General features: G+C 45.6%; 2 protein-coding genes across 5 annotated transcripts; one reads left to right on the top strand and one right to left on the bottom strand.

Moving 5' to 3' along the window:
* The first annotated feature begins 7,946 nt into the window (after window positions 1–7,946).
* DDX19A (DEAD-box helicase 19A) lies at window positions 7,947–31,750 on the top strand. Of its 4 annotated transcripts, none has more exons than XM_021703053.1 (12): window positions 7,947–8,091; window positions 13,275–13,323; window positions 16,302–16,352; window positions 17,377–17,512; window positions 20,282–20,374; window positions 22,083–22,185; window positions 22,547–22,661; window positions 26,002–26,179; window positions 26,537–26,774; window positions 28,867–29,029; window positions 29,502–29,693; window positions 30,110–31,750. In XM_021703053.1, exons 1-12 carry the CDS (start codon window positions 8,035–8,037, stop codon window positions 30,169–30,171), a joined length of 1,437 nt encoding a protein of 478 aa, XP_021558728.1. In that variant the 5' UTR covers window positions 7,947–8,034; the 3' UTR covers window positions 30,172–31,750. The 4 variants fall into 4 exon arrangements, with proteins under 4 accessions (XP_021558728.1, XP_044767236.1, XP_021558731.1 ...); XM_021703056.1 differs by having other exon boundaries at window positions 7,957–8,006; XM_044911301.1 differs by lacking the exon at window positions 20,282–20,374.
* Window positions 31,751–44,143: 12,393 nt separating this feature from the next.
* ST3GAL2 (ST3 beta-galactoside alpha-2,3-sialyltransferase 2) lies at window positions 44,144–57,441 on the bottom strand. The gene is made up of 6 exons (XM_021703065.1): window positions 56,903–57,441; window positions 53,633–53,826; window positions 48,942–49,121; window positions 46,129–46,174; window positions 45,708–45,827; window positions 44,144–44,888 (listed from the first exon to the last, which is right to left on the bottom strand). Exons 1-6 carry the CDS (start codon window positions 57,239–57,241, stop codon window positions 44,715–44,717), a joined length of 1,053 nt encoding a protein of 350 aa, XP_021558740.1. The 5' UTR covers window positions 57,242–57,441; the 3' UTR covers window positions 44,144–44,714.
* Between the last annotated feature and the right edge of the window lie 8,864 nt (window positions 57,442–66,305).

The raw sequence follows: 66,305 nt of genomic DNA, 5'->3' as shown, positions 1-66,305 counted from the left end.
TTAAGATTTTGACAGAGAGAGAGCACAAGCGGGGGGGGGGGGGGGGGTGGCGGTAGAGGGAGAAGGAGAAGCAAGGCTCTCTGCTGAGCAGAGAGCCTGATGTGGGACTCGATCCCAGGACCCTGGGATGACCTGAGCTGATGGCAGACACTTAACTGACTGAGCCACCGGAGAGCCCCTCCCCAGTACACTCCTGTCACATTCTTTTAGTCGAAGAAAATGACAAGGCCAGTGCAGAGATGGTAGGGAAATAAATATCTTCTCATGGGAGGAGCTTGAAGTATCTGTGGCTATTTTTAATCCACCACCTTCTATCGGGTTGAACCAAATGGGACTGTTTGACAGTTGTTGACCTACAAAAGTGGCACTTTTATATGGTTCAATCTGACGTTTCTTGAGTTCACCCTGGTCTAGATCACCACTGTCATCCGTCTACTACATTAGCTTCCTAGCAGTTGCTCCTGCCTCCAGTCAGATTTTCCTCCAGTTCATTTGGAGCCAGTGTGGTCTTTCTAACATTTGAGTCTGATGATCCCACCCTCCAGGTTAAAACCATCGGGGCGCCTGGGTGGCTCAGTCGTTAAGCGTCTGCCTTCGGCTCAGGTCATGATCCCAGGGTCCTGGGATCGAGCCCCGCATCGGGCTCCCTGCTCAGTGGGAAGCCTGCTTCTCCTTCTCCCACTCCCCCTGCTTGTGTTCCTGCTCTATCTCTGTCAAGTAAATAAATAAAATCTTTAAAACAAAAACGAAACAAAAACCATCCCCTGCCCCCAAACACACTTTCCATTTTTCTTAAGTAAGCCCAGAGGCACCTGGGTGGCTCAGTCCGTTAAGCATCTGCTTTTGGCTGAAATCATGATCCCAGGGTCCCAGGAGAGAGCCCTCTGTCAGGCTACCTGCTTGGTGGGAAGTCTGCTTCTTCCTCTCCCCCTGCTCCTCCTCCCACTAGTGCTTGCTAATAAATTAAATCTTTAAAAAAAAAAGGGGGGGGGGAGAATGCCTGGGTGGCTCAGTCGGTTGGGCATCTGCCTTTGGCTCAGGTCGTGATCCCAGGGTCCTGGGACTGAGTCCCGCATCAGGCTCCTTGCTCATCGGGGAGCCTGCTCCTCCCTCTGCCTGCCACCCCTCCTGCTTGTGCACTCTCACTCTCACTCTGACAAATAAATAAAATCTTAAAAAAATGATAAGCCCCAACTGCATAACATTGTATGTACTAACTAGGCTCTCTAGATCAGGTGCCTCACTTGCTTTACTTTCTCCCTCGTACTCTCTGCTCCACTATCACTGAAATTTGCCCTTGTGCTGGGCTAGGTCTCAGAAGTTGGTGGTCCTGTGCATTTCCCTCCCCAATTTCTTGAAACCATATTTCCTCCCCCAGCCCACTTTGAAGCCAAAACAAAAATTCAAAGATAATGCAAGGACTTAAGGGTGAGGTGAAGGGGTTTTCACCTCCAGGATTGTGGCTAAAATGAGTGTGGGGGGAAAGAAGTTAACTAAAAATGGGAGCCCTCCAGTGCTACAGGCAGCCAGGGAGCAGTGTGGAAGGAGCTCAGAGCATACTCCCTCTGCTCCACCCTGGGGAGCTCAGTCCTCATCTCTTGGAAGTCCCTCTATCCCCAACAGAGCACAGGAGACTGGGATACCCCGCATGGGGAGAGAAGCCTGGAGGGAGAACTCACCCCTCCCCAAGATGCCCCCTAACAACCTGTGACCAGTTGCATCCACTGATTACACTTCTCCTTGGAACTGCTCTCCCAATCCTTCCCTTTCTTCTGTCTCTTCCTGGTCCTTCCCATTTCAGTGGTAAAAATCATTTCTTCATGAAGGCATGCCTTACTCCCGTCATAATCTCCCATCATGCCTTGTACTTGCTTTATTAACATTGTCAGGTAACCTTCTAAAGGTCTATATGGATTAACTTATTAACTCTTCATAACAAATATGTTATGATTCCTATTTTACAAATGAGGAACAGGCACAGAGAGGTTAAGAAATTTGCCCTACAGCATAAAGCCAGGCCTCATGCCTGGGCAGTCTGGCTTCAGGGTCACGTTCTTAACCACTAGGCTATATCTGCTTCATACACAAATATGCCTAGGTTTAAGACTGCTTGTTTGGTGTCTGTGTCCCTCGTACTTAAGTACAGTAATGGCAGGAAGTAGTTTTACTCAATCATCACTGAATTCCTGTCAGCAGGATGTGTTTTACAGAGAAATCTGCTTTGCTAATGTGTTAATGAATGAAAACATGGAATACATTTTACATATTTTCTTTTAAAAGTATCCCCAGTCACTTTTTCATACAATTTTTTTGTTATTATCATTATAAATTAGTCATTAGACCTTTGTGGGCCAAATACAAACTTAGCCTGGCTCCTGCCATTATTCCTGTTATTTTCCAAATCCTTACAGCATCCCCCTTCCTATTCCCCTCCCATTGCTTCCTGTACATAGAGGCATCATTAGGGAAAAGTGGTTCCCACAGCAGAGCCACCATCCTATCAGGCCCACCCCCACCAGAGGCACAAGCAGTGCAAGTCCCTGTACCCATTTGCTCAGAAGAAATGACACCACAGAGACAGGTGTGTCCATGAGAGATGGTTATTTGTTGATCACCAGTTCATTCACTGATTCATTCACTACCTAATTCCACAACTGTTTACTGTGTCCCTGCTCTGGGCAAGATGCTGGGGAACCAAATGTGAATAAAACAGGTAAGGTCCCTGCCCACAAGATTCCCAGCTGAGTGATGAAGTTTAAAGAATCATGTGATCGGGCAATTCCATGGAAGATGCAGTTCAAGCTCACCCAGGCCCAAAGGGTCAGTTAAAAAGTACCCCAGGAAGGGGTCCCAGGAATGCTGGCCCCTCACTCTGCCCTTAGTTTCTGGTTTTCTTGCCCACTGCTTTCTGAAATTGGGTTGCCCTGAATTCAAATCCTAAATTTGCCACTTATCAGGCCATATGATACCTCGGAAAACTTAACTTCTCTGAACCTCATTTTCCTTATTTGTAAAATGGAGATAACAGTAGTAATGTTATGAGAATTAAATTAGGTAATTCAAGTAAATCGTGTCGGATGCCTTAAAAAATGTTAACACATTATGTTCTCATTGCCCAGTCTAGCTGAATTAGACTTAGGGCAGGAGACTCCAGTCTGCAGCTTCAGGAGAATATGCCCTTCCTGTCAGTCTCCAGTCTGCAGAACAGTGGGATCCTCAGTGGCTTCTGGCTGGATGCCCTCCTTTTGGAATATAAATGCTAACTGACAGGGAAGTGATAGCCTTGGCAAAGAGTTCCCTATTGCCCAGAGCTGCTCTAAAACAGGTTGGCTGGTTTCATTGTCCCAGCTGGAGCTTCAGCCTAGACTTCCCTGAGAGCACCCACCTGGGCTAAGGAAATGCCCACTATCCTTCCAATAGGTATAGGTGGTGAACTAAAAAGAAATTTCAGTAAACACCCTACAAATCCAATGCAAGCAAAAGTCCTACCCTCAATTCCCCTAGAGACCACATTTAACTTGAGGAGTTGTGTCTCAGTGGAAACAATGCAGGTATCACCCTCTCAGTGACAGAGCAGTTGACTTTGTAATAAAACAGCCATCAGGGGCACCTGGGTGGCTCAGTTCGTTAAGCGTCTGTCTTCAGCTCGCTCAGGATCCTAGGGTCCTAGGATGGAGCCCCGTGTGGGCTCTCTGCTCAGCAGGGAGCCTGCTTCTCCCTCTCCCTCTGCCTGCTGCTCTACCTGCTTGTGCTCTCTGTATCAAATAAATAAAATCTTAAGAAAAAACAGCAATCAAAAGAGGACAGTGGACACCCAGACTTCAATTGTGCTCTAAGCAAGATCCTCTGCCCCCAAAGAACTTAAAACTGAGTCTGTTGGTGTTGCTTTTGCTTTTCTTTTTCTTTCTTTCCTTTTTTTTGCTTTTCATGAGAGTTTGCTGCATAGATATTTGAGGTAAGAAAGACTGGGAGTGGGGCGCCTGGGTGGCTCAGTCATTACGCGTCTGCCTTCGGCTCAGGTCATGATCCTGGGGTCCTGGGATCGAGCCCCGCATTGGGCTCCCTGCTCGGCGGGAAGCCTGCTTCTCCCTCTCCCACTCCCCCTGCTTGTGTTCCTGCTCTATCTCTCTCTCTGTCAAATAAATAAATAAAATCTTAAAAAAGAAAAAAAAAAAAAGACTGGGAGGGAGAGCTGCTTCAAAATCTAGTTGTTGTTTTTTTAAGCAATTGTTACAATAGTAAGACAGAAGAAACATTCCTCAGAAAACCAATTAGCAGTCTCCCCCAGGGTTGCTGCCCCACATAGAGTTAGACCATGGTGCTGGCTCCTCATAAACAATGTAGTTTCCCAACTCATTGGTGCTAAGGATGATGGAAATTAAACTAGTTACTTAGGAAGACAATATGGCATTTGGCATTCTTACTTCTGTAGCATAGGGCATACTTCTGTGCATGCCTTCTGTTTCAATGAGTGGTTAAGAGTTGAGAAAACATTCTAAACCCCTCACAAACACTTTTTACAGTACAAATTGTTACTACCTATATTTTTAAAAATTTGTTTTTTTCATTGCATTGCCTTGTAACCAATACTCCAATTAAGATATAGAACATTTAAAAAATAAAAAAGATACAAAATATTTTCATCACCCCTGAAAGTTCTCTTTTGTCCTTTCAACCAGTCCTACTCACCCCAGCCCATTCCCCAGCAACCACTGTTCTGATTTCTATCACTAGAGATTGGATATACATACCTATTTTTCTTTTTTAAAGATTTTTATTTGACAGAGAGAGACACAGTGAGAGAGGGAACACAAGCAGGGGGAGTGGGAGAGGGAGAAGCAGGCTTCCCGCAGAGCAGGGAGCCCGATGTAGGGCTCGATCCCAGGACCCCGGGATCATGACCTGAGCCGAAGGCAGACACTTAATGACTGAGCCACCCAGGCGCCCCTACATACCTATTTTGAACTTACATAAACGGAAACGTGTTATGCACTCTGTTTCTGATTCTTTTGCTCAACATAATGTCTATAAGACGGCAAAGCTCTCATTTCTGTTGCTGTATTCATCAGTACTTCATTCCTTTTTTTGCTTTTTAAATCAATGTTATTGGGAAGTATAATTTATATACATTAAAATGGCTTTTTAAATATACAGTTCCACTAGTTTGTTTTGTTTTTAAAGATTTCACTTATTTATTTGAGAGACCGAGAGAGCACAAGTGGGGGGGGGAAGGGGCAGAGGAAGAGGGAGAAGCAGACTCCCCACTCAGTGGGGAGCCCAACGACAGGATGGAATCAACTGAGTCACCCAAGTGCCCCCAGTTTCACGAGTTTTGACAAATTTATACATCTACGTAACCAAGACCCCAATCAAGATATAGAACATTTTGGAATGCCTGGCTGGCTCAGTCGGTGGAGCAGATGACTCTTGATATCAGGGTTGTGAGTTCCAGCCCCACGTTGGGTGTAGAGATTACTTAAAAATAAAATTTAGGGGCACCTGGGTGGCTCAGTCGGTTAAGTGTCTGATTTTGGCTCAGGTCATGATCCTGGGTCCTGGGATCATGACCCGAGCTGAAAGCAGACGCTTAACCAACGGAGCCACCCAGGCGCCCCAGAATAAATAAAATCTTAAAAAAAAAAAAAGATATTTCTATCACCCAGGAAGTTCCCTTTTGTCCTGCTCAATCTTCCTTCGTCCAGATGCATTGCCCCCAGATGATTGTTCTCACTAGAGATTTCCCTTTTCCTATTTTTGACTTGCATATACATGGATCCTACAGTATTGCATCTCTTATGTCTGACATCTTTCCTTCAATACAATGTCTCTAAGATTCACCTACTTCATCATGAATAGTTTATTCCTTTTTATTGCTGAGTAGTAATGCAATGAATAAACATACCATAATGTGTTTGTGTTTGGTTTTTTTTTTAAGATTTTATTTATTTATTTGACAGAGAGAGACACAGCGAGAGAGGGAACACAAGCAGGGGGAGTGGGAGAGGGAGAAGCAGGCTTCCCGCCGAGCGGGGAGCCCAATGCGGGACTCGATCCCAGGACCCTAGGGTCATGACCTGAGCCGAAGGCAGACGCTTAACGACTGAGCCACCAGGCGCCCCTACCATAATGTGTTTATCCGTTCTCCTGTTGATGGACATTTGGGTTTCTAGTCTGGGGCTATTTTGACGAAGTTTGCTATAAACATTTGTGTACAAGTCTTTCTGTGGACGTATGTTTCATTTCTCTTGGATAGTAACTAGGAGTAGATTTGCTGGGTCACAGAGGTGTAGGTTTAACTTCGTGAGAAACTGCCAAACATACAAAACCACTGTGCCATTGTACATTCTCTGCAGAAGCTTATGGGAGTTCCAGTTGTTCCTGGCAAAGTTTCCTTGCTTGACCAAACTTTAGTCAGGTTCTTGAACCTTCTACTAAGCCTATCTGTGCAGTTCCTAAAATCCAATTTTAGCAAGAACCACCCCCCCCACACACACTTGGTATTTGGTCACCCTCAATATCTGATAGGTTCTTCATCTTTGCACCATCCCCCAGGTGATGTCTGATGTCTTACCCTTCATCAGCAAGAATCCTATTAGGTTAGCTTAACCAGAATTCCCCTACACTTTTATGTTTCCTCTTAGTAATTTTCCATCCACTGACCACTCCCCACCACCACCACCCTGCGCCTGGGCTATAAATTCCCTCTCATTCATGCTGTGTCTGACCCTCACTGAAAAATCCCATTGTAGCGGTCCCTATATCTATCTCATGTGCCTTACCATCTCTACCATGTCGTTGAATAATTTTTTAACATTCCACATTCTTACCAACACACGGTAGGTTAATTTTTAATTTTAGCCATTCTAGCAGTGTGCAGTGGTATCTCATTGTGGCTTTGATTTGCATTTCCTTAATAACCAGTGATTTCCAGCTTTTTCATGTGCTTACTAACCACGTTATCCTCTTTTGCAAAGTGTTCAAGTCATTCATACGTTTTGACATAAATGTTGCAATTAAAAATGTCCTAAACTAATACATTTTGAACTAAAATCTCTATTAAATCTATTCATCCACACATTAAAAAGTATCGAGAGGCTACTATGTGTCATGAATTTTTCTAGGTTCACAAATTCGCTGTGACTAAGAGATAAAATTTTGCTCTTGCTTGAAGAGTTCATATTCTGGGGTGGGATACGAGAGATAGAAAGCAAACCGAAAGCAAACAAGATGATTTTTGATGGTATGGAGATGCTCACTGCATATTAATGATAAAACGTTGAAAACAACCTATAACCCCAAGGTGACAGAGGTAGGGGAGTTAGGTAATTTATGCGATATGGGTTTGATGTACTATTACAATGTCATGAAATCGATAATTATAACACGAAAAAATACTTAGCCATATAATAAAAAGGTCAAATTTAAAATTATATGTGTACGTTTAGGTCTATGTAAAACACCCGTGCTTTGATGCATATGGATGAAGACTGGAAGGACCCAGAAGAAAAATATAACGCTACGTGTGTATTCGAAGTGGTGGAATTACGGGGGTCTAAGGGCTCTTGGTTTCGTTTTGATTTTTGTTGTCTTACATGCTACCGCGTTCTTAACAGCAGAAACCGGCCATCTACAGCATTCTCATGGGACTTACCTTAAGTCTTTAGAATTCACAGAGACACGTGACAGGCTTAAAATAAAACATGGGTAACTTCGTGCGAAGTAAGGCAATAATGTGAGGACTAAGAGTTTGACTTCGCAGAGCTTGGGGACTTCAAGGCGCGAAGAGACTGCTCCCGGGGAAGTCCGAGATAGACTCGCGTCGGCGGCGTACGAGCAAAAGAGGCGACGCTGCAGCGCATGCCCGGCGCGGCGCCGAATAGTGACGCCTGCGCCGGGGGGGAACTGACGTCACTTTCGGCACCGTCGCTTCCGGTCCGTGTGGGGGAGGTTCTCGCGCAGGCCGGGGACTCAGGGCCGGTGTTGGCACGCGTGCGGTGAATTTTTTCGTGAGTTGGCCTCCCTTCCCGCCGGATCATGGCCACTGACTCGTGGGCCCTGGCAGTGGACGAGCAGGAAGCGGCTGTCAAGTCGGTCAGTGGCTTCAGCTCACGCGGGGCGAACGTAGCAGGGGCCCGAGCGGATCCTAATAGGAGCCTAGGGAGCTACCCGGGTTGGGCAGGCTTGTGGCCCACATCTCCGTAGAGTTTGCCGCGGGGAATCACGTAGCCCCGATTTGTGCCGGGGGCGAAAGAGACTAATGTCGGCCTTGTTCTTTTCATCTGGGCTAGTTAAAGACTTTTTTTTGCCCTGTAGCAAATTTGTTCCCACTTTGTATGTTTTTTTCTGTTGCACCCCCTTCTCGAGGGGGGAGGGTTGTGGAGAAATTTAGATGGTGATTCTCTTGTCTGTTTTCTGAGTGATTTGTGCTAAACATTTTTAGGTTTGTGCTTAACATGGTTGGCAGTTTGTAGATCTTTGAAGAATAAGAGATTCAGGTTTAGATTTAGTGTTTCAATCTACTGCAAATGTCGGCGGGAGGCCCTACAAATTGTTTCGTTATGTTTGAAGTGATGTTTAATTTCATATACTGGTTCTTTGATTAATGAAGATCCATTCAACTGGAAGGTAATTAGAGTGTAAACTGGTTTTCTGTTCTTATATCTTAGTTTAGGTTTGTTTAGTGATAATGCACTATTGATTTTAATAGTTTGTATTAGTTTGATAGTCTGAAGTCTTATAACTTTTTAATGGCTAAGTTACATTTCTTTTCCAGTCATCCTTGATTACTTTGGGAGGATTGTCAGTTTGTCAGCAAATGTTAGGGGCTAAATCTAGTGGAGTATAGGAAGAATCTTTACAGTCTAGATGGGAAGGTGAGAATGTGGGAAGTGCTGTGAAAATGGTAAGAATAATGTGGTAAGTGATCTCTGGGGAGAGGACGTTTATGAGTAGGAAATAGGGAAATTCTTTGTGAAGTTTACATTTCAAATGGATGTTAGAGGATGAATCATTGAAGATAAAGGTGAATGGCATTTTAGGAGAAAATGAACAAAGGGGCTGGACTTGTCTAGAGAGCAAGAATCAACTCATTTTTGCTGCAGCCTACGTTTATAGGTTGTAATAGCTGTACAGAAAACATCGTATAGAGGTACTTTGCAACGTTAATTGAAAACTTAGGAGAGACTTAACTTGGTCGATCTGGGGATTTTTCGGGAGGATATGGGACAAGATTAGATCTGAGAGCTGGCAAGATTTATCAAACTACAGAGAAAATTAGAAGGAGTGATGTCCGAAGGAAAGGCAATCAGTGTGGCAGTTCGTCTAGCCCAGAGAGGGCGTATGTTGTTGGGTGGTGGAAGTGACAATGAAGAGACGGATTTAGGAGAATTATGGCAGTATAAAGAGTAGGATTTAAGAAAAAGGCAAAGGTTGCTGTTTGCAGTCGGGAGCCCACAGGTGGTATTAGTAAAATGCTAATAACAGGACTAGGGAAGTGGGAGGAAGGGCAGATTTGATATGGAGGATTGGCTCTTCTGATTTTGAGGTAAGGAGGACATCTTGGTAAGTACCTGTGTTGAGAATCCCCAAGAATAGTCCAAGTTCAGTGATTTCCTGGGAAAACTCACAGGACCTAGCATAAAATTGTACTCACAGCTATATTTATTACAATGAAAAGATACAAAGCAACATTTGCAAAAGGAAAAGGCACATCTAGCAGAGTCCAGAGGAAACCAGCTTTTGAGAGTCCTCTCCTAGTGGACTTACATACTCAGCTTGATTAAGTCCTGCAGCAGCTAATTGTAACAGCACATGTGAAGTGTTGTCAGGGAAGCTCATTAGAGACTCAGTTCTCAGGGTTCTTATGGGGGGGGGGGGACAAAGTCACCCTCTGCCTAGCGTGTACCAAAATTCCAGGCTTGCAGAAGGAAAACAGGTGTTTAACATAAGTCACATGTTTTTCAAACAGTTTAGGCATAGCAGACCCCCTCAGCAGTTCTAGGAATGGTGGGAACCCTTATGAAGTCCAAGTCCCCAGATGCAGGACAGCGGCCAACCTTGCAAGCTGGCTTTTCTAAGGATAGGAAACTGTTAGCTGTGTTAACTGTTTTCTGCACAGCACCTATCTTGCATTTGGAAATGTGGCATTGGAGTTCAGGAGAAGAATCAGGGCAGGTAATAAAACTGGCTGTTACCCACAAAGAAATCAAAGAGTATTACAAAGGATAAGGTTCTGGCACAGGATTTAAGATCCGCTGTTTCGCACCAGATCATTCCTAAAAGTTACTGAGACTTGGTTTCAAATCTTTTTAAGCCTATGACTCTAATCTAGCTATGATATTATGGATATTGTAAATATCCATACTTGGTATCTGCTTTTAATCACTCTGCTTCTCAGGAGGCTGGTATAAATAAATGTGTTAAGGCACTGCTTCCTAGGAGCATCCAGGTGGCCCAGTCGGTTGAGCGTGTGACTCTTAGTTTTGGCTCAGGTCATAATCTTGGGGTCATTCGATCTAGCCCTGAGTCGGGCTCCCTGCTCAGAGCAGAGTCAGCTTAGGATTCCCTCTCTTTCCCTCCCCCCTGCTCGCACAAGCTCTCTCTCTCTCTCAAGTAATAAAATTTTTAAAAACAAAACATTGCTTCCTAATAGTTGCGGAAGACCACCCCCCCCTTTTTTTTATTTTACCATGTAGACTTGTGTAACTTAGCTTAAAAATAATTTATGATGTTAGGTTATCATGTGACCGTGCTCTCAAGTGTACAGGTAGTGAATGAAAATGACAGAGAAGATGACAGAGTACGCACAATGATAAAGATCTTATGGGACGCCTGGGTGGCTCAGCTGGCTAAGTGTCTGCCTTCGGCTCGGGTCATAATCCCAGCATCCTGGGGTGGAGTCCTGCAGGGAGCCTGCTTCTCCCTCTGCTTGCCGCTCCCCCTGCTTGTGTGCACTCTCCGTCTCTCTCTCTGACAAATAAATAAAATCTTAAAAAAGATCTTAACTTACACACAGTGAGGATTTTTGTTTGGTTTAAGCTTATGTAGTCAAGGATGTACCTTGAGTCTTCCCTGCATATAAAAACGGGTTTGGAGGGAAAGGAGCGGTATGTCCAGCAGTTTAGTTTGGATGCATTTTTAGGGACCCTGATAAAAGATTCTGAGAGTTTGAATTACTAGAAAGGACCTGATGCCAGTTCACTTGTCACTTTTCATCTCTTCCAACACAAATGGCTTCCTTTGCTACCTCTTTCTGGCCATATCACCAGTTTAATTCCTTCCCTTTCCCTGATCAGCCAAAAACAAAAACCCAAAGGCAACCCTAAGAATTTTTTAGAGACATAATCTGACCCTTTTGCAATTAGAGTGGTCATAGAGGTAGATCTTGAAGCCTTGTTGAAGTGTCTTTGAGTGCCTGAGTTCACCCCTTCATGGATCAGGGACTCTGGGACTGATGGAAATTTAGCCACCCTTCAGAGCTACTCTGTTAATTTGGATAGAGGAAGGATGCTTTTATCATAACTGAAAACCTGTGTCCAGTGTCAAGGACACTGCCTTCTGTGAGAGGCATGATTAATAATCAGAAGGTTCCTCACTGAAGATGAATACAGAATGAAGGAGAATGAGAGTTGATTGGCCTGCCTCTTTCCCGTGGTGGAGTTAAGTCTCTCAAGACAGGAATACTCATCTGCTGGTAATTTTCCCCTTGAATGCAGCCAAATAAATGCTCACAAGTTCTTAGATCTTTCTAGCTTCTAAACACGTCATCTTTTGTTAGCACATGTATTTGTCAAATTATAATACAATAGATTTGGTATGGTTTCATAACCATATTTTCATCAGGCAGGCTTTGAGACTAATCATCTTGGTTGGTTTGGGGACTCCAGACTGTCTCATGTGCATTTTCAGCCCATCCCAAGATTAGTTGGCTTCTGTGGATCCCTGTGTATTAGCCTAAAAATGAGGGTTCATCAGTGGATAATTTCTGGTATAAAATACCTTCTCTGTTATGTGCCAACCTTCCCACTGGCCTTGGGAAAGGGTGTCCATCTCCAGTAGTATGTTGATTTGATTTTTCTCTGGAAGACCTGGTTTTCAAAAGAGATGCGATGAATATCCCCACTGTGTGAGGGTGGACTTCTCCCAAAGACCAGGAGCAGGGTCAGTTGAGGGGTGGGGAAAGGGAGGAGGAAATATTTCTAAATACTCTCAGGAAACAATGGTGGTTATCATAAGGATAATGAATGATTGCATCAATTGAAGGATCATTTTGGGGGCAGGGCTTGGGGTCTAGTGCTTGATTTGGGGTGCTTCTCAGAACCTGACAACATAGCTTTATAATACCCTTTCTGTATCACACCCTTACTCTTTTTTTTTCCTAAGATTTATTTATTTATTTATTTTAAAGATTTTTGTTTATTTGACAGAGAGAGACATAGCGAGAGAGGGAACACAAGCAGGGGGAGTGGGAGAGGGAGAAGCAGGCTCCCCGATGAGCAGGGATCCTGATGCGGGGCTCGATCCCAGGACCCTGGGGTCATGACCTGAGCTGAAGGCAGACGCTTAACGACTGAGCCACCCAGGCTCTCCCTCACACCCTTACTCTTAACAATACCTTGAATATGGAAAAATAGTTCTCATGAGATTGGAGACTTCATTACAAATGTATAAAATTATTGCTCTGCTTGCACTTTCATTTGCAGCTTAGTAAGCAAGTTTGCATTGACCAGGACTAGTGGCCAAAATAAATAAATAAAAACCTTCCGTTCACGTTTCCAAAATATTCTAAATCAGGAGTATGAATTTGTCGATTTTTTCATCATAATAACTTTTTTACCTAACTCATAGTGGAGGTGGTTGATAAGGCAGGAAAGAAGGCTATAATTTATTTGCTAAGTGTTGCATTAATATAGTGTGGGTTTCAGGACTAAAAAGAAGGGAACAGTGAGTGTGTGTGCCATTGAAAGGCTATCATAGGTATTTAATGAAGGTAGATGTTCTAGAAAGAGCTTAAGTTGGAAGAAAAGTAGAGGTTTGAGATTGCTGTCAAACTTTTTTCCCATCTGCTCTGTTTAGTCCACCCCTGCCCCCCACCTTTAAGGTTCTTGAAGATATGAAATGATGTCTTCACCCAAGCCTGTAGGAATTCTGCTTGAGCAGGACAGCTCCCTGAATATAGGTGCTGCTAGACTTTCACTAGGGAACTTCTCTTTGCTCAAGGGACTTCCTTTGATTGGGTCATCTGCTTAACTGTGTTTCCTTTTATTCCCATTCAGATGAGTAATTTGCAAATCAAGGAGGAAAAAGTCAAACCAGATACCAATGGTGAGTCACTTGTAACTACTAGCTGGATACAAGCTATGCATGTGCTCTTCTGCTTTGCCTTAGGAGCTCCCATGTGAAAAGGCACTTTGATTTAGCATAATGTTTGTCTCAAATACAGCACTGTATTTGAGAGCCAGTAAATTCGGTTGCATTACTGAAAAGGACACATTAGTTTTCCAGATTTTATCTAGTCTCTGACTCCTGCCACTGTTCATTTGATAGTGTTTCTTTAAATTTTTTATTTAATTTTTTGAAAAGTTACTCTGGGTTCAAAACTCAAAGTATAAACAGGTGAAAGGCTTCCTTTTTGTCCCGGATTGTCACTTAACCAGTTCTTACTCTCTATTAGTTTGCTAGGGCTGCCATGCCAGGTCACAAACTGAGTGGTTTAAACAGTCAAAGTTTATTGTCTTATAGTTCTTGAGGCCAGAAGTCTGAGATCAAGGTGTCAGTAGGGTTGGTTCCTTCTGAAGGTTTCAGAACTTACGTTCAAGTCTTTAATCCATTTTGAGTTAATTTTTGTGTGTGGTTAAGATAGTGGTTCAGTTCTGTTCTTTTACATATAGCTGTCCATTTTTCCCAACACCATTTACTGAAGAGACTGCCCTTTCTCTGTTGTGTATTCTTGGCTCCTTTGTCATAAATTAGTTGACCATATATGCATGGGTTTATTTCTGGGTTCTCTTCTCTGTTCCATTGGTCAATGTGTCTGTTGTTATGCAAGTACCATACTGTTTTAATTATATAGCTTTGTAATATAGTTTGAAATCAGGGAGCATGATGCCTCCAGCTTTGTTTTACTTTCTCAAGATTGCTTTGGTGGGTGGGGATTGCTTTGGTTTTTCAGGATTTTTGTGGTTCCATACAAATTTTTAAGTTGTTCTATTTCTGTGAAGAATGCCATTGGAATTTTGATAGGGCTTGCATTGATTCTGTGTATTGCTTTTGATATATAGACATTTTAACAGTATTCTTCCAATCCAGGAGTAAGGAAAATATTCCTATTTATTTGTTTCTTCAGTTTCTTTCATTAGTGTCTTACAGTGTTTAGTATAAAGGTCTTTCACCTCCTTGGTTAAATCAATTCCTAGGGGGCGCCTGGGTGGCTCAGTTGGTTGAGTGACTGCCTTCGGCTCAGGTCATGATCCCGGAGTCCTGGGATGGAGTCCCACATCGGGCTCCCGGCTCAGCGGGGAGCCTGCTTCTCCCTCTGACCCTCTCCCCTCTCATGCTGTTTCTCTCTCTCTCTCAAATAAATAAAATCTTTAAAAAAAAATTAATTCCTAGGTATTTAATTATTTTTAACCCAATTGTAAATGGAATTGTTTTCTTAATTTCTCTTTCCAATAGTTCATTATTAGTGTATAGAAACACACCAGATTTTTGTGTTTTTGATTTTTGTATCCTGCAACTTTACTAAATTCATTGATTGGTTCTAACACTATTTTGATGGCATCTTTAGGCTTTTTATTTTATTTATTTATTTATTTTTAAAGATTTTATTTATTTATTTGACAGAGACAGAGTGAGAGAGGGAACACAAGCAGGGGGAGTGAGAGAGGGGGAAGCAGGCTTCCCACTGAGCAGGGAGCCCGATGCGGGGCTCGATGCGGGGCTCGATGTGGGGCTCAATCCCAGGACCCTGGGACCATGACCTGAGCCGAAGGCAGACGCTTAACGACTGAGCCACCCAGGTGCCCCTAGGCTTTTTATATATAATACCATGTCATCTGGAAATATTGACAGTTTTACTTCTTCCTTTCCAGTTTGGATGCCTTTTGTATCCATTTACATTAAATATAAATGGTGGGTTAAAATTGATATGGTGGGTTTAGTTAAGCACTTTTACTATTTGATTTGTTTGTCTCTCATACTTTCTCTACCTCTTTTCCTGCCTTTTGGGTTAATTGAATATCTTAGAATTCCACTTTAATTTATCTGTTGGCATTTTAGCTATACTTTTTGCGTTATTTTATGAATGTTTTAAAGATTTCTCCATATAGGGGTGCCTGGGTGGCTCAGTCGGTTAAGCGTCTGCCTTCGGCTCAGGTCATGATCCCAGGGTCCTGGGATCGAGCCCCACATCGGGCTCCCTGCTCTGCGGAGAGCCTGCTTCTCCCTCTCCCTCTGTCTGCTACTCCCCCTGCTTGTGCGCGCGCTCTCTGTCAAATAAATAAATAAAATCTTAAAAAAAAAAAAGATTTCTCTATATAAGTCTTGCATATTTTTTGTTAACTTCATTAATCTGGGTGCAGGATTTCATCTTTTAGGTTGCTATTATAAGTAGTATCTTTTCAGTTATATTTCTGTATTTGTGAAAGCTACTGATTTCTACTTATTTATTTTGTACCTAGCATTTTTTTTTTTTTTTTTTAAAGATTTTATTTATTTGAGCGAGAATGAGAGACAGAGAGCACGAGAGGGAAGAGGGCAGAGGGAAAAGCAGACCCCCTGCTGAGCAGGGAGCCCGATGTGGGACTCGATCCCGGGACTCCAGGATCATGACCTGAGCCGAAGGCAGTCGCTTAACCAACTGAGCCACCCAGGCGCCCTGTACCTAGCATTTTTATCTTTTGCTGAGATATGTTATTTTCTAGTCATTTTTAAGTTAATACTTAGTCCTGCAGGCTTATAATCCTGTAATCCACAAAAAGTGATCATTTTACCTCTTCCTTTTAATTTTTAATATTTTTATTTTCTTCTCATGTCTGATTGTGTTTGCTAAAATAATAGTATATTTTCAAATAGGATAAGCAAGTTAGAGGTGACATATTCTGAGCCCTGTGAAGTTAGCCAACATATCTAGAAAGTTGAAATTTTCTTATGTGCTTTCTAGGAATAAAAACCCATTAAATATAAAGAAATGCCAAATACTTATATTTTCATCACTTACCTAAGATTTAGTATTTCTGTTGTCACACCTTTTGGGTGGGTTTGAAATTTGCCTTTCGTATGATGACACCTGTTTTCTTGTGTAGGTGTTATTAAAACCAATGCCACTGCAGAGAAAACAGAAGAAGAAGAGAAAGGTAATTACTTTTTAAAACTCTGTAGCAAGAAACAGCGTATGACCCAGGATTTGCCTTTCTGGAGCCCGAGGCACTAGATCAAAGAGATGAGGAGGAATCACAAAGGAGATTGAGCAATAGAAAGAGAACTAAAAGAGAGGGGTATCCAGAAACCAGAAGAAGGAAGTGTTTCAAAAGTAGGTAGTCAAATATAGGTAATAAATTGATTAAGAAGATATAAAAATGGACTGTTCACTTGATTTAGCAGTGTAGAAGCCATTGGTGTGCTCAACAAGGGCCTTTGAGGTCAAGTGCAGAGGCTAAATACAAGAACCTATTCAGTGTATATTCAGCAGAAGGGGAGGACAGGAAGTGGGGACAATGAGTGTAGACAGCCTTTTCAGGGACTGTCCTATAAAGGGGAATAGAGAAATGGGGCAGCAACTGGATGGGGGATAAAGGAGGAAGCGGGTTTATAACGAGATGTTAAAATGTGTGCACATGCGACGGGGGAGTGTTCCAGTGTAGGGGGAAACTGATAATGCAAGGAGTTAGTGTGGGGAGAAATATCCTTATAGGCAAGAGAGGCGGGGACCTGTTGTACCAATGCAGGGATTAGCCTTGAGCACAGGCTGTTCATCCCAGGTTACCGGAGGGAACGTAGAGAGTCTGCGCACAAATGCAGGTGGGTGTGTAGGTGTGTCACCGCAGTGTGTGGAGGTGCCTCTGATCACTTGTACTTCTCTGTGAAGGAAGATGCAGGTTCATCAGATCAGTGAGAATGTGGAGGGCTGAGAAGAGAGGTGGAGGTGGAGATCTGAGAAGAATGAATGAGTGGAGAATAGAAACATGAAGACTTACAGGGCAGGGCAGCCCATTTGAGTCTAGTGGTCAAGAATCTGAAGTGAGACCTGTCGGTGTGATTGTTTTTCTCCAGCCATGCTCGGCTGCCCTGGTGCTGGTACAGAGCCAGGGAGAAAGAGATTTCACGAGGGTGGGTTTGCCAAATGAGTATGAAGACAACCTGCTGGTTTCTTCCTGACAGAGGACAGAGCTGCCCAGTCCTTACTCAACAAGCTGATCAGAAGCAACCTTGTGGATAACACAAACCAGGTGGAAGTCCTGCAGCGGGACCCAAACTCCCCGCTCTACTCAGTGAAGTCCTTTGAGGAGCTTCGGCTGTGAGTGTCTGTTCCCTGAACAGCTGTTCCTTGTTGGTCCCGCCTTTCTAAAACTTAGCATCTCAGAGCTCTTTTGGGAGTTTTACTTTCTATCTGTATTTTTAAGAATTTTAATGTATTTGCTTCTTTGACTAGTTAATAATTCACATGATTCGAAAGTGAGAAAGTATGGAAAAGTTTACGGTGATGGTTTCCCTCCCACCCTTGTCTTTTGGCTACCCAGTTCTCCTCCTCTTGGGAGGGATTTTTAAATGCCACAAATTTATTCATCATAGCTGAAAGTCTTTTTTCTTTTATGCTCTTAGAACTTTCAATAAAATATTGGCTGACAGGTGATTTCTGGATGTCAGGAACATTTCTTATTAGGTAAGCCCTTTTGTTAGACTACAGGGTTTACGGTCTTGAGAACACTTTATCTGCTTTTACATAATCGATCAAAAGAGTCTGTGCAGGATTCCCAGTACCTACAGCAGAAAGCAGCCTTCAATATTCTGGAATTAAAAAAAAAAAAATTGGGCGCCTGGGTGGCTCAGTTGGTTAAGCGACTGCCTTCGGCTCAGGTCATGATCCTGGAGTCCCGGGATCGAGTCCCGCATCGGGCTCCCTGCTCAGCAGGGAGTCTGCTTCTCCCGCTGACCCTCCCCCCTCTCATGCTCTCTCTATCTCATTCTCTCTCAAATAAATGAATAAAATCTTTAAAAAAAAAAAATTGAGAACCTGGAATTAAGCCACAAGGGAGCACATTTACGGCACTGTGCTAAGAATGACTTCTAACATCTCTTTATTTTAAAGGCAGAATTACGGAAGGTCATACCAAGTTTTTTGTTTCCCTCAGCATATTTAGTAAAGAAGTGCTTATGAATCCCTGGTTTATGTAAATGCTACTGTGCTGGGTGTCATGAGTAACATAAGACATAACTACCGTTCTTGCTGCCTGCCAGGACCGGAATCATAGAAAATAGCTGGTGAATAAGAAAGTGGTGGAATTAATAGATTCTTTGCCTTATCAGTAAAATCTTTAGTATGCCCACTGTGGGCAAATAGGCGCTACATTCTTGCCAACTTATTACCACTGCTTTAGAGTAAGAGACATTTAAAATATGAGAGCTAACTAAAACCAAATCATTAATGAAGTGATAGCTAAGAACAAGTTTTTTAAAGCACGGCTTTTTTTTTTTAATGTTCTCAGGAAATTATATTTTTCTATGTGTATTTCCTCTATCAGGGGCTTCATTCAGTGAATCTGTCATCTCTGCTTCTGTTTATAAACTATATCAGGGCAGTGAGATGTGCTCTTTTGTTTCCTGAAGTGACAGTTTGCTTTTCCAAGTATTGATGGTTTTTAAACCCCTTTTCATTTAAAGGCCTTGAGCTCTCAGTCCAACCAGTGAGGAACTGTCCTCTCTAAAAAGTCAAGTTCTCTCTGATATAGTAGTCGTTGGCTAGAGGAAACAAAGAATGAAATCTAAGTTGCCTTGGTTTGTTTTGTACTTAAAATTTTTGAGTTAATCTGCAAAATAAGAGAAAAATAATGAACCACTGGAAGCTCTTGGATCATTTGGATCTTCATTCAGTTGTGACTTTGTTTCCTTAGCAATCAAATCAAAATCTGCTGAGCTTCATAGCCTTTTCTTCCAAACAGAAGACACCAAAGGTTATGCTTTCAGAGGTCTTTGTATCTGAGAACCAACATATGCCAGAAGAATTTGCCACTTAGAGAGCCTGTTTACTCCAAGGAAGGTTCAGAGAACAGAAGTCTTGACTTGGTTTGACTCTTCTTTACAATCTGGTGGGATTTTTGTTGAACACCCTGTCAATGTGGAGGTAGCAGGGAGCTTATTGTAAATGCGATGGAAGAACAACTTTAGTTGGTATTTGTTGTGCAGCTACTTACATAAGCTGGTGCTTTCCTGTTCTTGATTTTTGACTAGACATAATAAATAATATGAGCATTTGGAAAGTTCAGTATGGTATTTGAACACTCCTACCTATTTACTCTAAATCAGGTACTAGAAACTGGTTGAATCAATTTTCTTATTTCTTGATTGTCCTGAGTATTTGCACAGCTGGCTTTGGAAGGACCATGGAATACAAAATGACTGTGGTTCAATTTAACATCTACCCCAAGAAATTAAAACTGAATCTCGTTCCTTAAAGGGACTTCCATATCTCAGTGGTATAGTAAGCAGTATATTTTTAGATATGCCTTTTATAATTCATTTTATGCAAATTATAAAATTTATATGAATTAATACATACCATTCTTGCGATATCCAGGGAACATTTGTCCTTCAAGGCCAGTCATATTTGTGGGTCTACTGAAAGCATGAATTTCTCCAGGAATGGAAACTAGTCTGTATTTTCGGAATTGCACAACAGTTGCAGATTAAGGGGCACCTGGGTGGCTCAGTCAGTTAAGCGTCTGCCATCGGCTCAGGTCATGATACCAGGGTTCTGGGATCGAGCCCCGCATCAGGCTCTCTGCTCAGCGGGGAGTCTGCTTCTCCCTCTCCTTCTGCTGCTCCCCCTGTTTATGCTGTCAAATATAAATAAAATCTTTAAAAAAAAAAAAAGAGTTGCAGATTAAGATTTAGTAGGGAAAGATGGTGGCTTGGTTTCATTTTAGATATTTTTTAAGGCATTAGAAAAATATGTCTGACAAAGATAGGAAGCTTTATACTGTGCTAGATTTAGGGAAAGATAAAATTCTAGGCTTTTAAAACAACTTGAACAACTAGGAATCCATCCTCTCTCTCCCTGGACTTCTAGGAAACCACAGCTTCTCCAGGGAGTCTATGCCATGGGCTTCAATCGACCATCCAAGATACAAGAGAACGCATTACCCATGATGCTTGCTGAGCCGTGAGTATGCAGACCTCAAGTGTAGTTCTTCAGGATTTGGTTTAATGTTTTACACCAATAACTGTTATTGTTCTTGAGAACAAGATGGGATGTTTGGGACAGCATGTTTCTTCAGGGAAACCACTTGAGCAAGTGCAGAGAGAGTCAGTTGGAATTTGGTACAGCATCTCCCTTTCCCACTTAACCATAAAAACTGATGGGGCACCTGGGTGGCTCAGTCAGTTGAGCGTCCAGCTCTTGGTTTCAGCTCAGATTATGATCTCAGGTCATGATCTCAGGGTTGTGAGATCGAGCTCCACATAGGGCTCCACACTTAGCACGGAGTCTGCTTGAGATTCTCTCCCTTTCCCTCTCCTTCCCCCTCTGCTCCACTCCCCACTCACACGCCCACTTGCATGGACATGCTCTCTTTCTCTCTCTCTCAAATAAATAAATAAAATCTTTTTAAAAATTAAAAAAAAATTTAGAAACCTGATAGAGAAAAGGGCACCTGGCTAGCTCAGTTGGTAGAGCATGTGACTGTTGATGTTGGGGTTGTGGGTTCAAGCTCCATATTGGGTGTAGAAATTGCTTTAAAAAATAAATAAAAATCTTTAAAACAGGGTTCATTTCTATTCTTCCTTGATCTAGCCCACAGAACCTGATTGCCCAGTCTCAGTCAGTTAAGCGTCTGCCTTCGGCTCAGGTCATGATCCCAGGGTCCTGGGATGGAGCCCTGCATCGGGCTCCCGCCTGCTTCTCCCTCTGCCCCTGCTCATGTGTGTGCACTCTCTCTCCCTCTCTCTCTCAAATAAATAAAATCTTTTAAAAAAATCTTTAAAACAAAACTGATAGAGAAAGCTAATGTTGTTATTCTGTGCAATTTTGAAAATCGGGGTTTTTTAAAAAACTTTATTTGAGAGTGCACATGAGTTTTACACCAGAGGAGGAGAGAAACTCTAGCCGACTCCTAAACTGTAGATAATTGGCATCCTACTTTATGTGGTAATCTTTTCCATTCAACTCTTTTTCTTTTTTTTCTTTTTTTTTTTTTTTAAAGATTTTATTTATTTATTTATTTGAGAGAGAGAGAATGAGAGACAGAGAGCATGAGAGGGAGGAGGGTCAGAGGGAGAAGCAGACTCCCTGCTCTCTGGGGAGCCCGCTTCTCCCTCTCCTCCCCACTTGTACTTTCTCACTGTCTCTCCTCTCTCGCTCAAAAAAATAAAACCTTAAAAAAAAAATGACAAAAATTGTACCTATTTCCCTGACTGGGTTATGTGAAGTAAAATGTGAAAGTTCCCTCTAAAGCATCTGTTTGACTTGGTGTCTTGCATTTTCATAAAGAAGGGAAAGGGAACACACAGAGGGAGCCAAGTCTTGGAGACACATTATAGCTTCGCAGAAAATGTCTTCGGGGATTTGCTTTGGCACAGATTTAACTCTGCAGTGTTAATTTCCATGGGGCCCCTAGGGTACAAAATTAGGACACTCTACCTGTGCTGGAGTCTAGAGTGAAGATTTCTTGGTGTGAACCCATCTAAATCACTATGTCCCTTAATATTTAAGCAGTTTTTTGACAACATAAAAAAATTTATCATTGTGCTCAGTGCAGAAAACCTGGATTAAAGGGAGAAAGCTCCGTATGCCTACCACCCAGAAAGAACTTTTTGACACTGTATTGTTTATTAACCAATATTATTTTCATTTCTATTCTTCCTTGATCTAGCCCACAGAACCTGATTGCCCAGTCTCAGTCAGGTACTGGTAAAACAGCTGCCTTCGTCCTGGCCATGCTCAGCCGAGTGGAACCAGCAGAGAGATACCCCCAGGTGAGGGCTAGGGGATCTTGAGGGCCCTGGCTTGCCTGCCCTGGTAAAGGCAGTGCCATCTGGTGGGCGGTTAATGAGGGTGCCCCTAAAGGGGTCTGAATGTTTCCTGTGGCTCAGGCAGAGCACTGAGCACTAGGCCACAATCTGGGTAGAATTCATTCGGAAGCAGCGGTCTTAAACAGTGGCTTCCAAAGGCATCCACCCAGCCAGGGCTTGCTGCTAAAGGCAACCTGGTTGGAGAGGATGTGGCTCCCTGCACTTTTGAGTGGTGATTAGATCAGCATATTGTTGGCTTTAGGGCCTGTTGTCTAGTAATAGACAGAGGCCCTCCTAAACTCAACCTTTATGATCTCCCTGTCAGTGTTTGTGCCTCTCCCCAACATATGAGCTGGCTCTTCAAACGGGAAAAGTGATTGAGCAGATGGGCAAATTTCATCCAGAACTAAAGCTTGCTTATGCTGTTCGAGGCAATAAATGTAAGTATAAAGGGGTGAGACCTAAGCAGTGAGCAGGATAGGGTGGTTGGGTGTTTGAATTTTGAAGGTGTGATGATATTAAACTTTCTGGTTCAGTTGACCTTAGGGCCTACTGCATTACTTTCAGCAAATCTGTTTTAAACTTGCTATTTAACAGTCGTTTGTACTCTTAAAAGAAGATTTTGAGTTGTAAAAATCTTTGTATGGGTCATGGATTTCTTAAAGTCTGGCATTCTTCACTGAGAAAACAGGATTTTGAATTCAGCGTGCAGAGTTCTGGAAGCTGCTTATTCCTAACAAGGGATTAGTAGGTGTGAGAATGGTAGGTTGGAGTCATATCCCTTTGTTTAAAAACAAGCACAGCTTTAGTAAGAGTAAACTAGGAGCACATACAGATAACTTGGTGTTATCAAAACCAGAAATCCTTCCACCAGTTTTTTCTCCCTTGTGTTCTACAGAATGTAATGTAGAGAACATGGACTAAAGTGGAGGGGGCGGGCAGCTAGAAAACAGTTCATTAGAAAAGTTATCACAGTGTATAAAACTACAAGTCAGTAAGGAAAAAGTAAGCAGTCTAAATAGGAAAAGAGGCCCAGTTGAACAGACACTTCACAAAAGAAGGGATTCAGATGTCCAGTAAATATGAAGAGATGATAAATAAGCCTCATTTGTCATCAGAGAAATCTAAGTTAAAACCACTATATGCCTCTCAGGTGGACAGAAATGATGAAGTCTGATAATATTAAGTATTGGTGGAGACGTCCAAGGATGAATGCCCATACACTCCTGGTGGGGGGTATACACTGGTACAGTTACTTTCTGGAAGCAGTTTGGCATTCCTTAGAAAAAGTACAGACAGACCTTCCTTTGACCCAGCAGTTTATAATTGCCTGGGGCAGTGATTCTCAAACTTTTTGGTTTCTTATACTCTTAAACATTACTGAGGACTCCAAAGCGTTTTTGTTTATACAGGTTTTATCTGTTGATATTTGCCATATTAGAAGCTAAAATTAAGAAATTTTTAAAGAGCTTACTTTTGAAGAATATGAAGACAATCTGGCCTTTCAAATAATTTTTTTTAAAAGATTTTATTTATTTATTTGAGAGAGAGAGAGAGAGAAACAGCATGAGAGGGGAGAGGGTCATAGGGAGAAGCAGACTCCCTGCTGAGCCGGGAGCCCGATGTGGGACTTGATCCCAGGATTCCGGGATCATGACCTGAGCCGAAGGCAGTCGCTTAACCAACTGAGCCACCCAGGCGCCCCTCAGATAATTTTAGATACCCTTTTTGGAGGCTACACCAAAACTTACCAAGTGGTAATTACTTAAGAGTTAGTTGCAGTCTGGAAACTGAAATCCTGTTACTGAATTTTTCGTACTGTTACATTAAAATACCTTGGTCTCTTGGAAAATACTGTCTTACTGAGTTACACAGTTCTAAATGTTGAGACATCTTATCATACAAACTTTTTAAATTGCTTGCCCTAATATTACCACCAAACTCATCAGAGGACTTTATGTACCTCAAGAAACTCAAACTAAGTGGCACATACAAGTCTTCCAAAATGCTAATTTTCTCTTGAAAGCTTAAATGTTACTGTGGCAGCAAATACAGTGGATTGTTTTCACTGAAGAGACAGCCTGTTCATTTTCAAGAAAGTGGATATCAGGGCGCCTGGGTGGCTCAGTTGGTTAAGCGACTGCCTTCGGCTCAGGTCATGATCCTGGAGTCCCTGGATCGAGTCCCGCATCGGGCTCCCTGCTCGGCGGGGAGTCTGCTTCTCCCTCTCCCACTCCCCCCTGCTTGTGTTCCCTCTCTCGCTGTGTCCTTCTCTGTCAAATAAATAAATAAAATCTTTAAAAAAAAAAAAAAGAAAGTGGATATCAGATTCCTCGCTTCGTTTTCTGTAGTTTGTCAGTCCACAGAGAGAAATGGCTAGTTCAGCTCACCACATGATCACAGAGCTTTTCCTGGAGAAAACCATCATGCTTTGGCATGCAGCAAAACTACCTTACCCAAAAGTTATTAGGTTGATTATGTAATTTGTGTGTTTATTTGATGCCTCACACTGGTGGGTACATCTAAGTGAAGTTACCAGAATCTTGTAACAACATATATCTTCTCTAGATTGTTTTGTAATAAATGGGACTTCACTATGTGTGAAGGGTTAATATATTAACTGTACTTACTTTTTACACTTATTTCTTAAAAGTTCAGTTTGGACTTACGGGCAGTGGAAGTTGAGAACTACAGTGTGTTTGAGTTAATTCACAATTTTTCCAGTGGGTAGTTGATGAATTTCTAACGAAAGACCCTTCTTCTCAAATTTTAAATTTTGTTTTTAAAATAGTTAACACATTCACATGTTTAAATTGAAAGGCCATGTGGTAGAAACTTCTTTCTCCCATACCCCCAACCAACTAGTTCTCCTTCCTACAGGCCCTCAGTACTAACCAGTTTCTCATGTGGCACACCAGAGATATTCTGTGTGGCTCCAGGCACATAGTATGTATAAATATGTTAACATGTGTACACTCACACATGGACATGTGTTACATGTATTCTTTTTTGCCTCTTTTGGTATGCAAACTGCTCTGCAACTTTTTTTCACATTTAATAATGTGTTTTGGAGATTGTTCCATATCAGTTCCTAAGCAGTTTTTTACTTTTACTGGCATCATCCATTTGGTGTATCATATTTTGCTTTAGTTACCTTTTGATGCTTGCATATCCTTGTATATGTGTTACTTCATGTGTGTTAATATACACACAGGGTTAATTCTTAATCATTGAGTATTGGTCACAGGCTGTGTGCATTAGTAATTTTGATAGATGGTTGTGCCAGTTTCAGCTCCCACCAGCTATAATTCGAGAGTAACATGTTTTTTAAACCAGAGAATTTGTACTTAGAAAAATTGTCTACACATTAGAATGTCTAACAAAGCAAAAACTCATTGGGCCAGGATCCTGGGACTCAAAACTACAACTGAAGAAAAATCTGTGAACCGTGAGTGAATGTATGATGTGAAGTGAGTAAGAATGGCACTGAGGAGAATGAGTGGGATGCTGTTGAATCACAGGAGGAAGCGGGAAGGGGACTTGGTGCTTATTGAGGGTTCACTTGAGAGGATTGAATCCTGACCACGATGCAGTGAGATGGGTGCCATTGTGCCTACTTTACAGTAGAAGAACTCAAGACTTTTGGATAACACTCCTGTGTGTATGTTTTGACATCTGGAATTAACTTGTTTTACTAACCCTGGAAGGATGGGCAAGGCTTTGATTTCCAAAGCTGGTTTTGCCATGGAAATACCCACAGAAAACATCTTGTCTCCACAGTGGAAAGAGGTCAGAAGATCAGTGAGCACATTGTCATTGGCACCCCTGGGACTGTTCTGGACTGGTGCGCCAAGCTCAAGTTCATTGACCCCAAGAAGATCAAGGTGTTTGTTCTGGATGAGGCTGACGTGATGATAGCTACTCAGGGGCACCAAGATCAGAGCATCCGCATCCAGAGGTAGGAACTCTTGAGCCAAGAGGAACTTCTCAGCCTCGTGATCTGCAGCATCTTCTCCTTTTACTTCAAACACTTCTTCTTGCTCCCGTCAGGTTCTTTACTTTAGTACTTCCAGAAGCATTTGTTCGATGGGCCATTTCCTCATCAGCACTGACCGTGGGTTGAGGAAGGAGACTTAGGGAATCTAACACCAGCCCCATTCCTGCCCCATGGCTGCTCTCACCTCCTCCCTGCTGTTCTCCTCCCCCTTTTGCCACTTTGCTCGGCATGTAGACCATGCAAGCCGGGGCGGCTTTCTTCTGTTCCTTGCAGGGAAAGACTCGGGATCATGCCACATACCTGGGTCTTCCCTTGCAGGATGCTGCCCCGGAACTGCCAGATGCTGCTTTTCTCTGCCACCTTCGAAGACTCCGTATGGAAGTTTGCCCAGAAAGTGGTCCCAGACCCAAACATTATCAAACTGAAGCGCGAGGAGGAGACATTGGACACCATCAAGCAGTATTACGTCCTGTGCAATAACAGAGATGAGAAGTTCCAGGCCTTGTGTAACCTCTACGGGGCCATCACCATTGCTCAGGCCATGATCTTCTGCCATGTGAGTAGCAGTGGAGGCGGCAGGCCTGCCGGGGGAGGAGCTGCACTGGAGGGGGTGCCTGCCCCTCCTCTCAGCCCGCTCCTCGTCAGTGCTGAGGAGGACCAGGTGCCCTGTGTGGCCAGAAAGGAATGGTTTGTGAAGATGCAACATAGTTTCATCTTAGTATCCTGAGGTATAAGTGGCTTCAAAATTGAGTCCCTAGGGGTGCCTGGCTGGCTTAGTAGAGCATGCACGTTGTGATCTTGGGGTCATAAGTTTAAGCCCCACATTTGATCTAGAGCTTAAAAAAAAAAAAAAAATAGGGGCGCCTGGGTGGCTCAGATGGTTAAGCACCTGCCTTCGGCTCAGGTCATGATCCCAGGGTCCTGGGATCGAGCCCCACATCGGGCTCCCTGCTCAGCAGGGAGCCTGTTTCTCCCTCTACTGTTCCCCCTGCCTGTGCTCTATCACTCTCTGTCAAATAAATAAAATCTTGGGAAAAAAAAAGAAAAAGAAAAACTGATATATTACAAAAAAAAACAGAGCCCCTTTTATTTGTAGGTGATACGTTATTAGAAACCCGAGATAATCAACTGATATTTGTAGGAAAAATAAGAAACTAAACAAGACAGCTGGTTACAAAATTAATATAAGTTGTTTTCCAGTCTCAAACGGCAAATACTTAAAAAATAGAAGGTTAGTAACTGATCATTTGTTCACTTACTTATAATTCAAGAATGTGAAGTGAGAATGCACAAACAGATCAGTCCCTGTACTTTTTATTCTGCATACAATCACATAGTAAATTAACAATAAAAAACTTACTGTGTTTGTGCCAAAAAAAAAAAAACCAAAAAGGAAGGCTAGGTTTCCATTGATAATAGCAAAAAAAAAGTCAGGGATAAATATTTAAGATACTTGAAGAACGCTTCAGAAATGTTAAGGGATACTAGAATGAGACAATTCTTACTCTATTATTAGAAGACTTGTAATTGAAAACTTTTTTAGAGTGTCACCCTCAGACTGAAAATTACAAACCTCCAGAAAAGATGAAAAAAAGAAAATGAACACTTTTATGCCTTTCACCTATTGTTAACATTTTGCCAGTTTGCTTTTATCCATGTGCTTGTGTGTGTGACACATCCATACTTTTTGGTTTGGTGAAGTATTTTTTTTTAAAGATTTTATTTATTTATTTGACAGAGCGAGAGAGCACAAGCAGGGGGAACAGTAGAGGGAGAGGGAGAAGCAGGCTCCCCGCCAAGCAGGGAGCCCGATGCGGGGCTCGATCCCAGGACCCTGAGATCATGACCTGAGCCAAAGGCAGTCGCTTAACCATCTGAGCCACCCAGGCACCCTTGATGAAGTATTTTAAAGTTAGTTGTAGACATCAGGACAGTTCACACCTAAGTACTTCCCAAGAATGAGACGTGCTCCTACAGAAGCCCAACGCCACTGTCATTCCTTTAACAGTGACATAATAATATTATCCCCTGTCTAGTCCATCCATATTCCATTTTCCCCACTTGTACCAAAAATGTTCTTTATTGCTTCTGCCTGGTGTTGTTAAGCCTAAGAGCCAGTCAGAGATTGTTGCACTTAGTTGTCATGTCTCTCGAGACTCCTTTACCCTGAACCAGTTTCCCCACCTTTCATGACACAAACATCTTGAAGAGTCCAAGCTAGTACGCAGTCTTGAGAATTTCTCTCATTTCTCCCCCTCATGATTATATTCAGGTTAAATATTTCTGTGAGATTAATACCCAGGTGACAGGTTATTTCCTGTCACAACATATCACGTTAACAATTTTAGGAATTTTAATCCTCAGCTACTAAGTTTCAGGTAGAGTCTTCCAGATCAAAAATACTCTCTTCAGGGGCGCCTGGGTGACTCAGTTGGTTGGGCAACTGCCTTCAGCTCAGGTCATGATCCCGGGGTCTTGGGATTGAGCCCCACATCAGCCTCCTTGCTCCTCGAGGAGCCTGCCTCTCCCTCTCCCTCTGCCTGCTGCTCCCCCTGCTCATGCTCTCTCTGTCAAATAAATAAACGTTACAAAAAAAAAAAATACACTCTTCAGATACCTTCATTTCTCAAATGTTTCCTTCTCTCCAGACCCGCAAAACAGCAAGCTGGCTGGCAGCAGAGCTCTCAAAAGAAGGCCACCAGGTGGCCCTGCTGAGTGGCGAAATGATGGTGGAGCAGAGGGCTGCGGTGATCGAGCGCTTCCGAGAGGGCAAAGAGAAGGTGCTGGTGACCACCAACGTGTGTGCCCGCGGTGAGCAGGGAATGCGTCTGTCCGCCAGGCCCCGGGTCGCCAGGGAAGTCATCCTGTAGAGGGCACTCCGCTGGTTTGAGGGAGTCCACGTGGGGTTGGTGCTGGAGAGACTGGATTCCCCCGGCAGATAAGAACTGTCACAGAAGCCAGGGGCCCCGATGCTGGAAGGACACGGACCAGCATCTCACTGGTTCAGGACAGTGCCTGCTCTCTCTGGGGCCCCCACTGAGGTTCTGGCTGCATCTCCAGGTACTGGTGTCTAGCAGAGGCTCGCTCACTGGCAGTGTAATTTTGTTAGCACCTGCCCAAGTTCTGTTTTTCCCTCTGGGTTCTGCTGCGTGCCCCCGTCCCCAAATCCCAGAGCCGGCCCCAGACTCTTCCTTCCACCTGAAGCTGGTGCATTTCAGCCTCGCTTGGTTGGCGGTGGTTTTCGTCTCCCGTCCTGACTCCTCTCCACCTGTCTTTCGTGCAGGTATTGATGTCGAACAGGTTTCTGTTGTCATCAACTTTGACCTCCCCGTGGACAAGGATGGGAACCCGGACAACGAGACCTACCTGCACCGAATCGGGCGCACGGGCCGCTTTGGCAAGAGGGGCCTGGCAGTGAACATGGTTGACAGCAAGCACAGCATGAACATCCTCAACAGAATCCAGGAGCATTTTAGTGAGTGGCTGGGAGTGGCCCCCGCCAGGGCCCTTCCTTACAGGGGGAGTCCAAAGGAGGGGGAAGGGTGGGTTCTCCCGTGGCCCCGAGAGAAGCCTGTGTCCCTGTAACAGTCCCCTCCTTTCCTACAGTATGGAAGTCTCAAAGAGCACACCTGGCGAGTTTTCAGGGCCAGGGACTCGAATGACAGTGCCCCCCTGGCCAGGCCGAAGGGCCTAGGGCTGTCCCTCGCTCAGGCACCGGGAGTCTTTGGGGTCAAGGGAAAGATGGCTGTGGCCAGAGGCATGGCCCTGTTCCTAGGCCGGGCAGAACCCTGTGTGTTTCCTCTCTCCCTGACGTGCTGTCCCTTCCCTAGGTGTCTGTCTCCCTGGGAGCCCCGCGTTGATTTCTCTCTGAATTCTCATTTTTCTCCCCAGATAAGAAAATAGAAAGATTGGACACGGATGATTTGGACGAGATCGAGAAGATAGCCAACTGAGACGCTCCACCAGTCGCCAGTGCCCACCCCCGGCACTCCGCCTGCACGGGAGACCGGTGCTTTCACGGCACAGGCCTCGACAGTCACCACAAAGACAAAGGCAGAGGAGAGAGAAACTACCTACCTCATTTTAAATTACGTTTGGACTAGACATAAATTGTGCAACTGATGGGGGAAGGTAGAAGGAAAATTTTGCATTTCAGAAAATGTAGTCCTCCCCTGCTCCCACCCTTAAGCCATGGGTTTTCCCCATCTTTATAATAATCTGGTCGCTATGGATAATCGCTGAGCCTAGGATCCCCTGCTTGTTTTGTTGCTGGGATGATAGGACCGACCTCCAGCCCCTGCAGAAACGGTCCATGTAGAGTGTGGGGGAGGCTTCACAGCACCAGCGTGTGAGCCCCACTGCACGGATGGAATGTGGAGAGCAGCGGCAGAGACCCTTGGGCTCTCTCCCTTCTCGGGCCCTGACCGGAGACCTGCCACCAATGTCTCTTGCCCTTGGGGCCATCTTCCTTCTCCTAAATCCAGAGATGTTCCAGCTGATCCCTTTTACCTCTGTTCTCTGTGCCAGAGGATGTCCCTGTTTCTCTCTGGGTGAGCATCTTGGGTACTTTTGTAAACCTCGGATTTAGAGAGAAACATGGAAGTCAGTGCATCTTCAGAGGGATTGGTCTGGCAAGGGTAGATGAATCCTTTGAGAATCTGGGCCTTCCTGTTCCTGCAGTTCTGTGTTTGCTCAGGCACTGGGAGTCAGTCATGGCGGCCAGGAGACACTGGGTGAGTTTCTGACACACACCTGGCCACGTGAGTTGGTTCTTATCCGTGGGGTGTCACACTATGCCTGGAGGCAGTCAGCAGAGTTTGGAAAGGAAGTTATGACCAAGTGAAAACTCCGATAGTGCTCTTTATCTGTAATAGTGGACCTGTTGGTTACTTTAATTCAGAGGTCATCTATATGAATAAGGACAGATAAATTTGAGCTATACCCATCATTCATTATGTTCAGAAATTTTAAAGTAATTATGAAAGGCTTTACTAATCATGATTCATTTTTATTTGTATTTTTCTGCTAATTAGACTAATATATGCTCATTAAAAAGGTGTGTGTGTATGTATATATACATATATAAGGTGCAAGTGCTCTCTATCCCCACCTCTCTGGAATCACCATTAGCATTTTGGTGAACATTTGATATATTTCCTTCTGTTTACATACCCACTTTTTTACAAAAACGGTAATATTCTATTCAGGCTTTTGTGCACCCTGCCTCTTTACTTAGCGGCGTATCTTGGACATGTGACATGTCCTGCACACAGGCCCACCTCACTCTTGGCAATGGCATTGCTCTAGCATTAGCTGCCCCAGCATTTAGTTCATGGCCCCTCTAGCAACAGGCATGGGAGGTGGGCACAGTGCCACAGTGCGCAGCCTCACTCACCTCTGCCCTGTGAAAGTCACTGTAGGATCTATTCCTGGAGGTACAGGTGCTGGGTCAGACAGTGGAGACCTTTATGATTTTTTTTTTTTAAAGATTTTATTTATTTATTTTGACAGAGAGAGAGAGAGACAGCGAGAGAGGGAACACAAGCAGGGGGAGTGGGAGAGGGAGAAGCAGGCCTCCCGCGGAGCAGGGAGCCCGATGCAGGGCTCGATCCCAGGACCCTGGGATCATGACCTGAGCCGAAGGCAGATGCTTAACAACTGAGCCACCCAGGCACCCCGGAGACCTTTATGATTTTAATCCGTTCCCAGTTTACCCTGCCAAAAAGTTTTTACCAATTTACATTATTATATGTGACACAAAAATACCTATTTTCTTTCCTGCTTGCCAATCCTCTATATTACCAGTTTTTACAAATTTGCCAGTTTGAGTAGCAAAAAATAAATGGCATCATTGCATTTTGTATTTAGTGAGCGTTGGCAAATTTTCAGTTTATTGGATATTTGTATTTTGTCTTTCGGGGTGCTGCCCATTCTTGCCTCATCATTTTACTATTGGATTATCAGTCCTTAATGATTTTAAGCCACCACTATTTTAAGGAAATTAGACTTTATCTTAAGTGGCGGATGTTTTCCTAGTTTGTCTTTACAAATTCATTTTTCATGACATTACACGAAAGTTTAATTTTAATGTTACTCGGATTTCATTTTTAAGAAACCTGGATTTATGTCATGGCTAGAAAAGTTTTCCTCATCCCAGTGTCATAAACCCCAATTTATCCTGTACTCATTCCAGTATTATAAATTAATTATTCATGTTTCCTGTAGTGGCAATTCTTGGGGAGTAAATTATCTAAATTCTTGTAGATCTTTAAATGTTTTTCCCTGCTTACTTGCTGCAAGTGATTATTATGGTTGTGTCAAGAGTGAGTGGGTGGCAGAGCTTGGGTGTGGGCTGGAGTCCATGCCCCCCAGGGAGTGAGAATACAAAGGGTCCATTGGGAACCGATGTGAGTGAATGAAAGGCTGGGTGTCCCCGCAGGTGTGGCCAGGTGCAAGAGAGTGCCTGCAAGCGTGTGAGGGGTGGATGCAAGCTCAAGGTGGGAGAGGGGTTCGGAGAAGAAAGGTGGGCAAGAAGGGGAGCCAGATTGCAGAGAGATGGGGGACAAGAAGGGGGGAGAAGTACTGAAGGGAGACAGGGCAAGGGGAGGAGATGGAGGAGGCCAGGTGGGGCACCAGCATTCCAGTTCAGTGATACCCACTTTGTCCCCAAAACAGCAGTGATACAGGAAAGGTAAAAACCAGAAACACCACCCCGCCTGACCCAAAAACAAGGTGAATGTTTCTGTGGACCAGCAACGGGGTAAAAATGCCAAGTGCTGAGGCAGGGCTGAAGCCAAAAGCTTGCTGGGCTCCGGTCCAGAAACAGTAGCTACCGGCTGTTGGGTCCTGTGGAGTAGAGGACACTGGAAGCACCGCATACAAGACCGGAACCAAAGCCAGGTGTGCTGCTGGGAGGGAGCTGGACTGGAACTTGACCTGCACGCTGGCTTGCTGGGAGACTTATTAAGACCCAGACCCATGAAGGCAGTGGAAGGACTTGGACCACCCACCCCCTCTTGGAACAAGCAGTTGACACAATCCTGTTGACTCTGCTTGTTCTGTGATATCCCCAGATTACTGAATGTCAGCAGACCTGGTTCTAGAATAAAAGTCAAAAGGGCAGGAGCTGGGTGGAGCCAACTGCTACACCCACCTGTGGATTGTCAGGGGGAAGAAATCTATGCTAAGAAAGAGTGCAAACAAGATCGAATTCACCCCAGATAAAACTACTTTTATGGAATAGCCTGATAAAAGGCTTTAAGTATGTTTGAATGTTTAAAGAAAAAAAATGCATTTCACTAGAAAAGAGCACAAAACTATTGAGTAGATTTAGACAAAAGCAGTGGCGTGCTGAAACTCAACAGAAGCTGGCTGTTAAGTCACGGGTGCTGGGAGTGTTTACCACCGAAGTCAGCAAACTACTAATCAGGGTTCTGTTTTTAGACAATTCACCAGCATAAAACAAAATAATAAACATTAGAAATTTTAGAAAAGAGGAAGGCAGTCATTGAGATAAAGTCAAATGGGAATCCTAGATTAAAATCCTAATTAGGGGCACCTGGGTGGTTCAGTTGGTTAAGTGTCTGCCTTCGGCTCAGGTCATGATCCTGGGGTCCTTGGATCGAGCCCCACGTCGGGCTCTGTGCTCAGTGGGGAGTCTGCTTCTCTCTCTGCTGCTCCCCATTTCGTGCTCTCTTGTTTGCTCTCTCTCTCTGAAATAAATAAAATCTTTTAAAAAATAAAACAAAATAAAATCCTAATTATACTCTTAAGGGTGCCTGGCTGGCTCAGTTAGTGGACTACATGACTCTTGGTCTCAGGAATCATGAGTTCAAGCCCCATGTTGGGTGTAGAGATTACTTAAATATAAAACCTTAAATAAATCCTAATTATATTCTCATTTTAAAGACAAGAATAAAAACAATCCAAATTTCAGTAGATTCATATAATGAATAGTTCTTAGGGCACCTGGGTGGCTCAGTCAGTTGAGCATCCAACTTTTGATCTCAGCTCAGATCTTGATCTCACAGTTGTGAGTTCGAGCCCTGAGTTGGGCTCGACGCTCAGAGTGGAGCTTACTTAAAAACAACAACAACAACCTATTTCTTGCTTTAAAGTCTAACATGGAAGTCTAAAGGAAGACCACAGGGGTGCCTGAGTTCGAGCCCCATGTGGGATGTAGGGATTACTTAAAAATAAAATCCTTAAAAAATAAATTGGGGCACCTGGGTGACTCCGTCATTTGGGCATCCAGCTCTTGGTTTTGACTCAGGTCATGATCTCAGTGTCCTGGGATGGAGCCCTTCGTCTAGCACTGTATCCCGTCGGGCTCCAGGCTCTGCGGGGAGTCTGAGGATGTCTCTCCCTCTCTCTCTGCCTCCCTTCTCTTTCAAATAAATAAATAAAAATAAAGACCACAGAGGTAAATTTTCATTTTCATCACATCATACCAAAGGCACATATAATCAACATGACATCAGTCATGATCTGGCAAGAGGTAGTGTTTGTCAGGTTTTTCCACTGTAATATTACTTTCTCCCTTTCCATACCTTCCTCTTTGAAAGGAAGTCACTACACACATCTAAGGTGTGGGGAGCCATGCTCCCCACTCCTTGAGGGCAGAGTAGTTACATAAATTATTTGGAATTTTTCTATGTGGGAGATTTGTCTCTTTCCCATTTATTAGTTTATTCAATCATGTATTTACATAAGTATACACTGGTGATGTTAATTTTGATCACTTGGTTAAGGTGACTTTGATATTTAAAAAGTTTTTTAAGTATGCTCAAGTCTTAAAGTTTAGTCATCCTTCATAGCAAAGAAAGCTAAGAACTTCCCTTGAATGGTCTTCAGTGTGGTGGTTCATGGAAACAGGTTTCACAGGAAGAGCTGTGGAGACAAAGCCTGGGAGACAAGAAAAGTGGTCCAAAGGGGGCAGGTTTCCTTCTATGATTCCCTTTACCCATTTTATGACAAGTTATAAATACATATGAGATATTGCAGGAAGACCTTCCATGTACTTTATATACTTATGAATTGTGTGAATTATTTTTGTAATGAATATTATATTTTTAATGTAAAAAAAAAAAGAGACAAAGTTAGCAGAGTATAGCAAAGAGAGGATTAAACCCAGATCCCTCTGAATGTCGACACCATATGTTCGCTCTACCTCACCAAGCCTTCTCCCTGGAGAGAAGCCAAACTGCCAGAAAGAGCCTGTATTATTCTCCAGAACAGAAACAGTTGTTAGATGAAAGGTGTTAATTCTATATTCTTAGAGGAACAGGCTGGTCCTGATACCCATGGTTCAGCAAGAGTGAGGGGAGGGGGCATCTTCTTGCAATTTTGTGGGTTAGTTGTCATCCAGGCATAGACTTGCTGCAGAAGCTGTGATTTTTCTGGAAGGGTAGTGAGAAGGGGCACTGATTCTAAAATCACACTAAGAGAAGAATATTTTAATTTTTAAAAATACAGGCTTAGGATCTGATCTTTTCCCTCACCTGGCAAGGAAAGATGTTTCCTAACCTGGCCAAACATGTCATAGGAAGCAGCTCCTCGCCTGCTGAATGGCAGCCTGCAGCTGTTCCTGAGATGGGAAAAACCTTTAACCCCTTCCTTCCCTTCCCCAGCATCCATCCACCCCTGCGCAGGCGGTAAATCCTAGCACTTCTCTCCAATGAGCCCTCTATGTCATAGACTGTACTATACTGCTCATCCAAATATGGTTTCACCCAGAAGAGGGTTACACATCTCTCCTAAACTCAGGCATGGCCATGGGACTTCTTTGGCATCAAGGACATGTGAACTTATTGAAAGAGAAGCCTTAAGAGCCAATATGTGGTTCACCAGATTCTGTTTTCCCTGCCCATGAGACCCCAGATCCATCACAGATAGTACCACTACCAGTCTGGGTCCTTGAGTGACCATGATAAGCAGAGAGCCCTGGGGTGGAAATGTGGCTTGAGTGAAAAATAAACATTGCTGTTTTGAGCCACTAGGAGTTTCAGGGTGTTTGTTACTGTAACATAACCTAGCTCATCCTTACCCCTCCATGCCATGGAATGGCTGGTTCCCTGTCCAGCCACCCTAATGCCAACCCGAATAGCAGGTAAACCCCATCCATGTACACAAAGTTCCCAAGCAGTTTCTTGATCCACTATTTCAGAAGAGAAAACAATCTTCAATTCCCAATTATTTAAAAAGCCAGAGAGTTGTTCAATAAGCAACCACAATAAACCTACTCTGTGGAGACAGAGGGAAACCAAGGAAGGAAAAGGTATCTACTAAGTACATGAGTAAACATCACACATACCAAACTTTCCTTCCCACAACCCCTGTAACCTACAAGGAAGAAGTGAAAAAGGGATCAACTCCCATGGACAAATGGGGGCAATTAATCAGTAGAAAAGGAATTTAACAAAATGTTTGGAACATACAAACAGGATGAAAAAGCTCCCATTTTTAGCAATACAGGGTACTACATAGAGCATGAAAAAAAATCCCAATCCAAAAACCAGCTACAAAGCTGAGATATATATATATTTATATATATAATCTGTTTGAATATATCAAAGAGCTACCACTTCTGGGTTTTATTTTTTTATTTTTTATTTTATTTTTTTTTTTTAAGATTTTATTTATTTATTCATGAGAGACAGAGAGAGAGAGAGAGGCAGAGGGAGAAGCAGGCTCCCAAAGAGCAGGGAGCCCGATGCGGGACTCGATCCCAGGACCCTGAGATCATGACCTGAGCCGAAGGCAGACGCTTAACCATCTGAGCCACCCAGGCGCCCCTGGGTTTTATTTTTTACATTTAGTTCTGATTCACTTGGCATTTTGGTGAATGGTTTAAGGTATGGATGCAATTTTATCTTTTTCCAAATGGTTATCTAGTTGTCCCAATAAAATTTATTTAAACCTCCCTCTTTTCCTAAGTGATTCGAGACACCATCTTTATTGTTAACCACATTTCCATATGGACTCAGGTCTAGGCAACCAGGCTTATGAAACAGAGTAGAGTATCCAGAAATACTCAAGTGACCATGGGAACATCAGGGTAGTGGTCACCCTCAGAGGAAGGAAGGGATTTGTGCTTGGCAGGGAAGATGGAGTCTGGACTACTCCCACAGCTTGGGTGGCAGCTAGGAGCATTCATTGGAACATAACTCAGTTAAGGAGCTCCACAGTTTTCCATACTGGCTGCACCCACTGACATTCCCACCAAGAGGGCTCCCTTTCCTCCTCATCCTTACCAGCACTTCTCTCTCGTTTTTTTTTTTTTTTTTCCGGATTTATTTATTTATTTTGGGGGCGGGGCAGAGGGAGAGAATCTCCAAGCTGACTCCCCGCCCAATGCGGGACTCTATCTCACAACCCTGAGATCATGACCTGAGCCGAAACCAAGAATCGCTCACTCAACCAACTGAGCCACCCAGGTGCCCCATGTTGAGCACCTTTTTATATACCTGTTAGCCATGTGAACATCTTCTTTGGAAAAATGTCTATTCAGATCCTCTGCCCACTTTTTAAATAGTCTATCTATCTATCTATCTATCTATCTATCTATCTATCTATCTATCATCTATCTCTATTTACTATCGAGTTGTAGGCATTCCTTATATATTTTGGTTATTAGCCCCTTATCAGATATGTGGTTTGCAAATATTTTCTTACTTTCTGGAGGTTGCCTTTTCATCTTGCAGATTTCTTGTTGTTGTTTTGTTTTGGGGGGGGGGGTTGCTGTGCAGAAGCTTTGTAGTTTGATGTGCTTTTGTTGCTTGTGCTTTCAGTATCATATCCATAAAATCACTGCCAAGATCAATGTCAAGGAGCTTTTTCCCTATGTTTTCTTCTAGTTTTATGGTTTCAGGTCTTACATTTAAGTCCTTAATCTATTTGGAGTTAATTTTCATGAGTGATAGAAGACAGGGATCGAGTTTCATTCTTTTGCATGTGAATAAAAACTATTCTATAGGGCGCCTGGGTGGCTCAGTTGATTAAGTGACTGCCTTCAGCTCAGATCATGATCCAGGAGGCTCAGATCATGATCCAGGAATGTAGGCATGGGGGTTGGGGGGGGGTCCCCCGCTCAGGAGGGAGTCTGCTTCTCCCTCTGACCCTCCCCTATTTCGTGCTCTCATTCTCTCAAATAAATAAATAAAATCTTAAAAAAAAAAAACGACTATTCTATAACTCAATAATTCTATTTCTGGGTATTTATCTGAAGGAAATGAAGTCACAGTCTCAAAGAGATATCTCCACCTTCATGTTCAATGCAGCACTATTTACAATAGCCAAGACATGGAAACAACCGAAATGTCCATCAATGGATAAAGAAAATGTGTTGTGGTGTGTGGGTATGGGTATATACAGTAGAGTATCATTTAGTCAAAAAAAGGAAATTGTGCCATTTGTAATGATGGATCCTGAGGCCATTATGCTAAGTGAAATAAGACAGAGAAATAGTGTATGATCTCACTTTGGGTGGGTTTTTTTTTTTTTTTAATAGGTGAAATCTTAAAAAAAAAAAACAAACAAAAAGGGGGTAGGGGGGGGGGGGGGGGGGGGGGGGGGGGGGGGGGGGTGAAGGTGGTCAAAAGCTACAAACTTCTAGTTATAAGATAAGTAAGTTGTGGGGATGTAATGTACAGTATGGTGACTATAGTTGACAATATTGTATGTCTGAAAATTGCTAAGAGTAGATTTTAAAAGTTCTCACCACACACACGAAAAATTTTAGCTATATAAAATGGTTAACTAACCTTATTGTGGTAATCATTTTGTAACATATACACATATAAAAGCACTATGTTGTATACCTTATGTACTTACACAATGTTATATGTTGGTTATATCTCCATGAACCTGGAAAAATAAACAACATTCTACTTTTTCTAATTCTTCCATATAACATGCTCAACCACCTCTTTTCTCCTTTAGTCCATTTCAATAACCAAATGGCAGTGGGAATTGCTTTTCCTTTACCACAGAAATCTATATATCTATAAATATATTTATTATAAATAATATTATCCTATCTTTGCTTTGCCAAATAAATTTCCATTATGGAGCTTTTAAAAAATAATAATTCGGGGCGCCTGGGTGGCTCAGTCGTTAAACGTCTGCCTTCGGCTCAGGTCATGATCCCAGGGTCCTGGGATCGAGCCCCGCATTGGGCTCCCTGCTCAGCGGGAAGCCTGCTTCTCCCTCTCCCACTCCCCCTGCTTGTGTTCCCTCTCTCGCTGTGTCTCTCTCTGTCAAATAAATAAAATCTTAAAAAATAATAATAATAATTCATGATCTATTTTTGCACATTTATCTTTATGCTCTTTTCTGCCTATGTATTATATTCCACGACAAAAATAGTTTAAAAATTTAATTTAAAAAATGCATTTAGTGATTGGTACACCAACATCTTTGAGGAACTCTGTGGTGGCTGTCATGTGTAAGTCTTAGAATAATGTGACCCCAACATGATAAAGGCCAAAAAGACATGCCTAACCAGTGCCTAACTGCTTGAGATGGTAGGCACATTTACCACAACAAACCACAGGATGGTAACTGGAGTTTTGACCTACAAGGATTTGGGACAAGTTAATGGACTATTAGGGTCTCTAGAAATGATATAGATGCTGGGCAGCCTACTAAGGTTCTGCTTAATGTGCATGGGAGGACAAATTCGAGGAGCACTGAGAAAACTGAGTCACAGTGATGGGGATTCACAGCTTCTCACCCAGTTCCGAGACCTAATTCAGGTCACACATGGAACCTCTTTTTAAAGGGGATCCCAGGGTCCTTTGAGGAGTGACTGACATAGCTCAGGTGTGTAGAATAAATCTTCCCCAAGCCTTTCCAGAGGGACCCATTTTCCGAGTGACAGCGCACTAGGGAAAGGGAAATACCCAGAGCTTCGGGAGTTATCCGATACTAAGCTCTGACATCTGAATACCAAAGTTGTCCACCACTTAGAGGCTTATTTTGGCAAATGACAGATGGAGCTCTGATCCAAGTCCATTTAATGGTGGATTCAAGGAGATCACAGACCCATTTTAGGTACAAGCATACTTGGGGTGCCTGGGTGGCTCAGCAGGTTAAGCATCTGACCCTTGATCTCAGCTCAGATCTCGATCTCCTGGTCATGAGTTCAAGCCCCACACTGGGCTCCATGTTGGGTGTGGAGCTACCTTAAAAAAAAAAAAAAATGGGCACAGACATACTTCTGAAATATTGCAGGTTGGGTTCCAGACCATAGCAATAAAGTGAGTAGCACAATAAAGCAAGCCTGAAGAATTTTTTGGTTTCTTAGTGAATATGTTATACTTACACTATACTATATTAAGTGTGCAATAGTATTATGTATAAAAATGTTATATACCTTAACTAAAAATACTTTATTGCTAAAAAATGCTAACCATCTTCCGAGGTTTCAGCAAGCTATAATAATTGATCACTGATTACTATACCAAATAAATGAAAAAGTTTGAAATGCTCTGAGAATTGCCAAAATGTGACATAGAGACACAAAGTGAGCAAACACTGTTGGAAAAATGGCACGGACAGACTTGCTTGCCACAGGGTTGCCACAAATCTTCAATTTGTAAAAAACACCACCACCAAAAAACCCCTATCTGCAAAGTGCAAAAATATTAGTCATGCCTGTAATTTCCTCAGTCCCAAAAGGAAAGAGAGACATTTACTACCAAGCAAAATCCCCATATTGGTAACCTAACCCATGGAATGAGGGTGATTATGAAGTATGGGCCAAACAGAAGTCCCTGGAACTACCTCCAAGATAGTAAGTCAAAAGTCAAACAAACAAACAAAAAACCCACACTCTGGCAGGATCTGTAGATTGGTGCTGCCATCAAACTTGAGTTATACAGGGGTGGATGATTTCTTCCTCATCCCATTTACTCACCATCTTGAGTCTTAGAAATTGATAGTAGTTTGGGTGCCTGGGTGGCTCAGTTGGTTAAGCGACTGCCTTCAGCTCAGGTCATGATCCTGGAGTCCTGGGATCGAGTCCCACGTCGGGCTCCCTGCTCAACAGGGAGTCTGCTTCTCCCTCTGACCCTACCCCCTCTTGGGCTCTCTCTCTCTCAAATAAATAAAATCTTTAAAAAAAAAATAAGAAATTCATAGTAGTTTATTACAAATGCAATCAAATGGTACTGCTAAACTGTGGTTCCAGATGTGGTATCTTTGTGGGATCAAAGCAACACAGTTCTTGGCCAACATGGAAAAAAAAAAAAGGATACACTATTTGGTGGGACTCTTGATTCCGGAGCCAACATGTACAGTTTTTAGGAGTTCTGCTTCAACCAGTTACAGTGACCTGTAAGGCAGCTGAGTGGGATCCAGACAGGAAATGGTTCTCAGCAGCCCAGGCTATGTGCGCACTGTCCTGCCACCAGGCCTTAGGACTCAGCCAACCAAAAGCTATTAGAGTGTCTGTGGTAGGCAAAGATGTATGGAGTCTCTGAAAACTCCAAATAAGAGAATTATAGCCCCAAGTTCTAGGGTTTTAGACCAATACCCACCTCCACCAAAAAGTATTCTCCATCTGAAAAGCAACCCCTGGCTTGCTCTTGGGCATTGGCACAAACTGAATTCCAGGACACCAAGTGACTTTAGACTCTAAGCTATCCGTTGTGAGATCTGTATTATTTGATCCACTGAACTATAAAACTGGATGTTCAGTGGCATTACCTAGCATGATGGAAGTAGGCTGAAGGGGTCCAGATGGTCCAAGGAAAGGGTATGAGGAGGTGCTTCAGATGCCTGTGGCACTGGCTCCTACCATTCTGTCGATTTCCTGCCAACCCACACCTACAGCATCCGCAGAACCTGGAAATGTAGAGGAAAAGCCCCATCCTGGTGCCTGCTGGGTGTACATGCTATGGGGCCCCTGCCCTGCTGATCCACTCAGAATCTGCCCCAAAAGACAGCGGTGAATAACCACCATTTCAGAGGGCACCTCTGGTAGTCCTGGGTTGCGAGGCCTCATGTAGAAGGGGCGGGTGTCTGGGAGTCATTCTCTTCCTCCTTCATACATTCCACCCGATGTTCTTAGTCATTACTCAGTGACAGCCCCCCAGTGACAGATATGCCTTCTTTCCACGATCAGACCCATTTCAGAATAGACAAGTGACTATATAGTTTTTTTGTTCTTTTTAATTCAGAAAGAGAGAGAAAGGGAAGAAAATAAAAAACATTTGTTTAAATAACTATTGCAGAAAAGGAGATCTGGGCTGGATGCTGGGACCTACCTCTTCCAGAAAGGGAATTTATTAATGTTTTAAACAAAACAAAACAAAAAGAAGAAAAAGGAACAAAAGGAAATAAATTATTCTGCTCAATACTGTTTGGCATAATTGCATTGTTTTTTCATCTTCTAAACACTCCGAACAGCCTCTTCAGGAAGCACTGAGATGAGACTGGCAAGAATGGCTGGTGCCTTGACTTTCTAAAATGGTGGGGGAGACCCTGAGAAAGGCATTCCACTATATGCCCCCCCAAATCCACCCCCACTCTTTACTCCTACTTTTGGAATTGGGAAGGAACAGACTCAAGCTAAGTTCTCAATATATTAACTTTTGGCGTGCCCACTGCCCTGCCCCAATCCTCCTCTAATATACTTCCCTGCGTTACTGTTCCCCCAGCCAGCTGCAGGAACTACACCAATGGCCAGGAGGCTGCTTGGTGGTATCAACTCACTAAGATAAAGGGTGGTATTTGTGTACCTCACTGTTGGGAAGGGGGATCCTATTAGTGGTTTGGAAGCTTCACAGAAGCCCTTTCCCCCCCCTCCGAAACTTCCTCAACCTCAAAGGGTGAGAATACCATCAGCAGCTTCCTCTAGGGACTTAAGTTGGGTTCAGTCATGCAAATAACTTCCAGTTGTAACCCCTGTTTGTTAGCATCCCTGCCCTTCTAGAGCTGGAAATGGAAAATGGGTTAGAGCGAGGAGGTAGGAAGTGAGCATGGGGGAGGGGATGCATGGGCAGGAGAGGAGGCATGCAGGTGGGCAAGTCTACTCCTCCCCAGCTAGGATCCCAGCTATTTGCATGGCCAGCTTAGAATTTTAAAAGAATCTTTGTTGGTCAGCCATCCCTGGTAAACTCAAGTTAATTAAATTAGGAGACCAAAGCAAATTTCACCCCCAAGCAAGAGGTTTCCTACTCCTCTTTGGGGTGATGGGTGAAGGAAAAAGGTGCATGCACCAGGCAGCTAGGTTCCCCATCTCCAGGCTTCTTTCCCACGTGTTGCTTTCTCTCCCTAGAGCCGGCCAAAGACGTGTAAGTGGGGGTAGGGGGTGGAGAAGCAGCACTGTCCCCCACCCCCTGCCCCATCCCAGGGCAAGTTTTGATTTTTTTTTCTCCCCCCAGGACAAATAGGCTGGTGAGGAGGCCCAGGGCCAAGGGGGAAACACTACAAAAAGTTGTGCGTGAACAGTAAGGGGCCGAGAGTACACGAGAGTGAGAAGCACCTTACATCTCAAGTGACGGAGCTTCCTTGTCCCCTGCCTTGTTCCTTACACCTGTTCCAGAGTTAGGCCCTGGGCGAATTCCGCCCCCTAGCAAGGGGCTGGATACAGTTCTAGTTTTCTGGTGAGATGCTCAATGCCCTGGTCAGAAAGGCCATTCCATAAGGTGGCCAAAGGTGGGGATGGGAAGAAGAGAGGATGAGGGGACCCACACGTCACTGCATTTCTTTGGTGGGTTTACACTCACCCATCTGGGCCTGACACGTAAAAGAAATATGGGGTCCAAAATTCTCTTGAGGCCTGAAGAGGTTTGAGAGGGCTCTAGCTTTTACCCTGGGATGAAAGCGCGCTCCCTGGAAACCACCTGATCTCCCCTAGACCACCACAAACGAACGGCCAACGCCCCTCCGCCCACCCCGAGGTCACGAGGGACCCCCGCCCCGGCAAAGGAAAGCCCAGCCGCCGCTGCCCCGCACCTTCCCCACCGTTTCCTCCTCGGTGCCCCCGGCCGAGTAAGGCCGACAGGCGACTGACACTCTTCCTGCAGAGCCTGAGGAAAGTACTTCACTGAGGCCGGAACCAACCACACTACTCCTTAAAAAGCATGAAATAAAATCCTACCCAAAGCATAGGGGAGTGGGGATTCAGCGGCCGCCGGCCCGCCTCCGAAGGCCATTGATTGGAGGAGACGGGGCCTGGCGCCGGAAGTTCTCCTTGAGTCGCATGATTGGTTGGGAGAAAGAGTCTCCGCGCCGACTGCAGCGCTGATTGGGTGCCAGGCCCGGGCCAGCCCCCAGAGTCTCTTGATTGGCGGGGGACAGCCGGCGCTCGCTGGAGTTGCAGCATGATTGGTCCAGACCGCGGCCTGGCGTCGCTCCCAAGGCCTGGAGACGCCCAACGGGGCGCCGCGCCCTCGCCGAGGCCGTCGCCCTCGGGCTGGCCCGGAGTCCCGGCTGGGAGCGCGCGCCGCCGCCTCGCGGCTGGGCCGGAAGGGTCGCGGCGAGGCTGGGCTCAGTTGCCTCGGTAGACCTCGATCTTGCTGGCCTTGGCCAGCATGTCGATGATGTGGGCCTCGAAGTCGGCGTCGTGCACTCCCGTCTTCCGGAACTCGCCCGCGTACCGGTTATTCTCCCAGTAGTGGTGCCAGTTGCCCCGGCTGTCGGCCCCGAACCCGTACACGTTCACCTAGAGGGGAGGGCGGCGCACGTCACCCCGCGTCGGGGACCGGGAGAGCCTTGGGTGGTCGGTGGGCTAGGACAACGGGGCCGCGGCGACCCGACGGCAGCCGGTTCGCAGAGCTCGGGGGCACCGGGAAGACGGGACACCCAGGCCCGGAGCTGAGGACACTCCCCGGGGAAGACCGCTACTCCCGGTTCTTCCGCCCGTCTCCCCTGCGGCAGGACGCCTCAGTCTAGGGCCAGGACAGCTCTCAACCCTTGCTAACGTCCCTTTTGGTTTTGGTTTTGTGGCTGTTGTTGTCGTTTTGTAATGGAATACTTTCAGTATTCCAGGTCCACACGCTGAATTTACTGGCAGAAGGAGGTGTGCTGGGCGTGAGCCCTGCCCAGCACCGCACAGCCGCCCCGCTCGCTACTGAGAAGCGGCCCTTCGAACACACACACAGCATGCTTAGCGCCGCCCACCGCTGTGGGAGAAGACCATCCGCTGGAACTTAACTACATTGTTTCCTTTCTGTTTATATTTTTGATTACTTTTTTTTTTCTTTATGGCGAGTAATAACCAATTATGGTGTTAGGAGTCTATTTCCTTTTTAAATAAATTTAACTTTTCACTGAAGTGATTTCAGATTTGGTAAAATCATGAACGTTAAGTGACTTTGGGAAATGAAGATGTATACTTTACAGCCTAGAAATGGGGGAAATCAGAGCCACTTGGTTTCTGCCTACAAAAACGCATTCCTCTTGCTCTGCTAAGCCCTAAGAAGGGCTGACTCCCTCTGCTCCATGGGTATCCCTATTTTACCCCTAACACTGGGCTACCCACCTCATCACACACATGCAGGGCAAAGAAGAGCACCAACATCCCTGTGGAAGGGTACCGCCCGTGATGCTCTGTCCACCGGTCGTGGATGTACTTGAAGAAGGCTGGGTTATAGATCTGAACCTGGGAGGAGAAAAGGGAACAGACACATGAGGGGCTTTGGGGGCCTGGAGACTCAGGTCAGTCTCTGAGAAGCTTCTGCCAGTTCCTCCATGCTTGCCAGCAGACCTGTTCATCCATGTTCCCTGGTTCCTATGACCTCTGAGGGGGTCAGGCATACCAGCAGATGGGGTAGGGGATACTCTGAAGGTTCTGGAAGGTCACTGGGGGACACCTGAGCCACTGGACCGGGCACACCATGAGTCAAGTCTGCACTGTTTCCAATGACATGGGGATGAAGAAGGGGGAGGAGGAGGGAACTTACCTTTTCTTTGTCCACTCGAAGGAAGGACTTCACTGGCGCATAGGTGCTTCAAGTAGAAGGAAAAAAAAAACCAAACATTTAGATGGCCCCTGGGATCTAGAAAGGCCCAGAGATGCCTTTCTTCCCTCACAGGCCTAAGTGATGACAACCTTACAACAGATCCCCTGCCTCCGAACTGCTTCCATAGCACATCACTGCAGTACCTTGCTCAGAAACCTTCAGAGGCTACCTATGTCCTTCAGGAGAAAATGAGGATGTGTTTTAGACAAACACTGGGGCCTTCCATTATCTTACCCCAACTTTTCTTTCCACAACACTCAGCTGTGAACTCCCCACTTGATTTAGCCAATCATTTCACACCCACTATGTCTGTGTCTTCTGCCCACGATGACCCTCTCGATACTATCCTCACATTTGGCACAAATCCCTCCTTCCCTATTAGCCAGCCATGGCACCTATAATCTACACTCTTTTTCTAAGTATTATGGGACTTAAATTCAACAGCACTTATTTTAGCCCTTATGTCTCCCAAACATAAGATAATGCCTTAAGAAACTGTAACCTATATTTCTGTATTTAAAAAAAGATGTGGTGGGGCGCCTGGGTGGCTCAGTCGGTTAAGCGGCTGCCTTCGGCTCAGGTCATGATCCCAGGGTCCTGGGATCGAGCCCCACATCTGGCTCCCTGCTCAGTGGAGAGCCTGCTTCTCCCTCTCTCTCTGCCTGCCTCTCTGCTTACTTGTGCTTTCTCTCTCTGTGTCAAATAAGTAAATAAAATCTTTAAAAATAAATAAATAAATAAATAAAAAGATGTCGTGTGGCGCCTGGGTGGCTCAGTTGGTTGAGTGTCTGACCCTGACTCCGGTCATGATCTCAGAGTCCTGGGATCCAGCCCCATATCAGGCTCTGTGTTCAGCAGGGAGTCTGCTTGTGCCCGCCCCCCCATTCCGCCACTGCTCATGCTCTGTCTCTCTCAAACAAATCTTTTTTTTTTTTTTAAGATTTTATTTATTTTTTAACAGCGAGAGAGACAGAGAGAGAGGAAACACAAGCAGGGAGAGTGGGAGAGGGAGAAGCAGGCTTCCCACCGAGCAGGGAGTCTGCTTCTCCCTCTGACCCTCCTCCCTCTCATGCTCTCTGTCTCTCATTCTCTCTCTCAAATAAATAAATAAAAAATCTTAAAAAAAAAAAAAAAAGGAATGAAATCCTGTACATGCTACAACATGGATAAACCCTGAAAACATTATGCTAAGTGAAATAAGCCAGACACAAAAGGACAAACACTATGATTCCACTTACATGAAGTACTTACAACAGTCAGACCATAGAGACAGAAAGACTAGTGGTTATCAGCAGCCTAGGGAGTGGGGGAGATAGGGAATTATTATTTAATGGGTACAATTTCCATCTGAAATTGTGAAGAAGTTCTGAAGATGGATAGGGTGATGTTTGCACAACAAAGTAAATGTACTTAATGCTACAAAACTGTGTGGTTAAATACATTTTATGTTATATACAGTTTTTTGGCTTATTTATATTTTGGTGGAGGATGTGGGCAGTGGCCTGAGAAAGTTAATTTTTACTTATTTTTGCTTTTTTAAGTAACCTCTACATCCAACATGGAGCTTGAACTCATGACCCTGAGATCAAAAGTCACATGCTCCACTGACTGAGCCAGCCAAGTGCCCCATATGTTATATACATTTTCACACACACACATACACACACACACACAGTGAGACAGTGGGTTAGTGGTTGTTGCCTAGGGCTGGAGGGTGGGGATGGAGAGAGTGAGGGTGATGGCTAAGGGATACAGAGGTATCTTTTTTTTTTTTTTTAATTCATTTGAGACACAGAGATAGAGAGAGCATGAGCAGGGGGAGAGGAAGGGGGAGAGGAAGAGGGAGAAGGAGAAGCAGGCTCCCTGCTGAGCCAGGAGCCCGATGCAGGGCTCAATCCCAGGACCCTGGGTTCATGATTTGAGCCGAAGGCAGATGCTTAACCATCTGAGCCACCCAGGCGCCCCCAGAGGTATCTTTAGATCTTAATCTTCATCTTTAAGAAGATGAAAGAGTTCTAAAATAAATTCTGATGGTGACACAGCACTGTATTCAATAAAAGCCACTGCCTTGTATACTTCATTTATTTTTTTTAAAGATTTTATTTATTTATTTGACAGAGACAGAGATAGCAAGAGCAGGAACACAAGCAGGGGGAGTGGGAGAGGGAGAAACAGGCTTCCTGCCAGGCAGGGAGCCTGATGTGGGACTCGATCCCAGGACCCTGGGATCGAGGTCCGCATCGGGCTCCCTGCTAGGCAGGGAGCCTGCTTCTCCCTCTACCTCTGCCTCTCTCTCTGACTCTCATGAATAAATAAATAAAACATTTAAAAAAAAAACACTTGGTGATGAAACTAATATGTGAGCCAACTATACTTCAATTAAAAAAAAAGAAAGAAAGAAAAATACTTGGCAATTGAATTTCCCGAGGTTCCTAGCAACTGCCTCTAAAGAAAACTCTCAGAAGGCAGAGGTCCCACAGTCAGGAGCCACCTCCTGGAAAGGAGACCAAAACCTTTCCTCCCCTTTCTACCACCAGTATGCTGGCTGTCACTATGCAGGAAGTGACACTAAACAGGCTGTGGCCTCAGCTAATCCACCATTTTGGGCCCTCCCTATGATGGCCTCCCTCTTCACCAGCCCCTCTTAGTCAAAATATTCAGTTAAAAGAATTCTAAGAGCCAATCCCTGGGAAGAGTCCTCTCAAAATGCTCCTGTCGCCCATATTCCCCTCCCAGTCAGCAGAGTGACTTACAATCGGATCTGCCCTGTGGACAAAGCGCTGGCAATCCATAGTAGGTCCAGGGCTTTGAAGGGCACCAACACGAAGCTGACGTTGGCGGGCAGGTTCTTGGCACTCTCTGGGTACATGAAATGGTGGGTGGTTCGGCTGCCAACATCCTGCTCAAAGCCCACGGTTGGCGCCTGATTCATCCTGCAGGGACAAGAGGGGGACATGAGAAGAAGCCACCATGGAAACCGGTGCAAGATTTTTAGAGGACAGTTTGGTGCCAGCCATCAAAAATGTAAATGGGCATACACTTTGACCTAGCAATTCCATTTCTAGATATCCTACAGAAATGGTTGCCTGAGTCTGCAAAGACATGTCTACAAAGATATTCACTGCATTATTTTTTTACAGTCGTGAAAAGGAGAATCAATTTAACAATAAAGAAGTGGTCAGTACATTTTGGCACACCTACATATGGAATACCACAGAGCCACGAGAATGAATGAAGCAGATTTACATGGGCCGGTAAGAAATAAGCCCAGTGAAAAAATCCAGGTGGTGTGAGGTATCTGTCCCACTGCTTTCCTTTTAATGTACATCTTTTGAATACTGCTATGTGCTGCAGGAGGGAATTAACAAGACACAAAAGGAAAACTTAAAACTAGATAGCGTGAATCCATTTTTTGTAAAAACAGACAGAAAAAGGAGGCAGAGAGAGAAAGGAAGAAGGAAGAAAGGAAGAAGGAAGAAAGGAAAACATACTTTTGTATATAGTATTAAAATTGGTAACAAAGTTTACTCTTGGGAAATGGGATGGGGAAGGATACTTCATCTTTCAGTGTATACATTTCTGGGTTTTTTTCCCCCCCAATAACCAGCACATATTACTCTTAGGCTTTTTTTTTTTTTTTTTTTTTTTTAAGAAAAGAACAGACTTCTACAGCTATCAACCTTACCTGGCTGTTCTGTCCTCTTTCCTAAAAGACACTGGAAGCACGGTAAGAAGCTGAAGCATTCCCTAAGCTCCTGGGCCAGACGGCAGCCTCTACGCCACCAGCCCCAGCCCCTCTGTCCCTGTACTTCAGCTTCTTATCTACCTTTCCATTCCAAGGCCAAGAGGGATGCTCCAAGTTCTGACAGCACCCACCTCGGCTGTCCCCTGGTGATGTGCAGTGTGGCTCTGTCTCTCCCGTGCTGCCATGGAAGAACTCAGAAACCCAGAGCGGGCTTGCTACCCTCCTGGGCATAACAAGCCGAGAAGGCTTCTACTTCCTTTCAACCAGTGCAAAACGTAGGATCAATAAAATCAAGGCTCCCTCTTTTGGTGAACATCTTCAAAGCAGGTGATCCAGCTTTGAACACAAACGTGTCGGTCTCTTCTGCTGTGACTGTTTATGAGAACATTCCTGTCTTGCGTGGACCACCTTGCAGAATCATGACTACCCAGGGAGGTGACCATAACCTTGCCTTCCAATGGGGACAAAGGGACCTGGGAGAGAGGGAGCAAAGTCTCCATGTGTTTTCTCTGCTTTTTATGCCTATTCTGTGAAACCAGTATGAACATTATGTGTCCTTACAGTGGCTGGCACCACCAGCTGGGCTTGGTGAAGACCTCCTGGGGCTCCCATTGATGGCACGACGCAGTGAGAGCATGTCCAGGATGCCCCATCACTGCTGGTCATATTGCTGACCTCCTACCTCTCTGCTTCCCTTCCCTTCAGGGACTGGAGGCTGTTTGGGGCTGGGAAGCCATAAAGCCTGAAAGTGGCCTGATTTGGAACTAGAGGATGAATCTTTGTTCTTGGCCACTTCCGTTCTAGTCTGGTTCAAGCAGAAGCCTAGAATCTTCCCTATAGGACCAACTGTCCTCTGGCCTCCATTTCTTTAGGTTACCTGCCCCTTTACCTCCTGTCTGGGTGTCCCTCTGTTCTCCTGGTCTTTAGAGTTCAGAGATATTGTCTCTTAGAAGAGCCTAGAAGTATCTTTTCCCATGTATTAATAACCGTTGGCTGGGGCTCTTATAGCTGTGCACACAGCACTAATGTGTCCTGAGGTCACCATAGCTTCAGTCTGGATCTGTCTTCTGCCACATCAGCCCTGGGGTCTTTGAGGAACAGAGCAGTTTGGAGAGAAAGCCTTAACAGGGACAGTGTTTCTCAGCTGCCTGGGGTACGTAAGGGGCTAGCAGGAGGCGGAAGACTTGGGTGGGTGACACTCAAGTTGGCTGGGGCCTGGACTGGGCAGGACTTGGGGTCAAGGTTCACTTTGGTGAGTACCTAAGAAACAAACCTCATGTCACCTGACATGGAGAGGCCAAACTGGTCCCACAGATCAAAGGGCTGCAAGTGCCCCAGGTTGGCCTCTGAAGACACCCACCTGTCCCCATCTGCCTTTTCTCCTGCAATTGCAGCCACAGTTCTGACACAGTCCCTTCTTAAACCTGTCAGGCACTGTCGCTGCCTCCACCTCCCTCGGGTCCCTACCCCTTGCTGGGCAGGCACCAGCTTTCAAAAGTCTGGGAATGAATGGAGAAAGAGGTTCAAAGAGATGTTTCAGAACCTCCAAGGTAGAGGGTAGGCACAGGGCATGCTTTTGAGGACAGGATTTTGTGTTGAGGCTCTGATTCATTTTGGAGAAGCCAAGCCCTGGAAGGAGGCCAGAGCAGGACGGAGGATGAACTACATCTCCATGACTCAGGGGAAAAGCATTCTAGGATTCTATATGTTCCTGGTTGCCTCCACCCGCCAAAGAAGCACCTGAGGGCAGAGGCATGGGATGGGTGGATGTGGATGCATGCTTTGGGTCTGGTATCTGGCCACCTAGTCTCTTCCATTCATTCACGTATTTACAGTGAGCCGACAATCTGCCAGGTGCTTGTTTTAGGAGTTGTGGATCTATCTGCTGGCTGGCCGAGGCAGGACCAGCCCAACTCCATTTGGAGTTGCCAGCAGGGCTCAGAAGACACATAGGAGGAGGAGGCAGCTGGGGAGTGGCATAGGGAAATACGGCTAGAGCCATCATTTCACTGTAACCCAGCTTAGGCCTCCCCACTGGTTCCAAAACCAAGACATGCCTATCAGCAAAGAGTCACCTCCACTGCCATCTAGCTCTTTGTACAGATCAGCAAAAAGCCAATTCAATCTGGGTCAGCCCTTCCACAAAGCAATTCTGAGGTCCACTCCAAAACGCACATCTCCGAACCTGGTCCAGGTGAGGGAACCTCTGTAAATTCCTCTCTGCAGCCTGGCCTGACCAGGTACCACCCGGGTGTCATAGGAGCCCAGCCTTTTTGTCTGCTTCCACCCTGGAGCTTCCCAACCAGCACCGACCGACATGCACAATGAAAGCACCCACTTGGTACAGGTGGCAGGGCCGGCAGGAGCTTCAGGCACTCCACAGCATTTCCCTGGGCTTCCCAAGTGTCCCAGGGCTGCACGGAATTGATGGACTTCTCATTCCCCACTCACGGCCGCTGTGTCTGGGTGGAGAGAGCTCCCTCTCCAGCAACCAGCTTGCCTCCCTTACATTTGGAGTGCCAGCAATGGGAGGATGGGAAGAAACTCAGGTGGCTCTGGGTTCCTGGATGAGGCCTAGCCTCCCTCCTCTCTCCCCACCCCCCACCATTCTCAACATGAGAAAGGTTTTGCAAGGAACAGTGAAAGCCTCAGAGACATACTGCTGCCTTGGTGTTGCCATGGAGACAGCAACAGTTTCTAAGACAAAGCCCTTCCTTCTGCCTCCTGGGGAACCTGGTCTTTCTGCAATGCTGATCCTAAGAGATGCTTAGTGAAAACTGGGCATTTTCAGCATCTTCACTCTTAAGGCCCTTCTACCACCAAGGAGTGGGATGGAAGGATCCCCACTGTGGCATTTCCTGTCCCAAGTCAGGGAGGAGGTCAGAAAACACTGGTTCAGGAGCAGAATGAGCAGCCCATGTTCAAGTTACAAGTCTACCATCTAGGGGCACCTGGATGGTTCAGTCAGTTAAGTGTCCGACTCTTGATCTCAGCTCAGGTCTTGATCTCAGGGTCATGAGTTCAAGCCCTGTGTTGGGCTCCATGCTAGCCATGGAACCTACTTAAAAAAACAAAACAAAACAAAAAACAAGTCTACCATCTAGTCCCTGTTCACCTCCAGGCTCATAGCTCTGTGTCTTTGAAATGAATGCCCCCCCCAACCCCTCTCCTTTCCTCAAGGCTGTACACAGATGTCTGTTAAATGAATTTGCCCCCACATAATCTAAACCTTATGAAATAAAGGTAAGGGACAGCAGCCCAGAGCAAGCACTGAGCAATTCCTTTTCCTGCCCAGGACCTCTGTCTTCTGTGAGTCTGCCAGAAGGAATCATCTGTGGCTATTTATCAAGACACCAGTGTAGGGCCCTCACTCTTGGCCCAGCACTGAGGGGATCGGGCAGGTGGAAGGACCTCTGGGGGGAGTTTTCACCAGAAAAGAGCCAGGACTCTACTCTCAGCTCTTTTAGGAGGAGTTCAGAGCTAGAAACTGAGTGCTGGTCTCAAGCAGGGCATAGAATGGGAATTCTGCCTCCCCATCTACCCAACAAACAAGAGAGAGACCTGAGCCTTTACAGAAGGTTCTGGCATCAGAGACTCACAGCAGTGGACAACTCCTCCACTGGCCGACAAGGCTAAGGAGGCCAGTCCTTCCTTCTGGAGGCCTGTGCTGGGCCCATCCTTGGGCTCCCCAGGGCTCACCTCATGATGAAGTTGTGCGCATCCACATCTGGACCGTAGCCAGAGCCCCGCAGGTTGCCTGAGTTCCCCACCACTGCACAGCGCCGGCACTGGTGGGGGTCCCGGAAACGGTATGGGTTCTCGCCTGGTACTATCTGGAACAGCTTCTCCAGCACCTCGTTGGTGTTGTGTGACTTGAACTGGGGCTGCAGCATCTGTGGAAACGAGGGGAGAAGGAAGGAGCGGGGATTATGCGAGCCAGGAGGGGTTCTGGCCTGCCTGCCTGCCCTCAACCTCCAGGCTCAGTCAGGGAGAGAAATTCTCTCTCAGCAGCAAGGATGTTCCCCTTCTCCAGCAACAGCAGTATCGCTTTCTGAGACTGGTGCCCTGCTCATCAGGGGCGCTCTAATGCACTGGAGGGGGCTCCGGGGCCAAGGGATACTGCAAAGCAGAGAAAATTCTTGGGCTTGTCATGCCTGCAGAGGCCCCTGCTTTTCAGTCCTCTCAGCGAAGCTATGAGTCCCATGAAGAGTCATTCTGAGGTGCGGTTAATGTGGAAAACCCTGTGAAGTTCAGGGGCTCATTCCTAACCAGCCTACAGAGGGCGCCCCTGGGACTTAGCCGGAGGCCTCAGGGTTTCAAAAGGGGCAGCTGAGGCAATATCCACAGGATAACCGGAGCCACCCCCTGAGCCCTGGGGAGAAGGAGGGAAGGCAGCAACGATGTATAGGAATTCTTTCAAAGTCAGAATGGCTGGAATGAAACTTGTTCCCTGTGCTTCCCACCACCAGTGACCTCGAAAGACTATGACATGAGGCTGGGGCAGCCTATGCACGAGGCAAGCAAAGATCAGAGTGAGGCGGCAGATGGGGCCCATGGTAAACAGGAGGCCCCAGCAAAAATGAGAGCCATCAGCCAACTGTTGCCATGTGGTATTGTGAGCCCAAAAGGACCAAATTTTCCAGTTTTTTTTGAGAAGCTGAAAATATAGATTTCATGTGAAATATCCCGATTCCTAAATGTTGGTAATGAATGCAAATATTTTCAAAATATTGAGCAGAACAGGGGTGCCTGGGTGGCTGAGTAGGTTGAGCGGCCGACTTGATTTCAGCTCAGGTCATGATTTCAGGGCCCTGGGATCGAGCCCCATGTCGGGTTCTGTGCTAGACTTAGAGTCTACCCCAGATTCTCTCTCTTCTTCTCCCTCTTCCCTTCCCCCTGCTCATGCGCACTCTCTCTCTAAATAAATGGAATCTTTAAAAAAAATTTTTTAAAAATTGAACAGACTGGACTTGGCCCAGAGGCCACAAATCAGTAAGGTAGAAACTAGGGCTTTAATATGCTCTGTGGGGGGTGCCTGAGTGGCTCAGTTAAGAATCTGGCTCTTGGTTTCCACTCAGGTCATGATCTCAGGGTTGTGAGATTGAGCCCCACTGGGGCTCTGCGCTGGGCGTGGAGCCTGCTTAAGATTCAGTCTCCCTCTGCCCCTCCCCCACCCTCTCTTAAAAGAAAATGCTCTGTGGTCTGAGCCCTAACATGGGGGTTATGACTGAGCAGCAGCGGCTCAGGGGACAGAATAAATGAAAGAGACGGGGTAGGCATGCTTCTCTGTCTCTTCTCTGAGCAAAGGAAAAGCTCCTAAGAACAAGAACACAAACTGAGTGTGGAAGGGAAGCTTGGCTCTGAGACAAGAATTTCTAAGTTCGGGGCGCCTGGGTGGCTCAGTCAGTTAAGCGTCTGCTTTCGGCTCAAGTCATGATCCCAGGCCCCGCATGGGGCTCCCTGCTCAGTGGAGAGCCTGCTTCTCCCTCTCCCTCTGCCTGCCACTCTGCCTACTTGTGCTCTCTCTCTATCTCTCTGTCAAATAAATAAATAAAATCTTTAAAAAAAAAAGAATTTCTAAGTTCATGGCAAAAGGGGGTGACTGTGGGGAGCAGGAGAGAAGTGGCTTCTGCTGTGTCTTGGCCAAGGGACATGCTTGGTGCTTAAACTGCCCTGAATTCTATTCCTAAGGGAAGAAGGAGGCTTGGCCTATCCATGGGTCGGCCTCTGCCTAGAGTCCTGTTCTGGCTCTAGATGGCCACCACAGAGACCTATGACCTTCGGCAAGCCCTGTGCACTATCTGAACCTTGATTTTCCCCACAAAACGAAGGCTGTGACTATGATTAACAGGCAGAACCCTTCAAGGGCTCCAGGCTGTCACAGGATTGGCCTGTGGGGCTCCTGGTGACCCTTGCTCTGTAGACCTCCCCATTCTTAGGGACTTGGACAGTGTGGTTCAGGAAGCGGGATCTCTAAGTTGTCTGGTAAGCCTGATCGCGTGAGCTCATCCTTACTGCTTCCCTGAATGTGAGAAAAAGGGGGACTCGTCATCCTCCCCACTTGCCAGCTGGGGAAACCAGGAGCCACGAGCTGCCTCTCAAGTCCCCCAGTGGGGAATGCAGGCAGCCTATGGGCCCCTGGGTAAGTACTGACACTGTTCCATCTGACATGTGTGGCAACCGGATGGCCCTGGTAGAGCTTGGGGAGTGACACTCCAGAGATGACAGGGATGAAAGGGAATTAAAAGCAGCAGAAAGGTGACAGGATCCAGAAGAGGGGGGAGGCTTGGACAAACCTGTCTCGTCATCCCCTCCCCTTCATCTCCCTTATCACCCAGAGGAACTGACCATGTTTTCTTATCCCCAGCCCAGAAGACAGTCTTTGCCAGCAATTGTAAAAAACCAAGTGAGCGGTCCTCATGGTGTTTAAAATTATTGTGAGCCAACATTTACAAATTAGGTTAGCAAAAAAAAAAACAACAATGTAGACTTCCGGGTTCTCTTAAAGGGTCAGAAGATGCAGCAGTGATGGGTCACATCCCTGCAAGGGCAGCAGCTGCCAGAACTAAGCGGGGCTGCCTCCTTTATAAAGGGCAGACCCTCTCCCTGCAACGGTCCTGACCTCTCACCATCTTCCTCCTTGGGGCCTGTTTCTCCTATGTGACCTCCCTGGCCAACTAAGCATTTCTGGGCTCTGCTTGGCCCCTTACAGGCACTAGAAAATAGTTCTCCCTCCTTCCAGGCCAAAGCTTGCTCTGCCTTTCAGAATCTGTGTCCCTAGTAGATGGCTCTGGTCAAATGGACCTAATACTTTGTCAAGGCTCTGGGGGCCTCAAGACAGGCAGTCCAAATCCTGGGGCGGGGTGGGGTGGGGGTGGGAGGCTTGAAGAGTGACTCCCAGACAGGGGGACAGACCCCTGGAGAGGGGGCAGCAAAGGGGAGGCAGGAGGGGCTGGAGCTCTCTCTCACCATCCACCACCTCTGGACATCTGGAGGCAGATCCATGTTCTCTCGGGTCCACACGGGGGAAATGTTGCTGTTGAAGTGGCTATCAAACCAGTCGGAGGCGCCAGCGTCACCCATGCAGCGGCGACAGGCACAGCTCTTGCCGGTGAGCCCCTCCTTGCTGAGGCGCTGCAGGCCAGCATAGCCAGGCACCAGCTTCACCCGGTGGGTCCCGCCCAGGGCCCCGGAGTCCAGGTAGGGCAAGGTGGCCATGCTGTGGTGGGAGTAGGTGAAGAGCAGTGACATGATGAACACCAGCAGGAAGGCCACGGAGAGGAACCACACCCGCAGGGAGCACTTCATGGTTTGGCGCCCCGAGGGGGCTAGACCACCAGCCTGGTGGGCGGGTGGGTGTCACCGTGGCCACTCCTTTCCCAGCCCACGGACGGGCCAGCCACAGCGTAGCCTGCTTCTTCTGGCACCACGTGCAAAGGGCATAGGGACACGTGCTGAGGAGGGGACAGAGGCAGGGGTCCCTTACCACATCCTCCCTCAACGTAAGGAGGAAGCACAGTAGGCTGCAGTGGCTCCCCTGTCCCTGAGCCACTCGGGTGCCGGCTTATGGCTTCATCGGGTGTCTCTGTCACTAGCTGGGCCACAGAGGCTCTGACTCTCCCACTGCCCTGGCGAGGGGGAGGTCAGTCCATCCCAGCCCTCTAGTCCCTTGGGATTGCTGGCTGCCAGCTCTGGGGGCCCCCCTCTTTGGCGGCTCGAAATGGTCCAGTCTGGAGCATTCGGGGTCCTTGTGGTTCATGAGCAGACACGGAGGCGGCCCCTCGTCCCCTGCAGTGGGGAAGCCCTCGAACCCCAATCACAGCAGAGAGCACATGGGCTTCAAGTGGCCTGGATTCCATCCGAGAGTCGTCCCCACCTCGGTTGGCCCTCCTGGTCCAACCCCTCCACCAGAGGAGGGAACAAGGCCCCAGTCCTGAGAGAAGAGACCCAAGAAGCTCTGTGGGTGCCCGAAAACTCTGCTGCAGAGACCAAGATCCTCCTTGCACTAGGTTCTGCCCTTCCGCTTCCCATTCGAGGTGCTGGTCCCTTCTCCCGATGGTCACAGCCCCATATGTGGTTGCAGAGGGGTTCGCAGAGCTCCGGCTCCTGCTGTGAGGTCCTCCGGGGCCTGGGCACAGCGGCTGCTCAGCAGGGACCTGCTTCGAATGCCATCTGGGTCAGCTGAGCGTGTGCCGAGCTCCCTGTCAGGGCCCAGCCGTCCTTGGTGCCACTGGCCCAGCCTCGCAGGCAGGCTGCTCTGCCCATCCCCACTCCCCTGAGGCCTGCTGTCCTCCTGCTGGTAGCTCGTGCTCGCAGTAATCCCCTGGCAGGTTCCCCCTCACTCGTCAGGCGCCAGGCTGCCGCAGCATGACCCTGGAATTGCAGAGAGGAAAAGTAATGTGCAGATAAATTGCACGCACACACACACACACACACACGTTCTCCCCCCAAGTCCCAGAGGGGACAAAGCTAGGAGTAGAGGAGACGCCCACTTAACCAAAGGGTGGACGAAAGAAAGGGCTTTCCCCTCTACCCACTCACAGATGGCTCTCAGGGACTGCAGAGGAAGAGATTAGCTCGCTCTCTCACTTATTAGCCAGAAGGTAAACAAGGACATAAAGTGATTTCCCTGGAGTCCATGGCGACTCACTGGAAGAACCAGGTTTAGAAAGTTCCTTGTCCATCTTTGTGAGGTTAATTTCAGGTGAAACTGAAGAGAAAACGGCCCAGAGGAAAGATTACAGGAGATTGCATATATGACTCCCCACCCTGGTGCTCTCTACCCTCTGAGTACCTGTGACAAGCTCCTCTGAGCAAGAGACAGGTCAGTGGGGGAGGGTTGGGCCTCTGCCCTGGGATTTGCCCCCTCCTCTCCTGGGTGTGCGCTCTAGATGAGGCATTAGCTCAGTGAACCATTAACAATCCTTCCAACTCTGGTATCAGGGAGAGAACCTGACTGCGTCAGGACGCAGAGGTGCTGGGCTCAGCACCCCTATCATACAGCCGTCTGGGCAGTTGCCTTCATCTGTATGTTATGGATGAGATGAATGCCAGGGTCTCTGGGAGCACAGACAATCTGAGGCCTTGTGCTGTCCTGGCGAGCAAGAGCAGGGAGAAAAGGCTGGTAGTTTGGGGATGGACCCTGAGAAAAGGAGTCTGAATCCATTCCATGTACAAGGGAGTCTGGGCAAGAGTCAGGGACAAGGCTGAGAGTGGAGGCCCTGGGCCCTGGCTCCATGCCACAGGGATCACTTAAATCTGGGCTGCCTGCCTGTCCCCACTAGCTCTTCTCCAAATCTGGCTAGCCCCAGTTCTGACCTGGCCCCAGGGCCTCACAGCTCCTTGCAGAAAGCCCCAGCTCCAGCCAGCCCTGCCAGGGTCCTCTGGCTGCTGCCGGCAGCTTCAGAGAAGGCCTCTCAGACTCTGTGTTCAAGAACCTCAGCTGCCCCCTCCACTCGTGGCAGCTCAAATTTCTGGAGCCAAGCCAAACCATAAAGCCACCAGGGAATGGAACTAGCACATTCCAATAACGAGAATATTGGTGTGTGTATGCATGGGCTTAACATGAATGATCAGAGCAGCTGCAAGGGAGAAATCAGAATCATGCCATGGGCAACTGGACAGCATGGGATTCCACTGGAGGAAGCAAGGTGCATGAAGGCACTTCACAAGGGTCAGCACTGGGTGACTTCTGGGATTTGGGGATTCATGTCTAGGGGCCTCTGATGTTTCTTAGTGGGGAACCAACGCTCACAGAAGTAGAGGAACTTACCTAAGGTCACAGTCTTGTGAGTAGAGGTGAGATCTGTGTCCATGTCTATCTGGTTCCAAAGCCTGTCACTGGCCAGGGCACAGAAAAGGGCCTGTGAGTTCTTTCAATGACCAAAGGGCTCTGGGACGAGTGACAAGGAGACACGGAAGCTGGTTCCCAGGGTCAAGAGTGAAGCTTCCCTCACATGTCTCACCCGGGTACCTGGCTCTAATTCCCAGGAGCTCCAGCAGCACCTGCTCCAAGGTGCTTTACTTCGGATGTTTTACTGCACCCATTTGGAAGGCCAGACTCCATGCATGGCCTTTGTCTGATCATCTGTAAAGAGGAAGCCAGGTCACTGTCTCTTCCCATTCTCCCTTTGCCCCTTTCCACACCCAGCATCTAAGGAAAAGAACTTGGTTTACAGGTCCTATGACCTGGGGAGAGCCAACCACAAGGCAAATGGCCCAAGAAAGCAGTGACTTTCCAAGGGGCCTCTCCACGTAGACCTGGTTTCTGGTGGGCAGCCTACGGTGGCCTCTGAAGGTGGGGGCTGGGCAGAAGCTGGAGCAGGAGGCTCCAAAGGAATGTCTCCCCCACTGGGGAAGTCAGTAACTCCTTGGGATTCTAACTCAATGAAGGGGGCACCTGAGGCAACCAGCTGCTTCGTGGGGAAGAGGAAAAGCCCTTGTTTTGTCAATGTGTTTGGGAAAAGCAAGGAAGTGGAATAACCAGCAAAAGCCCTTGCTTTGAGAACCCCATGGCCAAGCTGTTCCCTGGAATGTGAATGGCTCAACATGTGTTGAGGGTAGAGACACGGGGAGGAAATGTTGCTGAGACTAAGAAACATCAGAGGCCCCTAGACATGAATCCCCAAATCCCAGAAGTCACCCAGTGCTGACCCTTGTGAAGTGCTTTCATGCACCTTGCTTCCTCCAGTGGAATCCCATGCCGTCCAATTGCCCATGGCATGATTCTGATTTCTCCCTTGCAGCTGCTCTGACCATTCATGTTAAGCCCATGCATACACACACCAATATAAAAAAGCTGGAGGGAGGACACACACTCTGGTACCCACAAAGGGAAGCAGGCCAGTCTTCTGGGCCCATCTGGCTGCTGGGGACTTGTTTGTGCATTCCACTGATACTTAATGGGCCAGTGCTGGGCCACAGGGACAGTGTGGGACAGAACACACCCATCCTGTCCTCACCGAGCTTCTGGTCTAGATACAAATACAAAGGGAAATTACAGAGAGGCACGAGAGAAAACAAAGAGGGCAAAGAGAACGAGAAGGAAACAAGTCTGACCTGTTAAAACAGAGAACAAGAGGCCCATGAAGCAGGTGAGGGTGGCAAGGGTGGCAGAGGGGAAGGCGCAGAGGGCTGAGGGCCAGCCACAGGGGGCTTTGAAGGGATTAGGATTCATTATGAATCTGACAGCAGAGTTTTGAAGAGGGCTGTGTCATGACCTGATTTACATTTTGAAGTGGGCTCGGGCGCCTGGGTGGCTCAATCGGTTAAGCGACTGCCTTCGGCTCAGGTCGTGATCCTGGAGTCCCGGGATCGAGTCCCGCATCGGGCTCCCTGCTCGGCGGGGAGCCTGCTTCTCCCTCTGACCCTCCCCCTTCTCATGAGCTCTCTCTCTCTCTCATTCTGTCTCAAATAAATAAATAAAAAATCTTTAAAAAAAAAAAAAAGTGGGCTCTTGGAGGAATTTTTTAAAATTTTAATTCCAGTATAGTCAACATAGTGTTATATTAGTTTCAGGTGTACAAAATAGTGATTCAACAATTCTCTACATCACCCCGTGTTCATCAGGACAAGTGCACTCCTTAATCCCCATGACCTGTTTCACCCACCTCCCCTCTGGTAATCATCTGTTTGTTCTCTATAGCTAAGAGTCTGTCTTTGGTTTGTCTCTCCTTTTTTCCTTTGCTCGTTTGTTTTTTAAATTCCACATATGAGTGAGAGCATATGGTATTTGTCTTTCTCTGACTGACTTATTTCACTTAGTATTGTACTTTCCAGCTGCATCCATGTCGTTGCAAATGGTAAGACTGCATTCTTTTCTATGGGTGAATAATATTCCATTGTATATACAGACCACATCTTTTTTATCCATTCATCGATCAGTGGACACTTGGGCTGCTTCCATAATTTGGCTATTGTAAATAATACTGCAATAAACATAGGGATGCATGTATCCCTTTGAATTAGTGTTTTTATATTCTTCGGGTAAACACCTAGTAATGTGATTGCTGGATCATAGGGTAGTTCTATTTTTAATTTTTTGAGGAATCTTCATACTGTTCCCCACAGTGGCTGCACCAGTTTGCATTCCCATCAACAGTGCACAAGGGGTCCTTTTTCCCCACATCCTCGCTAACACTTGTTGTTTCTTGTGTTTTGGGTTGTAGCCATTCTGACAAGTGTGAAGTGGTATTTAATTGTGGTTCTGATTTACATTTCCCTGATGATGAGTGATGCTGATAATCTTTTCATGTGTCTGTTGGCCATCTGGATGTCTTCTTTGGAGAAATGTCTGTTCATGTCTTCTGCCCATTATTTATTTTTTGGGTTTCGAATTGTGTAAGTTCATTATATATTTTGGATACTAATCCTTTATTGGATATGTTATTTGCAAATATCTTCTCCTATTCTTCAGGTTGCCTCTTATTTTGTTGATTGTTAACTTTGTTGTGCCAAAGCTTTTTATTTTGATGTAGTCCCTCCCAGTAGTTTATTTTTGCTTTTATTTCCCTTGCCTCAGGAGACATATCTAGAAAAATGTTGCTATGGCCAATGTCATAGACATTAGTGCCCGAACTCTCTTCTAGGATTTTTATGGGAAAATTAAAAACAAAAACAAGAGCGCCTGGGTGGCTCAGTTGGTTAAGCGACTGCCTTCAGCTCAGGTCATGATCCTGGAGTCCCTGGATCGAGTCCCACATCAGGCTCCCTGCTCGGCAGGGAGTCTGCTTCTCCCTCTGACCCTCCCCCCTCTCATGTACTCTCTCTCATTCTCTCTCACACAAATAAATAAAATCTTAAAAAAAAAACAAAAACAAAAACAAAACAAACAGTACCAAGAGCTGGGAAAGGATATGGAGTATTAAGAACACTTGCACAGGGCACCTGGGTGGCTCAGTTGGTTAAGCATCTGCCTTTGGCTCAGGTCATAATCCCAGGGTCCTGGGACTGAGCCCTACATTGGGCTCCTCGTTCAACAGGGAGTCTGCTTGTCCCTCTGCCCCTCCCCTCCACTGTGCTAATAAATAAATAAAATCTTTTGAAAAAAAAAAGAACACTAACACACCACTGTTGGGACAATAAATTGGTACAATGCTTTGGAAGATAATTTGGCATTACTTAATAAAGACAGACATAGGGCGCCTGGGTGGCTCAGCTGGTTAAGCGACTGCCTTCGGCTCAGGTCATGATCCTGGAGTCCCTGGATCGAGTCCCGCATCGGGCTCCCTGCTCAGCAGGGAGTCTGCTTCTCCCTCTGACCCTCCCCCACTCATGTGCTCTCTCTCATTCTCTCTCTCTCAAATAAATAAATAAAATCTTTAAAAAAAAAAATAAAGACAGACATAAGTATATCCCAGTGGTGTTTTATGTTTTTTTAAAAGAAAAATTAAAAACCATCTTTCTCACAGAAAACATGGTGTGGGAACAGAATGTGAGACTAGAAAGTTCCCCCAGCTGTCCTGGGCTAATTTACTTTATGACTTCCTTTGTGTGGACATCTTCAGAGATTAATCTCTGAAGATATTAATCCTCCTCAGGTTTGGGTGGGAATGAATGGTTTCTCTCTCAAAGGCTGACTATTTAGAATCACTAACAAATCCAGCTGCTTGTAATTTTAAGCAGATTTAAAGCTTAAGGTGAATCCTGACAACAGGTTAAGTATAATGCTTCATTTACCCCCCAAATCTCACCCCCACTTGGGGCAATCTGCTTTTTTCACTGGGGTTTAATTCACATGTAATAAAATGCAGAGGTCTTTCAATGTAAAGCTTGATCAATTTTGACCTATGTAACCACCCATTTGAAAACACAGCATTTCGATCACCGCAGAGTTAATTTCTTTGTGTTCCTTTCTAGTCAATACGCAGCAGTCCACCACTCTTCTGAGTTCTCTCACCATACATTACATTTACTTGCTCTTGAAATTCATATAAACACATATTATGTACTCTTGTGTATCTGGCTTCTTTTGCTCAGTGCAATGTTTTGGAGACCTGTCTATACTGTACGTGTCTGTAGTGTGTTCTTTTCCACATTTGGACATTTGAGTTGCTTCCAATTTGGAGTTGTTATGAATAAAACTGCCCTGAACTTCTTGTATAAGTCTTTTTATGGACACTTACTCTTACTTCTCTTGGGTAAATACCTGGGAGTGGAATTATTGGGTAGGTGTATGCTAAACTTTACTAGAAATTATGAAATAGTTTTCCAAAGTGGTTGTAGCATTTTACATTTCCACCAGTAATTTACAAGAGTTCCATTTGTTCCATGTCCTTGAAATTTTCTATTTTTAAAATTTTAGGCTTTTCTGATAGGTGTATAATCAACTCTAGTATTTCTACTACCAGGTACATATGGACATATGCACTAAGAGACATAACAAGAATGTTCAAGACACCACTGGGTAAGAGCTGAAAACTGCAAACAGAAAAAAATGAGTGAACTCTAGTTTCAGACACCAGTAGGGATGAATGTGTCCAAAAAACTATTAAGTTGAGCAAGAAGAGTAAGTCCTGGACGAATGTCAATAGTAGGAGTTCACTAAAAGTTAGAAAGTATGCAAAGCTAAGTGTATGCCTCTATATATAGAAGATAAAACAATACAGAAAATCAAAGAAATGTAAATTCAGAAAATTCCTCTGGAGGGATAGGAAGGTAGGTAAGATCAAGGAGGGGCCTACAGAGGCTTCAGAAGTACCGGGTAATGCATTTCATTACTCCTTAATCTAGATGGTGGAAACAGTATTTTAAATTTTCATTCTTTAAAGAATATATATGATATAAAATTTCCAGATTAGGCAAATTCATAAAGCAGATAGTGGTTGCCTAGGGTGGGGAGTTGGGGGGAGATAGGGAGTGAATGCTAATGGATTTGGCATTGCCTTCTAGGTGATGAAATGTTCTAAAATTGTTTGTGGTGATGGTTGCGTGACCATGTGAATAGACTAAAACCCACTGGACTGTACACTTGAAAAGGGTGAACTGTATGTTATGTGAATTATAACTCAATAAAGGTGTTACCCAAAATAAAAGGAATGGGACAAAGTAGAATGGGAAGTTAACTTGGGAGATACTGCAGAATGTCTGTATGCTGGTAGAGTGAAAAGTTAATGCTGCAGGAAAAAGAGAGGACAGTCAAGAAGCAAAATCCTTGAGTAGTAAGAAGGGATGGGACCCGTGCCTACATGGGGAGGGTCTACCTGAGAAAAAGGAGGCAAAGCAGAGCGTGGGGCACAGACACAGGGAGTGATTTATTGTTGGGGTTGGACACTGACAGAGAACAGTGTGAAACAGTCCTCTAAAAGACAAGAGAAGTCACATGGAAAATTTAGTAGGTGGCAGAGCAATGCTGGGTCTTCTAACTGGTTTGTGGTCACAAATTTAGCAAATTTGGTGAGACCACTCAACAATACATATCCCCTGAATGGCTGGCCGAGCTTGAGATGCTGAGGCGGAACAGAGGAACTGGTGACCATAATCCAGAAGGTCAGGGGCAGCAAGGGCTTTGAATAATGGATGGTCTCCCTCCCCTAGAGCCTTCTACCAATCAAGGGATGCATGCTTGAGCAACTAATGGAAGCTAAAGGGGCCTATAGCTTGCAGATAGAGGAGAGGAAAAGCAGGTATATGGGATCAAGCAGCAAAGAGAACAGGGTGGGGGAGACTGGCTTTTGGAGGGTAGGGCAGTTTTAGAGCCTTTCTCTGGTCAGTTCCCAGGAGACAAGCCATCGAATTAACCTAATGAAACACAGGATAGCACAGCCTCAGACCAGTGCAGCCGAACACAATCTTCTTGGCAGGCAGAGAAAAGAAATGTCAAAATAAGGCTCGGAGGATGGGGGGAAGGGGAGGCTTGAATCTGGAAGAGGTGGGGAGAAGGAAAAAAAAAAAACCCAGCAAGATGCTGACAAAGTACCCTCTTTCCACCCACTGACACACAGCCTGAGGTTGTGTCCCAGAGCCTCAATGTAAAGGCATCAAACCACAGATTACTCATACTGCATGATGTTATATGAGTTTCTGAGCATTCCGGGGCATAGCCTCTCACTTAGTATTCACAGAAACCCCAAGACTAACTGAACGAGGTCAGCCAAGCAGGAAATGACAGAGCTTTAATGCCACTCCAGGTCTGATGGCTCCAAGGCCAGTGCTCCTGTCACAAGCACCCACTGGCTACTGCAGAGGTTCTTCCCACTAACTGGGGTATGACAACTGAAGGGTTCTCTATGCCCCCAGATCCCTGCCAACCCAGCAACCCAGCAAACTCCCTGCCTCCTGGGTGCGGCAACAGCCTACCCCGGCAGAAGGTGCCCTGCGGGGGGGGGGGGGGGGGGGGGGGGGCGTATTTTTTGGGAGGGGGGCACCCGCGCCC

The sequence above is a fragment of the Neomonachus schauinslandi genome, chromosome 16, assembly GCF_002201575.2.
Source record: "Neomonachus schauinslandi chromosome 16, ASM220157v2, whole genome shotgun sequence".
Lineage (NCBI taxonomy): Eukaryota > Metazoa > Chordata > Mammalia > Carnivora > Phocidae > Neomonachus > Neomonachus schauinslandi.
The sequence above is the reverse complement of the archived record's forward strand: the minus strand, read 5'-3'. Positions and strand labels throughout refer to the sequence as shown.

What these genes read in the sequence shown, in the direction of transcription:
- DDX19A (XM_021703053.1), top strand. Translation starts at nt 8,035, where the DNA reads ATGGCCACTGACTCGTGGGCCCTGGCAGTGGACGAGCAGGAAGCGGCT. An exon ending in CCCATGATGCTTGCTGAGCC is followed by an intron (nt 20,375 to 22,082) that starts GTGAGTATGCAG and finishes TCCTTGATCTAG; the next exon opens with CCCACAGAACCTGATTGCCC. An exon ending in CAGAATCCAGGAGCATTTTA is followed by an intron (nt 29,694 to 30,109) that starts GTGAGTGGCTGG and finishes TTTTCTCCCCAG; the next exon opens with ATAAGAAAATAGAAAGATTG.
- ST3GAL2 (XM_021703065.1), bottom strand. Translation starts at nt 57,241, where the DNA reads ATGAAGTGCTCCCTGCGGGTGTGGTTCCTCTCCGTGGCCTTCCTGCTG. An exon ending in TTCGAGTGGACAAAGAAAAG is followed by an intron (nt 45,828 to 46,128) that starts GTAAGTTCCCTC and finishes TTCTCCTCCCAG; the next exon opens with GTTCAGATCTATAACCCAGC. An exon ending in CCCTGCATGTGTGTGATGAG is followed by an intron (nt 44,889 to 45,707) that starts GTGGGTAGCCCA and finishes CCTCCCCTCTAG; the next exon opens with GTGAACGTGTACGGGTTCGG.